We start from the raw sequence: 59,985 nt of genomic DNA on the forward strand, positions 1-59,985 counted from the left end.
CACATCACCTCACACAGCATCATCATCATCTCATCACGCGTCATCATCATACGTCACACACCATTCACGTCACGTGACTGGTACGTGGGTGGAGCGTCAGACATGAAACAAAAGCAAAGATTTACACCATTGGAACCTCATTTGCCAGAAGAAAAAATTATGATAATTGTTGCTTTACCCTTTTATCTGGCAACAAAACTGACACCTTTTTTTTTTACAAGGAGTCGTGTTTGCATAGACCACAATACCTGCGGTCGTAATGCGAACAAAAAACACAACTCTGATAATGTATGCACTGTCCTTGAAGTTGATTGGTCCACACCCGAGACAGCTTTCCTTAGAGCCCAGTCTCACATGGTGTTGGACCAGATGACGCCAAAAGGCGCACAACTCAAAGACAATGCACCATCAGAGTATGAGAGCTCGGGGTGAAGCATTTACACCATTGGAACCTCATTTGCCAGTAGCAAAATATGATTTAAAAAAATACAATTTCATTCCGACCGCAAGTATTGTGGTCAATGCAAACACGACTCCTTGTAAAAAAAAAAGGTGTCAGTTTTGTTGCCAGATAAAAGGGTAAAAAAACAATTATCATATTTTTTTTTTTAACCAAAGATCCCCCGTGTAGCCTTTATCAGGCTGTTGGGGCAAGTGCTGTTTAGCGAGCACCTATGAAACGGCACACGAGGGGTAGTGTGGCCGGCACCACGCCCGGCCGCCCAACCCCACCGGGTATTCATTTGAGGCTGAGTCGACCTAGGGGAGGCTCGCTATCACTGGTGTCTGTGGCCGTGAGCGGGAATCGAACTCGGCGCGCCGATGTCGCAGCTCAGCGCGCTAACCGCTGCGCCACCGCTCCCCCCATCCTCGCTAGTAGTCGGCAGTCCATAAATGACGTCACGCGATTATGGACGATTTCTGACCCCCCCCCTCCCCTCTTCACACGGCGTCACAAGAAGTCAGACCCCCCCTCAAATGACGTCACAAAGCTCTGCCCCCCCCCCCCCCCCCCAAAACCATATTTCCATTGTGAAAATTAAACATGCTTCAAATCGCTTTAAACTATTGTCATTGTAGCGCGTATTTAATGTGGCGCTGCACTCTGATGTTGTAGGAGAAAACATTTATTAAAAAGTCTATTTAGTTAAGTAGTACGTGTTGTCTGTATTGATTTATTAAAGTTGCGCATTTTGATGTGACGTCACATTTCTAAACCCCCCTTCCCCACCTCGTCACACATCGTCACAAATGTCTGACCCCCCCCCCTCCCCTATGTGCGTGACGTCATTTATGGACGGCCCCTAACCGGTTAACAGGTAATCCTCTCGCCTCGGTGACGAGGAGGGGACGTTCCTTCCCCTCGCCTGCCACTCAGGAGCACGTGGGTTCGATCCCGGACCCTGTGATGGTCCCCGTTGTTTGTGTTTGGAGTTTACATATTTTGTGTGTTACTGTGTGTGTTACTGTGTGTGTTACTGTGTGTGTGTGTTACTGTGTGTGTGTGTTACTGTGTGTTACTGTGTGTTACTGTGTGTGTGTTACTGTGTGTGTTACTGTGTGTGTTACTGTGTGTGTTACTGTGTGTGTTACTGTGTGTGTGTGTTACTGTGTGTGTGTGTTACTGTGTGTTACTGTGTGTTACTGTGTGTGTGTTACTGTGTGTGTTACTGTGTGTGTGTTACTGTGTGTGTTACTGTGTGTGTTACTGTGTGTGTTACTGTGTGTGTTACTGTGTGTGTTACTGTGTGTGTTACTGTGTGTACTGTGTGTGTTACTGTGTGTTACTGTGTGTTACTGTGTGTGTGTACTGTGTGTGTTACTGTGTGTGTTACTGTGTGTGTGTACTGTGTGTGTTACTGTGTGTGTTACTGTGTGTGTTACTGTGTGTGTTACTGTGTGTGTTACTGTGTGTGTTACTGTGTGTGTTACTGTGTGTGTTACTGTGTGTGTTACTGTGTGTGTTACTGTGTGTGTTACTGTGTGTGTGTACTGTGTGTGTTACTGTGTGTGTTACTGTGTGTGTGTACTGTGTGTGTTACTGTGTGTGTTACTGTGTGTGTTACTGTGTGTGTTACTGTGTGTGTTACTGTGTGTGTTACTGTGTGTGTTACTGTGTGTGTTACTGTGTGTGTGTACTGTGTGTGTGTTACTGTGTGTACTGTGTGTGTTACTGTGTGTTACTGTGTGTGTGTACTGTGTGTGTTACTGTGTGTACTGTGTGTGTGTACTGTGTGTGTTACTGTGTGTACTGTGTGTGTGTACTGTGTGTGTTACTGTGTGTTACTGTGTGTGTTACTGTGTGTTACTGTGTGTGTGTACTGTGTGTACTGTGTGTGTTACTGTGTGTTACTGTGTGTGTGTACTGTGTGTGTTACTGTGTGTACTGTGTGTGTGTACTGTGTGTGTTACTGTGTGTTACTGTGTGTGTTACTGTGTGTTACTGTGTGTGTGTACTGTGTGTACTGTGTGTGTTACTGTGTGTACTGTGTGTGTGTACTGTGTGTACTGTGTGTGTGTACTGTGTGTGTTACTGTGTGTACTGTGTGTGTGTACTGTGTGTACTGTGTGTGTGTACTGTGTGTGTTACTGTGTGTACTGTGTGTGTACTGTGTGTACTGTGTGTGTGTACTGTGTGTACTGTGTGTGTTACTGTGTGTACTGTGTGTGTGTACTGTGTGTGTTACTGTGTGTACTGTGTGTGTTACTGTGTGTTACTGTGTGTGTGTACTGTGTGTACTGTGTGTGTTACTGTGTGTGTACTGTGTGTGTGTACTGTGTGTGTTACTGTGTGTACTGTGTGTGTGTACTGTGTGTGTTACTGTGTGTACTGTGTGTGTTACTGTGTGTGTTACTGTGTGTACTGTGTGTGTGTTACTGTGTGTTACTGTGTGTGTGTTACTGTGTGTACTGTGTGTGTTACTGTGTGTACTGTGTGTGTTACTGTGTGTACTGTGTGTGTGTTACTGTGTGTGTTACTGTGTGTACTGTGTGTGTGTTACTGTGTGTGTTACTGTGTGTACTGTGTGTGTTACTGTGTGTACTGTGTGTGTTACTGTGTGTGTTACTGTGTGTACTGTGTGTGTGTTACTGTGTGTTACTGTGTGTGTGTTACTGTGTGTACTGTGTGTGTTACTGTGTGTACTGTGTGTGTGTACTGTGTGTGTTACTGTGTGTACTGTGTGTGTTACTGTGTGTGTTACTGTGTGTACTGTGTGTGTGTTACTGTGTGTTACTGTGTGTGTGTTACTGTGTGTACTGTGTGTGTGTTACTGTGTGTGTGTTACTGTGTGTACTGTGTGTGTGTTACTGTGTGTTACTGTGTGTACTGTGTGTGTTACTGTGTGTACTGTGTGTACTGTGTGTGTTACTGTGTGTACTGTGTGTGTGTTACTGTGTGTACTGTGTGTACTGTGTGTGTTACTGTGTGTACTGTGTGTGTACTGTGTGTGTTACTGTGTGTACTGTGTGTGTACTGTGTGTGTTACTGTGTGTACTGTGTGTACTGTGTGTGTTACTGTGTGTACTGTGTGTGTGTTACTGTGTGTACTGTGTGTACTGTGTGTGTTACTGTGTGTACTGTGTGTGTACTGTGTGTGTTACTGTGTGTACTGTGTGTGTACTGTGTGTGTTACTGTGTGTACTGTGTGTGTTACTGTGTGTACTGTGTGTGTACTGTGTGTGTTACTGTGTGTACTGTGTGTGTTACTGTGTGTACTGTGTGTGTACTGTGTGTGTTGCTGTGTGTACTGTGTGTTACTGTGTGTGTTACTGTGTGTACTGTGTGTGTGTTACTGTGTGTACTGTGTGTGTACTGTGTGTACTGTGTGTGTACTGTGTGTACTGTGTGTGTACTGTGTGTGTTGCTGTGTGTACTGTGTGTTACTGTGTGTGTTACTGTGTGTACTGTGTGTGTGTTACTGTGTGTACTGTGTGTGTACTGTGTGTACTGTGTGTGTACTGTGTGTGTTGCTGTGTGTACTGTGTGTGTGTTACTGTGTGTACTGTGTGTGTACTGTGTGTGTACTGTGTGTGCTGTGTGTGTGTTACTGTGTGTGTTACTGTGTGTTACTTTGTGTGTGTTACTGTGTGTGTACTGTGTGTGTTACTGTGTGTGTTACTGTGTGTACTGTGTGTGTACTGTGTGTGTTACTGTGTGCGTACTGTGTGTGTTGCTGTGTGTACTGCGTGTGTTGCTGTGTGTGTTACTGTGTGTTACTGTGTGTGTGTTACTGTGTGTGTTACTGTGTGTGTTACTGTGTGTGTGTACTGTGTGTGTGTTACTGTGTGTACTGTGTGTGTTGCTGTGTGTGTTACTGTGTGTTACTTTGTGTGTGTTACTGTGTGTGTACTGTGTGTGTTACTGTGTGTGTTACTGTGTGTACTGTGTGTGTACTGTGTGTGTTACTGTGTGCGTACTGTGTGTGTTGCTGTGTGTACTGCGTGTGTTGCTGTGTGTGTTACTGTGTGTTACTGTGTGTGTGTTACTGTGTGTGTTACTGTGTGTGTTACTGTGTGTGTGTTACTGTGTGTACTGTGTGTGTGTTACTGTGTGTACTGTGTGTGTTGCTGTGTGTGTTACTGTGTGTGTTACTGTGTGTGTTACTGTGTGTGTTACTGTGTGTGTGTTACTGTGTGTACTGTGTGTGTGTTACTGTGTGTGTACTGTGTGTACTGTGTGTGTGTTACTGTGTGTGTTACTGTGTGTGTTACTGTGTGTACTGTGTGTTACTGTGTGTACTGTGTGTGTTACTGTGTGTACTGTGTGTACTGTGTGTACTGTGTGTGTGTTACTGTGTGTGTTACTGTGTGTACTGTGTGTGTGTTACTGTGTGTGTTACTGTGTGTGTTACTGTGTGTACTGTGTGTTACTGTGTGTACTGTGTGTGTTACTGTGTGTACTGTGTGTACTGTGTGTACTGTGTGTGTTACTGTGTGTGTTACTGTGTGTACTGTGTGTGTGTTACTGTGTGTGTTACTGTGCTCGCTAACAGCACTTGCCCCTACAGTCTGTTAAGGCTATACGGGGGATCTTTGTTACTGTGTGTGTTACTGTGTGTGTGTTACTGTGTGTACTGTGTGTGTGTTACTGTGTGTACTGTGTGTGTGTTACTGTGTGTGTTGCTGTGTGTGTTACTGTGTGTACTGTGTGTGTGTTACTGTGTGTACTGTGTGTGTGTTACTGTGTGTACTGTGTGTGTTACTGTGTGTACTGTGTGTGTGTTACTGTGTGTACTGTGTGTGTGTTACTGTGTGTGTGTTACTGTGTGTGTTACTGTGTGTACTGTGTGTGTGTTACTGTGTGTGTTACTGTGTGTACTGTGTGTGTGTTACTGTGTGTGTGTTACTGTGTGTACTGTGTGTGTGTTACTGTGTGTGTGTTACTGTGTGTGTTACTGTGTGTACTGTGTGTGTGTTACTGTGTGTGTTACTGTGTGTACTGTGTGTGTGTTACTGTGTGTACTGTGTGTGTTGCTGTGTGTGTTACTGTGTGTACTGTGTGTGTGTTACTGTGTGTGTGTGTACTGTGTGTGTTACTGTGTGTACTGTGTGTGTTACTGTGTGTTACTGTGTGTACTGTGTGTGTGTTACTGTGTGTACTGTGTGTGTTACTGTGTGTGTTACTGTGTGTGTGTTACTGTGTGTACTGTGTGTGTTACTGTGTGTACTGTGTGTGTTACTGTGTGTGTACTGTGTGTAGTGTGTGTACTGTGTGTACTGTGTGTGTACTGTGTGTGTTACTGTGTGTGTTACTGTGTGTGTACTGTGTGTACTGTGTGTGTTACTGTGTGTACTGTGTGTGTTACTGTGTGTACTGTGTGTGTACTGTGTGTGGGGAGCGGTAGTGCAGCGGTTAGCGCGCTGCGCTATGAACCTGGCGACCCGGGTTCGATTCCCGCTCACGGCTAACACCAGTGACGATTATCTGAACCGGTCCTGGGCCTCCCCTAGGTCGACTCAGCCTTAAATGAGTACCTGGTGCGGTGTGTAAACATCGCCACTGGGGAGACAAAGGCGGTCGGGCGTGGTGCTGGCCACCCACCCCCTCGTGTGCCGTTCTGGCCTTCATAGGTGCTCGCTAACAGCACTTGCCCCTACAGTCTGTTAAGGCTATACGGGGGATCTTTATCTTTGTTACTGTGTGTACTGTGTGTGTACTGTGTGTGTTGCTGTGTGTGTTACTGTGTGTACTGTGTGTGTTACTGTGTGTACTGTGTGTGTTACTGTGTGTGTTACTGTGTGTGTTGCTGTGTGTGTTACTGTGTGTACTGTGTGTGTTACTGTGTGTGTGTGTACTGTGTGTGTTACTGTGTGTACTGTGTGTGTTACTGTGTGTTACTGTGTGTACTGTGTGTGTTACTGCGTGTGTGTGTACAGTGTGTGTACTGTGTATACTGTGTGTACTGTGTGTGTGTACTGTGTGTGTTACTGTATGTACTGTGTGTGTTACTGTGTTGCTGTGTGTGTACTGTGTGTGTTACTGTGTTGATGTGTGTGTACTGTGTGTGGTACTGTGTGTGGTACTGTGGGTGTACTGCGTGTGTACTGTGTGTGTACTGTGTGTGTTACTGCGTGTACTGTGTGTGTACTGTGTGTACTGTGTGTGTTACTGTGTGTGTTGCTGTGTGTGTTGCTGTGTGTGTTACTGTGTGTACTGTGTGTGTACTGTGTGTGTTGCTGTGTGTGTTACTGTGTGTACTGTGTGTGTTACTGTGTGTACTGTGTGTGTACTGTGTGTGTTACTGTGTGTACTGTGTGTGTTACTGTGTGTACAGTGTGTGTACTGTGTATACTGTGTGTGTTACTGTGTGTACTGTGTGTGTTACTGCGTGTGTGTGTTACTGTGTGTACAGTGTGTGTACTGTGTATACTGTGTGTGTTACTGTGTGTACTGTGTGTGTTACTGTGTGTGTGTTACTGTGTGTGTTACTGTGTGTGTTACTGTGTTGCTGTGTGTGTACTGTGTGTACTGTGTGTGTTACTGTGTGTACTGTGTGTGTACTGTGTGTGTGTGCTGTGTGTGTTACTGTGTGTACTGTGTGTGTACTGCGTGTGTACTGTGTGTGCTGTGTGTGTGTGTACTGTGTGTACTGTGTGTGCTGTGTACTGTGTGTGTACTGTGTGTGTACTGTGTGTGCTGTGTGTGTGTGTACTGTGTGTGTACTGTGTGTGTACTGTGTACTGTGTGTGTGTGCTGTGTGTACTGTGTGTGTACTGTGTGTGTACTGTGTGTGCTGTGTGTGTGTGCTGTGTGTACTGTGTGTGTGTACCGTGTGTGTGCTGTGTGTGTACTGTGTGTGTACTGTGTGTGTACTGTGTGTGTGCTGTGTGTGTACTGTGTGTGTACTGTGTGTGTGTACCGTGTGTGTACTGTGTGTGTTACTGTCTGTGTTACTGTGTGTACTGTGTGTGTGTACTGTGTGTGTACTGTGTGTACTGTGTGTGCTGTGTGTGTATACTGTGTGTATACTGTGTGTGTACTGCGTGTGTACTGTGTGTGCTGTGTGTGTGCTGTGTGTACTGTGTGTGTACTGTGTGTGTACTGTGTGTACTGCGTGTGTACTGTGTGTATACTGTGTGTGTACTGCGTGTGTACTGTGTGTGTACTGTGTGTGTGCTGTGTGTACTGTGTGTGTGCTGTGTGTGTACTGTGTGTGTACTGTGTGTACTGCGTGTGTACTGTGTGTGTGCTGTGTGTACTGTGTGTACTGTGTGTACTGTGTGTGTACTGTGTGTGTACTGTGTGTACTGTGTGTGTGCTGTGTGTGTACTGTGTGTGTACTGTGTGTGTACTGTGTGTACTGTGTGTGTACTGTGTGTGTACTGTGTGTGTGCTGTGTGTGTACTGTGTGTGTACTGTGTATGTACTGTGTGTACTGTGTGTGTACTGTGTGTGTGTACTGTGTGTACTGTGTGTACTGTGTGTGTGCTGTGTGTGTACTGTGTGTGTACTGTGTGTGTACTGTGTGTACTGTGTGTACTGTGTGTGTACTGTGTGTGCTGTGTGTGTACTGTGTGTGTACACTGTGTGTACTGTGTGTGTACTGTGTGTGTGTACTGTGTGTGTACTGTGTGTGTGTACTGTGTGTACTGTGTGTACAGTGTGTGTGTGTACTGTGTGTGCTGTGTGTGTTGTGTGTGCTGTGTGTGTGTACTGTGTGTGTGCTGTGTGTGTACTGTGTGTGTGCTGTGTGTGTGTACAGTGTGTGTGCTGTGTGTACTGTGTGTACAGTGTGTGTGTACTGTGTGTACTGCGTGTACTGTATGTGTGTGCTGTGTGTGTACTGTGTGTGCTGTGTGTGTACAGTGTGTGTGTACTGTGTGTACTGCGTGTACTGTATGTGTGTACAGTGTGTGTACAGTGTGTGTACAGTGTGTGTACTGCGTGTCCCCCTGTCCCGGCTTCTGCGTTTCCGAGGTGCCCCCCCCCCCCGCGTGCGAGGGGAGCGGTGGCGCAGCGGTTAGCGCGCTGCGACCCCGGTTCGAGTCCCGATCGCGGCGACGCCGTACCTGGGCCTCCTCCCCTAGGTCGACTCGGCCTCAAGTGAGCACTGGGGAGACAAAGGCGGCCGGGTGCGCTCCTGGCCACCCACCCCCCCTCGTGCGCCGTGCTTCTCGCTAGCAGCACTTGCCCCAGCAGCCTGTGAATGCTATATGGGGGATCTTTGTCCTTGTATATCTGTGTGTAGTAAATGTGTGTGTAGTACATCTGTGTTTAGTTCATGTATTTATATCTGTAGATAGTACTTCTGCGTATGTAGTATATATATGTGTGTGTGTAGTAGTATATCTATGTATGTATATCTGTGTGCCGTATATCTGTGTGTGTGCGCGTGTAGTAGTAGTATCTGTGTGTGCAGTATGTGTATCTGCGTGTCTGTGTGTATCTGTGTGTCTGTGTGTGTCTGTGTGTGTGCGCGTGTAGTAGTAGTATCTGTGTGTGCAGTATGTGTATCTGCGTGTCTGTGTGTATGTGTGTCTGTGTGTGTCTGTGTGTGTGCGCGTGTAGTAGTAGTATCTGTGTGTGCAGTATGTGTATCTGTGTGTATGCAGTATATATCTGGACGTGTGTGTATCTGTGTGTGTGTCTGTGTGTGTGTCTGTGTGTATGTATCTGCGTGTCTGTGTGTATCTGTGTGTCTGTGTGTGTGTGTGTCTGTGTGTGTGTGTGTGTGTCTGTGTGTATGTATCTGCGTGTCTGTGTGTGTGTGTGTCTGTGTGTGTCTGTGTGTGTGTCTGTGTGTATGTATCTGCGTGTCTGTGTGTATCTGTGTGTCTGTGTGTGTCTGTGTGTGTGTCTGTGTGTGTCTGGGTGTGTGTCTGTGTGTGTCTGTGTGTGTGTATCTGTGTGTATCTGTGTGTATGTCGTGGTGACGTCACCGCCACTTAGTGGCGAATGGCGGTTGTTGTTGTTGTGTTGTATGTGTGTGTCTGTGTGTGTGTATCTATGTGTGTGTGTTTGTGTGTGTATCTGTGTGTGTGTGTATCTGTGTGTATCTGTGTGCCTGTGTGTGTGTATCTGTGTGTATGTGTCTATGTAGTATATATCTGTGTGTGTATGTAGTATATGTGTGTCTGTGTATCTGAATGTAGTATATCTGTGTGTGTGTGTGTGTCGTGTGTGTCTGTGTGTATATCTCTGTGTGTATCTGTATGTGTGTGTTTCTGCGTGTGTGTATTTATGTGTGTATATAGTATATGTCTGTGTGCATCTGTGTGTGTACCAGTGTGTGTGTGTAGTATCTGTGTGTGTCTGTGTAGTATATATGTGTGTGTCTGTGTGTATATCTGTGTGTGTCTGTGTGTATATCTGTGTGTGTGTCTGTGTAGTATATATGTGTGTGTGTATCTTTGTGTATCTCTGTGTGTGTATAGTATATGTCTGTGTGTGTGTATCTGTGTGTGTGTATCTGTGTGTCTGTGTGTATGTGTACGTGTCTGTGTGCGTGTCTGTGTGTATCTCTGTGTGTATCTGTGTGTGTCTGTGTGTGTGTCTGTGTGTATGTGTGCGTGTCTGTGTGTGTGTCTGTGTAGTATATATGTGTGTATAGTATATGTCTATGTGTGTGTGTGTATATTGTGTGTGTGTATCTGTGTGTATGTGTGCGTGTCTGTGTGCGTGTCTGTGTGTGTGTATCTCTGTGTGTATCTGTGTGTGTGTGTCTGTGTGCGTGTCTGTGTGTAGCTCTGTGTGTATCTCTGTGTGTATCTGTGTGTGTCTGTGTGTATGTGTGCGTGTCTGTGTGTATCTCTGTGTGTATCTGTGTGTGTCTGTGTGTGTGTGTATGTGTGCGTGTGTGTGTGTGTGTATGTGTGCGTGTCTGTGTGCGTGTCTGTGTGCGTGTCTGTGTGTCTGTGTGTGTGTGTCTGTGTGTGTGTCTGTGTGTATCTGTGTGTGTGTGTCTGTGTGTGTGTCTGTGTGTGTGTGTCTGTGTGTCTGTGTGTGTATGACTGTGTGTATGTGTCTGTCTGTGTGTGTGTCTGTGTGTATGTGTCTGTGTGTGTGTGTCTGTGTGTGTGTGTCTGTGTGTGTGTGTCTGTGTGTGTGTCTGTGTGTGTGTGTCTGTGTGTGTCTGTGTGTGTGTGTCTGTGTGTGTGTCTGTGTGTGTGTGTTTGTGTGTGTGTGTCTGTGTGTGTCTGTGTGTGTGTGTCTGTGTGTGTGTCTGTGTGTGTGTGTCTGTGTGTGTCTGTGTGTGTGTGTGTCAGTCTGGCGCTGCTGTGGGTGTGGGGAGGCTGCGCGCGCGTGCCGTGTTTAACGAGCCGTGCCGAGGCAGGAGGCGGGGGGGGCAGGAGGAGGGAGGGGGGGGCAGGAGGCGGGGGGGGCAGGAGGGAGGGGGGGGCACTCCGTGCCCCGTGCCTCCTGTCCAGAGCCGTCGGAAGCGGCTGTCTGACCTCCCGCGCCCCCCCCCCACCACCCCCACCCACCACCACCCCCACCATCCCCCCCAACATCCCCCCCCACCCACCATCCCCCCCCCACCCACCATCCCCCCCCCCCCACCATCCCCCAAACCCTCTCACTCAGGCCCCCACCCTCAACAAACCGCTGATTCCATCTTCCGACAGATTCCTCCATCATCCCGCCGTGTGGTGGTGGTTGTGGTTGTGGTGGTTGTGGTGATGGTGGTGGTTGTGGCGGTGGTGGTTTTTGTGGCGGTGGTGGTTGTGGTGGTGGTTGTGGTGGTTGTGGTGGCGGTGCTGGTTGTTGTGGTGGTGGTTGTGGTGGTTGTGGTCATGGTTGTCGTTGTGGCGGTGGTGGTTGTGGTGGTTGTGGTGGTTGTGGTTGTGCTGGTTGTGGTTGTGGTGGTTGTGGTGGCTGTGGTTGTGCTGGTTGTGGTTGTGGTGGTTGTGGCGGTGGTGGTTTTGGTTGTGCTGGTTGTGGTTGTGTTGGTTGTGGTGGCTGTGGTTGTGCTGGTTGTGGTTGTGGTGGTTGTGGCGGTGGTTGTGGTGGTCGTGGTGGTTGTGGTCATGGTTGTCGTTGTGGCGGTGGTGGTTGTGGTGGTTGTGGTTGTGGTGGTTGTGGTGGTTGTGGTTGTGCTGGTTGTGGTTGTGGTGGTTGTGGTTGTGGCGGTGGTGGTTTTGGTGGTTGTTGTGGTGGTTGTGGTTGTGGTGGTTGGTGTGGTGGTGGTGGTGGTGGTTGTGGTGGTGGTGGTGGTGGTTGTGGTGGTTGTGGTGGTGGTGGGTTGTGGTGGTGGTGGTGGTGGTTGTGGTGGTTGTGGTGGTGGTTGTGGTGGTGGTGGTGGTTGTGGTGGTGGTGGTGGTTGTGGTGGTTGTGGTGGTTGTGGTGGTGGTGGTTGTGGTGGTGGTGGTGGTTGTGGTGGTGGTGGTGGTGTGGTGGTGGTTGTGGTTGTGGTGGTTGTGGTGGTGGTGGTTGTGGTGGTTGTGGTGGTTGTTGTGGTGGTTGTGGTTGTGGTGGTTGTGGTGGTGTTGGTGGTTGTGGTGGTGGTTGTGGTTGTGGCGCAGTCTCTGCATGCCGAGGTTGACTCCCGGCCCGGGGTGAGGGAATCATTGAGTTCATCCGAGTCCCCGGGGCCGTGAACCCCCAGGAGGGTACCACAGAACACCACGCCCGGCCGCCTTTGTCTCCCCGGTGGCGAGGTTTACGACACACCGCACGCCCAGGTACTCATTTGAGGCTGAGTCGACCTAGGGGAGGCCCAGGACCGGCTCAGATAATCGCGGGCTCGGGGGGGGCCGTGGTTGTCACCGTCTCACACACACTCTCACACACCTACACACACACTCTCACCTACACACACACTCTACACACACTCACGGTCTACACTACACGACACACTGTCATACACTCACGACTCTGTCTCTACAGTCCGACATCTCTCACACGTACTACACTCACTCGTACACTGTCTCTCTCTGTCTCTGTCATCTCTCACCGACTGTACGCTACTCGGTTCTCACACACTTACACTACACACGTACACACACACTTAACACGACCTACTCACACACTTTAACACACCTACACACACACTTTAACACACCTACACACACACACTTTACACACCTACACACACACGTTAACACTCTACACACACTTTAACACACCTACACACACACTTTAACACACCTACACACACACACTTTAACCACACCTACACACACACTTTACACTACACACCTACACACACACACTTTAACACACCTACACACACACTTTAACACACCTACACACACACTTTAACACACCTACCACACACACACACTTTAACACACCTACACACACACACTTTAACACACCTACACACACACACTTTAACACACCTACACACACACTTTAACACACCTACACACACACTTTAACACACCTACACACACACTTTAACACACCTACACACACACACTTTAACACACCTACACACACACACTTTAACACACCTACACACACACTTTAACACACCTACACACACACTTTAACACACCTACGCACACACACACTTTAACACACCTACACACACACACTTTAACACACTTACACACACACACTTTAACACACCTACACACACACACTTTAACACACCTACACACACACACTTTAACACACCTACACACACACTTTAACACACCTACACAAACACACCTACACACACACTTTAACACACCTACACACACACACTTTAACACACCTACACACACACACTTTAACACACCTACACACACACACTTTAACACACCTACACACACACTTTAACACACCTACACACACACTTTAACACACCTACACACACACTTTAACACACCTACACACACACACTTTAACACACCTACACACACACTTTAACACACCTACACACACACTTTAACACACCTACGCACACACACACTTTAACACACCTACACACACACACTTTAACACACTTACACACACACACACTTTAACACACCTACACACACACTTTAACACACCTACACACACACACTTTAACACACCTACACACACACACACACACCTACACACACACTTTAACACACCTACACACACACACTTTAACACACCTACACACACACACTTTAACACACCTACACACACACACACTTTAACACACCTACACACACACTTTAACACACCTACACACACACTTTAACACACCTACGCACACACACACTTTAACACACCTACACACACACACTTTAACACACTTACACACACACACTTTAACACACCTACACACACACTTTAACACACCTACACACACACACTTTAACACACCTACACACACACACACCTACACACGTGAGTGGGGAGCGGTGGCACAGTGGTTAGCGCACTGCGCTACAAACCCGACGACCCCAGTTCGATGCCAGCTCACGGCCAATAACAGTGACGGATATCTGAAACCGATGCCGGGTCTCCCCTAGGTCGACTCCGTTATAAATGAGTACCTGTTGCGGTGTCTTCACATCGCCATCAGGGATGGCGAAGGCGGTCGGGCGAGGTGCTGACCCCCCCCCCCCCTCGTGTGCCGCTCTGTTCCTTCTGTGTGTGTGTAGGTGTGTGTGTAGGTGTGTGTGTAGGTGTGTGTGTAGGTGTGTGTGTAGGTGTGTGTGTAGGTGTGTGTGGGTTTGTGTGTAGGTGTGTGTGTAGGTGTGTATGTAGGTGTGTGTGTGTAGGTGTGTGTAGGTGTGTGTGTAGGTGTGTGTGTGTGTAGGTGTGTGTGTGTGTAGGTGTGTGTGTAGGTGTGTGTAGGTGTGTGTGTAGGTGTGTGTGTAGGTGTGTGTGTAGGTGTGTGTGTAGGTGTGTGTGTGTGTAGGTGTGTGTGTAGGTGAGTGTGTAGGTGTATGTGTGAGTTTAAGCGATGCGAGACAGAGTACGTGTCCCTTGAACAAAGTGATAGAGGGAGTGAGTGAACGAGGGAGTGAGTGAACGAGGGAGTGAGTGAACGAGGGAGTGAGTGAACGAGGGAGTGAGTGAACGAGGGAGTGAGTGAGTGAGTGAACGAGGGAGTGAGTGAGTGAGTGAGTGAACGAGTGAGTGAGTGAGTGAGTGAACGAGTGAGTGAGTGAGTGAGTGAGTGAACGAGTGAGTGAGTGAGTGAACGAGGGAGTGAGTGAGTGAACGAGGGAGTGAGTGAACGAATGAACGAGTGAACGAGTGAGGGTGTGAGTGAGTTAACGAGGGAGTGAGTGAGTGACGCTTCACGAATTTGCGTGTCATCCTTGCGCAGGGGCCATGCTACTCTTCTCTGTATTGTTCCAATTTTAGTAGATGTACTGCCGGAGCAAGTGAGAGAGGGAGGGAGTGATGAGTGAGTGAGTAAGAGTGAGTGAGTGAGTAAGAGTGAGTGAGTGGGTGGGATAATGAGTGAACGAGTGAGTGAACGAGTGAGTGAACGAGTGAGTGAACGAGTGAGTGAACGAACGGGTGAACGAACGGTTGAACGAACGAGTGAACGAACGGGTGAACGAACGGGTGAACGAACGGGTGAACGAACGGGTGAACGAACGAGTGAACGAACGAGTGAGATGATGGAAGAATGGAGCGAGCGAGCGGGTGCGTGGGTTCCGTTCCGTGAGTCTCTGCCGCCCTCTGCCGTTCACATGGTCACCGTCAGCCACGTGATTAATCCACCGTCAGCCACGTGATCAATCCACCGTCAGCCACGTGATCAATCCACCGCAAACGCGTTGGCAATAACAATCCACCCGCTCGCTCCCCGCAAGTGCTGTTAGCGAGCAGCACCTATGAAGGCCGGAACGGCACACGAGGGGGTGGGGTGGCCAGCACCACGCCCGACCGCCTTTGTCTCCCCAGTGGCGATGTCTACACATTGCACCAGGCACTCATTTGAGGCCGAGTCGACCTAGGGGAGGCCCAGGACCGGTTCAGATAATCGTCACCGGTTGTTGGCCGTGAGCGGGAATCGAACTCGGGTCGGCGGGTTCATAGCGCAGCGTAGCGCTAACCTCTACACCACCGCTCCCCACAAACACACAAACACACACAGACACAAAGGCAAAGATCCCCCGTATAGCCTTAACAGACTCTAGCGGCAAGTGCTGTTAGCGAGCACCTATGAAGGCCAGAACGGTACACACACAGACACACACACAGACACACACAACACACAGACACACACATACAGACACACACACACAGACACACACCCACAGACACACACATACAGACACACATACAGCCACACACACAGACACACACACAGACACACACAGCCACACACACAGACACACACAGACACACACACAGCCACACACACAGCCACACACACAGACACACACACAGACACACACACACACAGACACACACACACACAGCCACACACACAGACACACACAGACACACACACAGCACACACACAGACACACATACAGACACACACACACAGACACACACACAGCCGATGTCATCGCTCCATCTCTCTGCGGTGGACGTCCCCGTACCCTCCCCTCTCTCTCTCGTGCGCGCGTGTTCATTCTTCCGATCCAATAAATGACACAAATCTGGTCGCATACACCGACCCGATAATAAGACGTAACCAGCTGGTGAGAGGGGTGAGAGGGGTGGGTGGAGTCATCGATATGAATCGATGCATCATTGATCTTAGACCGGCCCCCACCCCTCCCCACCTTCCGATCAGTGAGCAGCAGATACGTGTTGAGTTAAAATGACACTTTATTTGATACTTTACCGGGCTAAGGCCCCCACTGACCGAGGCACGCAGCTCTAGTTGTTTTCCCACGTGATGAGTGGACATTTGTATAGAAGGCAAATACTCTAAGGGGCCGTCCATAAATGACGTCACGCAATTTTGGACGATGTATGATTTGAAGGTTTGAAGTTTTCGTGACCGCAAGGATTCCACTTATCTGTGAGAGCTTTACCAACAGGCAACGGGACAATAAATCACAGCTAATCGAATCGCGAACCTTCCTTTATTTATTTTTTTATGTTTTATCTCTTATTTTTATTTTCTTCACCTACGTGACTTTACCGAGAGAACCAAGAGTCACGAAAACTTCAAATATTAAATTAACAGCCACGTAATCTCGGGACACGGATGTGGACAGTCTGCTGAACTTCGTTGGCACCGTACGTAACCAACCGTGGCTCATCGGAGGTGCAGGGTGGGGGGGGGTCAACAAACTGATGTCTTGATAATTGTTTTTTTACCCTTCTATCTGGCAACAAAACTGACACCTTTTTTACGAGGAGTCATGTTTGCATAGACCACAATACCTGCGGTCGTAATGCAAACAAAAAACACAACTCTGATAATGTGCACTGTCCTTGAAGTTGATTGGTCCACACCCGAGACAGCTTTCCTTAGAGCCTAGTCTCACATGGGTTGGACCAGATGACGCCAAAAGGCGCACAACTCAAAGACAATGCACCATCAGAGTATGAGAGCTCGGGGCAAGCATCTACACCATTGGAACCTCATTTGCCAGTAGCAAAATATGACAAAACTGACACCTAAAAAAAGGTGTCAGTTTTGTTGCCAGGAAAAAGGGTAAAAAACCAATGATCATATGTTGCTACTGGCAAAAGGAGGTTCCAATGGTGAAGTCTTCATTTGAAGCTTTCGTGACTGCAGGAATCCACACTCTGTGGTAGAAAATAAAATACATCACGACGTTTCGATCGCAACACAAGCGGTCGTCCTCAGACGGAAAAAAAAACTAAAATCCAGAAATGCTGGATTATGTTATTTTATACTTACGTGACTTTACCGAAGGAGTACACAAAAAGCATTTCTAAATAAACGAGTTGGCAACGCAAATTGACAAGTGAATGGCCGAGCAGCTCAGTGCGCAACCACTGCGCCACCGCTCCCCTCGTAGGAGCCACACTCGGAACATCGCCCGCTCCCTGCCCCCAACCGAAAATCGTTGATTACTAAAATCCTTAATTAATATCGATCCGGGTTATCCCCTCAGAGGGAATCCATTACAACCCCCCCCACCGCCACCACCCATCCCACCCACCCCTCTCCTCTCCAAGCTCGTTCACTAATTAGCGTCGGCTGATGGAGAGAGAGGGCGGTGGTGGTGGTGGTGGTGGTGGGGGCTGCCGTGATTAATGACTCGGCTAATTAGCTCGTTACCGTGGCACGCGCCCTCGCGTCAATGAGCGGGGCGTTAATTAGTGACACCTCAAGCGAGGGAAGTGAGCAACTCACTCTCTCTCTCTCCCTCTCTTCGTTTGATTGCGACAACCTCGATGGGTGCTGTTTGTCTCTGGCCGTTTGGCGCCTCGGGGTCTTCGGGCTGGGCAACTGCCGTGGCTAGGAGATGTTAACTACCTCGCCTGGTATACAGGAGGTCGTGGGTTCGATCACGACCCCAACGCCTGCTGCTGTTTATTTGTATTTTGCGTTTCTCTCTCTCTATCTCATCATCACGGTGGCTAGGAGATGTTAACTACCTCGCCTGGTATACAGGAGGTCGTGGGTTCGATCCAGATCCTGACGCCTGCTGCTGCTGAATTTTTGGAGTTTGCGTCTCTCTCTCTCTCACCCCGTGGTCGCGTGGACTTTTCTCAGGGTCCTCCAGTTCCCCCCCCCCCCTCCACATTTAGAATCAACATCACGGCCGTTTAGAGAGCATTTGGGCTGCAATGAATTTCCACGTGATGATGATGACGATGATCAGCCCACTTCGGTGAGCGATCGTTTATTAGAGCCGGGTCGCGTCTGAAAAAAAGAGCTACACAGTTCAGTGGGCCTTACCTGGTAACACATCCCCCCTGCGGAGGGAGCTGGTAGGAACACGTTGGGTTGCTCGGTCAATGGCCAGGGTCAACGGCGGCGTGGTGTATTCCGCAAATATGCCCGACTCTGAGGGCGGGCACAAGCCGGCGTGAGTAGGTTAAACGTTGAGTTATATAAGGGCACCACGGGGTGGCCAGCCCCTCCCCTCCCAGCCCCTCCCTCCCTCCCCACCTAGCCCCTCCCCACCCTCCCCTCCCTGCACGACGGACGGACACAATAATCCCCTGTGGGCTAGTGTAACCAGGAGGTTCCTACCAGTATAACCTAGTCCATCCCTTGGTGGGGGGGGGGGGCATGGGTGGGCTGCATTCTGATGCACGACAGACAAATAATCCCTGGTGGGCAGTGTGGAACCTGTTGTTCCTACCTTCGTTGAGTTTTATAAGGGCACCACGGGGTGACCAGCCCCTCCTCACCCAGCCCCACCCCTTCCACCCCCCACCCAGCCCCACCCTCCCCACCCAGCCCCTCCCCACCCAGCCCCTCCCCACCCTCTCCATCCAGCCCCTCCCCACCCAGCCCCTCCCCATCCTCCCCACCCAGCCCCTCCCCACCCTCCACACCAAGCCCCTCTTCACCCTCCCCACCCAGCCCCACCCTCCCTACCCAGCCCCTCCCCACCCTCCCCTCCCAGCCCCTCCCCTCCCCATCCTCCCCTCCCGGCCCCTCCCCACCCTCCCCACCCAGCCCCTCCTCACCCAGCCCCACCCTCCCCACCCAGCCCCACCCTCCCTACCCAGCCCCTCCCCTCCCCATCCTCCCCTCCCGGCCCCTCCCCACCCTCCCCACCCAGCCCCTCCCCTCCCCATCCTCCCCTCCCGGCCCCTCCCCACCCTCCCCACCCAGCCCCTCCTCACCCAGCCCCCACCCTCCCCACCCAGCCCCTCCTCACCCAGCCCCACCCTCCCTACCCAGCCCCTCCCCACCCTCCCCTCCCAGCCCCTCCCCTCCCCATCCTCCCCTCCCGGCCCCTCCCCACCCTCCCCACCCAGCCCCTCCTCACCCAGCCCCACCCTCCCCACCCAGCCCCTCCCCACCCAGCCCCTCCCCACCCTCCCCATCCAGCCCTCCCCACCCTCCCCACCCTCCCCACCCAGCCCCTCCCCACCCTCCCAACCAAGCCCCTCCCCACCCTCCCCTCTCCACCCAGCCCCACCCCTTCCACCCCCCAACCAGCCCCACCCGTCCCACCCAGCCCCTCCCCACACTCCCCTCTCCACCCAGCCCCACCCCACCCTCCCCACCCAGCCCCTCCCCACACTCCCCTCTCCACCCAGCCCCACCCCTCCCATTTTTGAATGCACGATGGACGGATACAATAATCCCCATGCGGGCTGGTGTAACCAGGAGGTTCCTAGCGGTAAATTGATTTTCTTTATATTTTTAACGAAAGACCCGTCCCCGCCACACCCCACCCCACCTCGCCCACGCCGTCACAAACTTTACTCGCGCGAACCTTGTGGTGGGCGTCGTCACCGGGGGGGTGGGGGGGGGCGAGGAATCCATTCGGAAATCTGGCGCCGCCGTGCGAGCCCCGACGCGTTTATTCGAGAACGCAACCCGCGTAAGTGGATGTCACAGAGCTACCTCTGAGGTCCATTCTTTAAGTGACACTCACGCCGGCTTGTGCCCGCCCTCACAGTCGGGCATATTTGCGGAATACACCACGCCGCCGTTGACCCTGCAGGCCATTGACCGAGCAACCCAACGTTCCTACCAGCTCCCTCCGCAGCAGGAATGTGTTATATGCAACACTAGCAGGTGTACCTGTTCTTCGCACTGAAATTAATAGTTTAGTCCGAGTGTACATAGATTACCCCCCCCACCCACCAGCCGCGCATTTGTGCGGGATACACGGCCTACGCGGAGGGTGGGGGGGGTGCGTGACGTCAGTAGGCACACTGCGTGACGTCATCAGGCACACTGCGTGACGTCATCAGGCACACTGCGTGACGCTGCCGCATGCGGGTGACATCACAGATCTGACGTCACCGCTCACTTGCCGTGCAAAATGTATCCATTATTGCACCCCCCCCCCCCCCCCAAATACAAAAGTCTATTTTTATACTTTATCCTTTATGTGAAGTCTGGAAGTTACCCACATGCCAAATTTAAAGTTTGTTGCATGTTGGGAAGTACGCTAAACATTTCAAACAGACACATTTACAAATTTCCCTTTTTGTATATATGTAGGACTCGTACAAGGGTTGTCTTTCTCGCCTCTTTATTTTCCTCTTCAGAGTCCACCTTCGTCTCGGCGCGGCCTCGCTCCGCGTCTCTCCGTGCCCTCGACCTCACTGTCGCCACGCCTGTCGCCTCTACGGTTTCTCCTACACTGCATCCTTCCGATGCATGGCTACCCTGGTCGCTCACTGCGTTCTCGCTACCACCGTCTCTCCGCGCTTCGCTCTACCGACACTTGCTCTGCGACTCTCCGGGCACCGTTACTGCAGCTCCATCCATGACGCCGACTCGTACAGGACTCCCTTCTCTCCGTTGCGCTCTGGCTTATATCCCCACACCAATTAATATCCCTAATTAACTCTACCCCCCGCTTATCGCTCGCCCCCTTGGCCCCCCCCCCCCCCCCCGTGTCACGTGGCCTTGTTTTCGCCGCCGGAGCGACGCCAGCTAATGCCCAATTACCTTTCCAGCCAATCACTGGCCTGTGTCCTCCTCCCGGCTACCCTGACACCTGTTCCAACCCTTAACGACCCACTTCGCCTAAAGTCACAACAACAACCATTACCTCACATCACCCCACTGTACTGTGCTTGCTCGCATAGCATCAGAGGCGGGGGATGCGTGGCGCGCTATACTCAAGCCCTACATATATATAGAAAATAGATAGATATAGATGATTGAACAGCAAGGACACAGAGTCACTCCCGTTTGGGAAAGGTGGCAGGCCACAGTTGTATTGTCTCATCGACGCCACACACACCACACACACAAACAACAACAACATCAGACGCACGCTGGTGATGGTTGTGGCTGCGGGTCAAACACCAGAATCTTGCCCATACCCAACCAGCATCACCGCCCCCCCCCCCACACACACAACACACTCCCCCCGTATCCCAACCCCGCCCGCACGCCCGTCTCTCCCCCGTCCTCTAACCCCAACCCTGGCCAGGGAGCGCTGCGTCCAGGCACGTGGAGCCGAAACGTCGGCAAGGAAACGCAGCCCACGGAGCAAAGGTCGCAAACGGGTTTTGATTCCTTACCCGTACCCGGCTGCACCAGGGTCGCAATCAGGTACCCGTACCCTACCCAATACCCGGCTACCCGTACCCGGCCGGGTATCGGGTAGGGTACGGGTATCCGTACCCTACTCGTACCCTACTCGGCCGGGTACGGGTACGGTACGGGTATCGGGTACCTGATTGCGACCTCTGGGATGAAGCCATGTTGCAGGCGCGGGTGGGTTGATTCTAGGAACTTGAATTGAGAGAAGAGACAAGACGTTGGGAAATGAGTGACAAACGGTGACTCACCAGTGACTCACGGTCTACCCGTACCCGGCCGCACAAGGGTCGCGAACGGGTACCCGGCCGGGTACGGGTATCGGGTACCCGGTTGCGACCTCTGCCACGGAGAGACCCCGCGCGCTGTTGGCAGCAGCCCAGGTAAATAGTCGCCCTGTTGACCCCACCCCCGCACCTCCGATGAGCAACACTGGCTACGTACGGTGGTAACGAAGTTCAACATTCGCACAAACCGTCTCCCTTTCCTCCCAGGCCCTCGTATTAAAATCGTGCTCTCATCAATTAAAAAGTCAACGTGGCTGGTCACGCGGCGTGTCGGACCCGTTGCTCCTCCCCCCCCTCCCCCTCGTGCTCGGCAAGCCGCGATTTGAAAAGAAATAATTCATCGAAAAAGGGAAGAAAATAATTAGGGGTGCGCATCTCACGATCCGGATGGCTGGCTACGTTGGCCCGCGTGGTGTTCGATGTTGGGGGGGAGGAGCGGTGGCGCTGCGGTTAGCGCACCCCAATCCCCCGCTTCACCGACACCAGCAGCGCTTGACGAGTATCTAAACAGCGGTCACCGGCACTCCCGCCCGATGGTGTGTGTGTCCATCGCCGCGAGGGAGACAAAGGCGGCCGGGCGTGGCGGCGCGAGCCTCACCATCCCGCCGTGTGCCACGCCAGACCTCGCAGGAGGCGCTATTCGCTAACAGCACTTTGCTCCAAGTCTATCGAAGGCTCTACGGGGTGGGGGGGGGTGGGCAAGAGGAGGATCGTGATCTCTGTGTACCAGTAAAGTACATGTGCGCGCACGCGATCCTGCCCGGACACAAACACCGGGCGTCTTGCGATCACTCTGGTAGGGGCATCTTACGATCCAGATGGCGCGCGTCCTTTACAACCCGGTGGAGACGGGGGGGGGGGGGTTCGGTGGTGGCCACTGTAAACCACCCACCGCCAGCTATAAAGGCGCAGCCCTGCAATCGCTTGCACAGGCCACTGCTGGCAGAACGGATCTCCACTGAGGGAGGGACAATTATTCGTTAGTTATTGACCAAATAACATCGAATTATTTTTGCATTATTAATGTAGGGGGGGGGCACAAGATGTGCTCCCCCTGGGGTCGTGGTCGCCATTATTAACCACGTCCCCACCTCGTGACCTCATCCTCCCTGGCTCAGGAGAGTGGAGGTGAGTGGAGGTGAGTGGAGGAGAGTGGAGGAGAGTGGAGGAGAGTGGAGGTGAGTGGAGGTGAGTGGAGGTGAGTGGAGGAGAGTGGAGGTGTGTGGAGGTGAGTGGAGGAGAGTACGAATTCATCACGATCCTGAAGAGGGCGGTGGGTGGGTGGGCGGGTGGTGGGGGGGTCGTGAGTTTTGATTTTCACGACCGCGAGGGGGGGGGGGTCATCACACACTGCGAGCGCCCGCAACATATGGGGGGGGGCATGGAAACATAATCGAGTCGGACAGACGCACCACTGCACTCGAAACGTGACCGGCGATCCATCGATAACCGATTGCAAGTCGTCGATTACCCATTTGTCGTCACAGGCCCGGAGGCGACTTCAACGGAATTGAGTCGAGGGCGAGGATGTGGCGAGTGGCTTGCGGGGATGACGAGCAGAGCACCTCGCGAAGTTGTCACGACGATGAGTCCGTGCCCGACTCATCGGCACGCCCGGCCACAAGAACAATCGCACGGGGGACTTGCAGTCGAACGTACACGCGGCACACACACACGCACGCACATGGCCTCAAGCGGTCACGCACACACGCAGGCACTCTCGCACACACGCAGGCACTCGCACACACACGCAGCTAACACACACACAGCCAACCCCTTTTCCTTGTGGCTCACACACATGCGCGCACACTAACACGCACGTGCGCACACCAACACGCACGCGCGCACGCACACTAACACACACGCGCGCGCGCACACAATGACAAACTCAGAGTAGCATCTACACAGGACAAAGCAAACGCAGGCACGGGCCGACTGGACGGCCAGGTGAGTGCGTGTTTCCGTGTGCATGTAAGTGAACGTGTGTGTGTGTGTGTGCGTGAGCGAATGTGCGGGTGTGCACAAGGGTTTTTGGTGAGCGTGCAAGCGAGTGAGCGCGCGTGTGGCGTGCGCGCGTTTATGCGGAGGTACACACGCACGCACGCACGCCACACGCACGGACGCACGCACGGACAAACTGACAGACACGTGGGTAGAGAGGCAGCCGGGCGGACGGCGTTGATGTCGCGGACGGTGGGCAGCGAGCGTGCGGTGGCGGCGGCGGCAACGGTGGGGGGGGGGGGGGCAATGCCTCCCCCCCCCCACCCCACCCCTGGCAACCCGTGGCACCACGACGGCGGTCGTCACGGCGACGGTCCCATCAGTCCCCTTCACTGAGACTTCTGCTTCTTGGCGAGGGCGCGCGGAGACGCGTCGCTCTCACTCTTGGCCGCTCCGTTCACGTGCGACGCTGCGACACGCGGACACACGGACACGCGAACACGCGGACACGCGGACACACGGCGGGGGACAGAGCAACGGGCGGGTTTCAATCACCGATCGTGTCAACCACGGCACCTATCCGCAGAGGAGTCCACCCACTCAGCGGATGATGGCAGAGCCGTGCCAATCGGCATCAATCGAACTCCGCCCACTGCTGCAGAGACATTGCAACTACTGCACTGTAGAGGCAACGACGTAGATTTCAGGAACATGTCCGTCCGGTTTAAGCCGCGGTGCGCAGCTGGCAACGAACATTTCCGCGAGAAACGAATGCAGAACCGATTTTAGATCCTTCAATTCGGGGCTCAACGGGGGGGGGGGGCCAAATCCGCGAGCGATTAGTTCACGTCGAAATCCCGGGGCCCGCGCGGTTCGTCCGCAAGTCGGAGAACAAAAAACCGCACGCGGACAAACCGGGCAGCCGTCTGCACGCCGCCTCCTCTCAGGGCGCACGCCTTCCGAGCCTCGTCAGTAGAGGGCGACCAACGCCACGTACCGCCCCACCGCGTGCCCACCGACGGCCCCCCGCGGGCCCCCCACCGCGGGCCCCCCGTCTCACCGGCGTCTTTGCGGCTCTTGCCCGAGCGCAGCGGGGGGCCCCCGCCGGCCTTGCGGGCGCCGGCGGCGGCGGCCTGGGCGGCGTGCCGGGACTCGCGCCACCGCCGCAGCTGGAAGTTGAGGAACCGCCACATCATCCACACCTGGGTGAGGCACACGGCGGCCAGCGTGCTCATCCTGCACACGCACACACAGAGACACACACACAGAGACACGCACACTCATACATACATACATAGAGACACACACACACTCATAGAGAGACACACTCATACAGAGACAGCCACATCATCCACACCTGGGTGAGGCACACGGCGGCCAGCGTGCTCATCCTGCACACGCAGAGACACACGCGCACACAGAGACACAGAGACACACACACAGAGACACGCGCACACAGAGAGACACACACACTCATACATACATAGAGACACACACACTCATACATACATAGAGACACACACACTCATACATACATAGAGACACGCACACACAGAGAGACACACACACTCATACATACATAGAGACACACACACACGGTCACACACACACACACTCATAGAGAGACACACTCATACAGAGACAGCCACATCATCCACACCTGGGTGGGGCACACGGCGGCCAGCGTGCTCATCCTGCACACGCAGAGACACACGCGCACACAGAGACACAGAGACACACACACAGAGACACGCGCACACAGAGACACGCACTCATACATAGAGACACACACACACGGTCACACACACACACTCATACATAGACAGCCACATCATCCACACCTGGTTGAGGCACACGGCGGCCAGCGTGCTCATCCTGCACACGCAGAGACACATGCACATACATAGACACGCACACACACATAGAGACACACTCATACATAGACACACACACGGTCACACACACACACACTCATACATAGACACACACTGTCACACACTCATACATAGAGACACCAACGGTCACACACACGCACCCATACAGAGACACACACGCTCAGAGAGACAGCCACATCATCCACACCTGGGTGAGGCACACTGCAGCCAGCATCCTGCACGCGCAGAGACACGCGCGCACAGAGTCGCACGATCACACGCGCTCACGCAGAGGGACACACACACACACACACGGTCACACACGCGCACTCATAGAGAGACACACACTCATACATAGACACACACACACTCATACATAGAGACACACTCATACATAGAGACACACACGGTCACACACACACAACAACAACAACTGTCATTCGCCACTAAGTGGCGGTGACGTCACACACACGGTCACACATAGACACACACTCATACATAGAGACACACACATACATAGAGACAAACACACGGTCACACACACATACAGACTCATACATAGAGACACCAACGGTCACACACACATACATAGAGACACACATACACACACACTCACACAGAGACACACACACGGTCACACACACACTCATGCACAAACACAGTCACACAGAGAAATTGTCATCATCGTTATCATCTGTGCGCATGTGCGTGCTCTATATGATGTGTGTGTTCCGCGTGCGTGTGTGCCATGTGTGTGTTGCATGTGTATTGCATGCGACGCGTGTATTGCATGTGAGAGGTGTGTGTGCGTGTCCCACGTGTGTGCGCCACGCGTGCCACATGTGATGCGCGTGCGTGCGTGTTCCGCGCGTGCGTGTGCGTGTGCGTGCGTGTCCCACGTGTGTGTGCGTGCGTGTGCGTGTCCCACGCGTGTGTGTGCGTGTGTGTGCGTGCGTGCTGCATGCGCGTGCGTGCTCACGTGTGTGCGTGCGTGTGTGCGCGTGCGTGTCCCACGCGTGTGTGTGTGTGCGCGCGTGCTGCATGTGTGTGCGTGCCCCACGTGTGTGTGTGTGCGCGCGTGCTGTGTGTGCGTGCCCCACGTGTGTGTGTGTGTGTGCGTGTGTGCGTGTGCGTGCGTGTCCCATGCGTGCGTGCGTGCTCACGCCGCGTACCGCACGGTGACCGTGTTGAAGTTGCCGGTCGCCAGGTCGAGCCCCTGGGGGAGCGAGCGCGCGAGTCCGAACCACACGGTGAGGACGGTGAGGGTGAGCGTGGCGAGGCGCGCCACCACGAACAGCACGGCCCACACCGTGAACCTGCCACGAGGGGGGGGGGGGGGGGGAGTGGTGACACAGAGGGCAATACAGCCATGAGGACACATGGAAACACGGGGAGGCATGGGGGGACATGGGGCATGCGTGTATTGCATGTTTTGTGCACGTGTGTGTGAGTGAGCGTGTGTGTGAGTGAGCGTGTGTGTGAGTGAGCGTGTGTGTGAGTGAGCGAGTGTGTGTGCTGTGTGAGTGTATGAGTGTGTGAGTGAGCGAGTGTGTGTGTGCGTGCGTGTGCGACTGTGTGCGCGTGCTCACAGTCTGCGCACGCGCTCCGTGTAGAAGGAGAGGATGCGCGCCGTGTGGAACACGAGCTCCACCGCGTAGTGCAGCAGCAGCAGCACCAGCCCCAGCCGCCATAGCCTGAGAGCCACACGGCCACCACACAACGTGACACACCACACACACAGCGCACCACACGCACAGCGCACCACGCACACAGCGCACCACTCAACATGGCACACACACACAGCGCACCACACGCACAGCGCACCACACACACAGCGCACCACGCACACAGCGCACCACTCAACATGGCACACACACAGCGCACCACACGCACAGCGCACCACACGCACAGCGCACCACACACACAGCGCACCACGCACACAGCGCACCACTCAACATGGCACACACACAGCGCACCACACACACAGCGCACCACGCACACAGCGCACCACTCAACATGGCACACACACAGCGCACCACACGCACAGCGCACCACACGCACAGCGCACCACACACACAGCGCACCACGCACACAGCGCACCACTCAACATGGCACACACACAGCGCACCACACGCACAGCGCACCACACACACAGCGCACCACTCAACATGGCACACACACAGCGCACCACTCAACATGGCACACACACAGCGCACCACTCAACATGGCACACACACAGCGCACCACACGCACAGCGCACCACTCAACATGGCACACACACAGCGCACCACTCAACATGGCACACACACAGCGCACCACTCAACATGGCACACACACAGCGCACCACACACACAGCGCACCACTCAACATGGCACACACACACAGCGCACCACTCAACATGGCACACACACACAGCGCACCACACGCACAGCGCACCACTCAACATGGCACACACACACAGCGCACCACACACACAGCTCACCACTCAACATGGCACACACACACAGCGCACCACACGCACAGCGCACCACTCAACATGGCACACACACACAGCGCACCACACACACAGCTCACCACTCAACATGGCACACACACACAGCGCACCACACGCACAGCGCACCACTCAACATGGCACACACACACAGCGCACCACACGCACAGCGCACCACTCAACATGGCACACACACACAGCGCACCACGCACACAGCGCACCACTCAACATGGCACACACACACAGCGCACCACACGCACAGCGCACCACTCAACATGGCACACACACACAGCGCACCACACACACAGCTCACCACTCAACATGGCACACACACACAGCGCACCACACGCACAGCGCACCACTCAACATGGCACACACACACAGCGCACCACACGCACAGCGCACCACTCAACATGGCACACACACACAGCGCACCACTCAACATGGCACACACACAGCGCACCACGCACACAGCGCACCACTCAACATGGCACACACACAGCTCACCACTCAACATGGCACACACACAGCGCACCACGCACACAGCGCACCACTCAACATGGCACACACACAGCGCACCACTCAACATGGCACACACACAGCGCACCACTCAACATGGCACACACACAGCGCACCACTCAACATGGCACACGCACACAGCTCACCACTCAACATGGCACACACACAGCGCACCACTCAACATGGCACACACACAGCGCACCACTCAACATGGCACACACACAGCGCACCACTCAACATGGCACACACACAGCGCACCACTCAACATGACACACACACAGCGCACCACTCAACATGGCACACACACAGCGCACCACTCAACATGGCACACACACAGCGCACCACTCAACATGGCACACACACAGCGCACCACTCAACATGGCACACACACAGCGCACCACTCAACATGGCACACGCACAGCGCACCACTCAACATGGCACACACACAGCGCACCACTCAACATGGCACACACACAGCGCACCACTCAACATGGCACACACACAGCGCACCACTCAACATGGCACACACACAGCGCACCACTCAACATGGCACACGCACAGCGCACCACTCAACATGGCACACACACAGCGCACCACTCAACATGGCACACGCACAGCGCACCACTCAACATGGCACACGCACAGCGCACCACTCAACATGGCACACACACAGCGCACCACTCAACATGGCACACGCACAGCGCACCACTCAACATGGCACACACACAGCGCACCACTCAACATGGCACACACACAGCGCACCACTCAACATGGCACACACACAGCGCACCACTCAACATGGCACACGCACAGCGCACCACTCAACATGGCACACACACAGCGCACCACTCAACATGGCACACACACAGCGCACCACTCAACATGGCACACACACAGCGCACCACTCAACATGGCACACACACAGCGCACCACTCAACATGGCACACGCACAGCGCACCACTCAACATGGCACACACACAGCGCACCACTCAACATGGCACACACACAGCGCACCACTCAACATGGCACACGCACAGCGCACCACTCAACATGGCACACACACAGCGCACCACTCAACATGGCACACACACAGCGCACCACTCAACATGGCACACACACAGCGCACCACTCAACATGGCACACACACAGCGCACCACTCAACATGGCACACGCACAGCGCACCACTCAACATGACACACACACAGCGCACCACTCAACATGGCACACACACAGCGCACCACTCAACATGGCACACGCACAGCGCACCACTCAACATGGCACACACACACAGCGCACCACTCAACATGGCACACACACACAGCGCACCACTCAACATGGCACACGCACAGCACACCACACACACAGCGCACCACTCAACATGGCACACCACTCAGCATGACACAGCACACACACAGCGCACCACACACACAGCACACCACTCAGCATGACACAGCACACGCACAGCGCACCACACACACAGCGCACCACTTCAACGTGACACAGCACACGCACAGCGCACCACACACACAGCGCACCACTTCAACGTGACACAGCACACGCACAGCGCACCACACACACAGCGCACCACTCAACGTGACGCACCCCACACAGCGCGCCCACAGCATAACACAACACGAAACGCGCACGCAGCGCCCACTCAACATAGCACAACCCCCACCCCACACGAACGTGTGATCATACACTGGCGTCGCACGCATTGTGATCGTCGTGGAGCCAAGCGGCCCACTCGGCCGGTCGTTACAGACACAACAACAACGTGACGCGTGTGTACGGGAATGAACGTGTGCGTGCGTAAGTGACCGTGTGAATGAATGGGCGTGTGTGTGTGTGTGAGTGCACGTGTGCATGAGTGTCTCGGTGTGTATGTAAGCGACTGTGCGAGTGTGTAAGTGACTGTGAGCGTTTCAGTGTGTATGCAAGCCAATGTGCGTCAGTGCACGAGTGTTTCGGTGTGTATGTAAGTGACCGAGTGTGTGAGTGTGTAAGTGTGTGTATGTGTTTCTCACACACACTTGTGTAGCGGTTAGCGCGCTGCGCTATAAACCCGGCGACCCGGGTTCGATTCCCGCTCACGGCCAACACCAGTGACGATTATCTGAACCATTCCTTGGCCTCCCCTAGGTCGACTCAGCCTCAAATGAGTACCTGGTGCGGTGTGTAAATATCGCCGCTAGAGAGACAAAGGCGGCCGCGCGTGGTGCTGGCCACCCGCCCCCTCGTGTGCCGTGCCGGCCTTCATAGGTGCTCGCTAACTTGCCCCTACAGTCTGTTAGGGCTATACGGGGGATCTTTGTCTTTGTTTTCCGGGATCTTTTACGCAGAGGTACACACACACGCAGACACATGGACGGATGGCCGGACAGACTGACAGACACTCGGCTAAGAGGCAGACGGTGTGGACGCTGCTCGGCATGGCCGGCGTTGATATCGTGGACGTGGGGAGCAAGCGGTGGTGGTGATGGTGGCGGGGATCCAATGCTCGCGCCTCACAGCAACAAGGGCCTGGGTTCGGGTTCCCGACATCGGTAACATTTGCTGCGTGGAGTCTGCACGTTCTCTCCCCGTTCTGCGGAGTGCGCAAGAGCGTGAGTGAGCGGGCGAGTGGATGAGTGCGGGCGATTGTTGGGCAGAGTGGAGTGTGCGCGTTCCCTCCGCCTGTTATGCGCGGGTTTCCGCCGAGTTTCCTTACCACAGCCAATGCCACACAATGTAACTGCAGAAAAGTTACCGGCACACTACTCAACTGGGTGTAAGAGTGTCAATGTGTGTGTGTGTGTGTGCCGGTGAGTGCCGGCGTGCACACGGAGGGGTGGGGTGCAGCGGTCCTGTGCTACGAACCTGCTGGATCTGGATTTCATTCCCGGCCACGACCAACATCGGTGGCGAATATCTGAACCGATCCTGGGCCTCCCCAAGGTCGACTCTGCCTTAAATACCTGGTGCAGTGCGTAATCATCGGTATTGGGGAGACAAAGGCGGCCGGGAGTGCTTGGTGCTGTTCACAACGCCACCACCCCCCCACCCCACGAGTAGTTGCGCCGTGCCGGCCTTCATAGGCGCTCGCGAACAGGAACTTGCCCCAAACAGCCCACATAGGCTCTGCGGGGGAGCTTTGTCTGAGAGCTTGTGTACGTACGAGAGCACGTAGGCAGCTGCGATGTGGATCAGGTAGAGTGAGATGTACTGGATTTGCCGCGCCATATCCTCCTGCGGCAACACACAAAGAGAAAGATCCCCCGCGTAGCCTTTTCACAGACTGCTGGGGCAAGTGCAGTTGGCGAGCATCTCTACCGACACGATCACGGTACAATCTTCATTATAACAACAGGATCATGGCATAATCTTCATGAGAATGATACTACCACAGTATAATCTTTATTGTAAGTATACAATCATGGTATCATCTTCGTCATAACGACACGATCATGGTATAACCGTCATGGAAAAAAAATCTTAATTCACGAGACTCGATCGCGATATAACCTGCATCATGACGACACGATCGCTGCATAACACAAGAAGACGCGGCGTGAAAGAGTAGGCCAAGGACCTTCGATCTTCCATCATAAGATAGTGCTGGTTGGGCATCGACTGGGGTCTAACGACCCCCCCTACCCCACCCCCCCTACCCCACCCCCCACCTCACCTCCCCCGTACCCCACCCCCTCTACCCCACCCCCCACCTCACCTCCCCCGTACCCCACCCCCTCTACCCCACCCCCCACCTCACCTCCCCCGTACCCCACCCCCTCTACCCCACCCCCCACCTCACCTCCCCCGTACCCCACCGCCCCGTGTGTGGGGGTGTAGCGGACGAACCCTTCGTCCACTCATCGTCAATCTTTAATTCTAGATTTGAAGCTTTCGTGACTGCAAGGATTCGTATTCTTAGGTTTTTTCGGTAAAGTTACGTAGGGAAAAAAAAAAGGAACGTGAATCTTTAGTTGGGAAGGCGGAAGGGGGAGGGGGGTTTGGAGTGATTTGGAAAACACGGCTGAAAGACCCGGCGCAGTGCGGAAGGCCTCTAGGGCTGGAGCGTGGCAGGAAAACCCCTGGTTACGCGATCGAGGCTCCCACAAGGCCGTGCGGGAGGGGGGGGGGGGGTGGGTGGGGGGTGGCGACAGGTTGGCGCCAGCTATCGTCGCCTGCGCTCGTGTTTGCTCCTGTTCTCTGCGGCGAGCACAAGTGGGGCTCTCGCTGCTGCCCCCGGCGCCACTTCCGGCGGAAAGAGGCCGCCCCCCGAGATGCCGAACTGGAGGTGGTAGTAGCCCCCCCGGCACTACCACGCTGCGCAGACGTCTTGGAGGAGGAACGCCATCGAGTGCACGGAACTGCGCCGCGCGAGTAGGAATCATATTCTTACGGTTTTTTTTTTTTCGGTAAAGTCACGTAGGTAGGTAAAAAGAAAATTAAAATGAATGAAAGTTAAATAAAAATAAAATAAAATAAATCACGACGTTTCGGAGGCAACGCAAGCTTCCGTCTTCAGGTGGAACCGTCACAGCACGATGGCTGTATCGAGTGAGAGAAATTCCAAGACAAAAGTCCTCGTGTATATAAGTAGGAATCAGCGGTCGTACCGCTGCCTCGGCGTAGCGTCGCGCAAGGCACTGGGAGACGCTACCGGGAGCTGCTCGAACGCTACCCGCGCACCCCAGGCCTTTGCCCGGCCTGCATAAGCATCTCACATGCGTTGTCGCGGACTGTGCTTCACACTATATCATTCATCGCAACGCGATTTTTCCATAACGCGGTGCGCCTCAGAAACGCAACTTACAACCACGTTGAAGGAGAACAGCCTCTACACGTCGCCGCGTGCTAGTCCACGGGGGCCTAGTGGCCTTCCAGACCAACACTAACCAGCCGCAGCAGCAGCAGCAGCAGTGTGCAGCGTTCGGTAAGCAAACTCTGGGCCCGTTCTGGGTCTACGTCCAGCAGAACCAGGGCTCGTTCCGACAAATGGTCGTCGTGTTACCAGATGTTGCCATTGGCAAGAGCACTCCCGTCAAAACTACGGGGCCTACCGCCCTCGGTCCAACACTTGAGACATGGGGATGCTTGGGGTGCGCGTTGAGCCGATAGGCCCCTTCTAGAGATGCCTGGCGTCGCGCTGCGGTAGCGAGATGTTAACTACCTCGCATGGTGTGCAGGAGGTCGTGGGTTTCATCCCGACCCTGACGCCTGCTGCTGTATATTTGGCGTTTGCATGTCTCTCTCTCATCATCATCATCACGGTGGCTAGGAGATGTTAACTACCTCGCCTGGTATGCAGGAGGTCGTAGGTTCGATCCCGACCCTGACGCCTGCTGCTGTAGATTTGATCTCCCCGTGGTCACATGGATTTTTTCCTCCGGGCCCTCCGGTTTTTCCCTCCACGTTTAGAATCAACGTCTCGCGTTTCAACTATTTAGTTGCCATGAATGTCCACGTGATGATCGACAAGCCACTCTGTTGAGCTATCATTCGTGAAGGTCAGGACGCTTCTGACAAAGAGCCTTCCCCGGTGAAACAAAATAAGGTTTAGTTCAGTTACGAATGGGGGTGGAATCGGGAGGGTGGTGGTGGCGGTGGTGTTGGTGCATGCGCTCACCTTCTTGATCTTCTGGAAGTAAAGCTCAGGGATGGCGTGCAGCCAGTAGGCCAGCTGCCCGATGAAGAAAAACTTCACAAGGAACCTGAGCAGCAGAAACGCACGCACGCACACAAACACATGCACACACAGCAAGACGGGTCTACGCGAGTCCACGGGTCTCCACGCGAGAACACGGGTCTCTACGCGAGGCCATGGGTCTCTTGAGAAACCAAAGAAACCTCGACCGGAACCCAGCACCCTGTCGGCTGCCGCCTCGGTGTCTCCGACACGGCCACGGTGAACCCCGCGTGGGCACTCACGGCATCTCCGTGTGCGGGTAGCCCTCCCACAGGCTGGCGGGGCGGGTCACGTCATTCTCCTGGAACGACACGCAGACACGCATGCACGAAGACAACGATCGCCTGTATATAGCCCGAACGGACCGCCGGGGCAAGTGCTGTTATAGCGAGTGGTGCCCACGAAGGCCGGCGCGGCACACGAGGGGGTGGGTGGCCAGCACCACGCCCCGGGCCGCCTTTGTCTCCCCAGTGGCGATGTTTACACACCGCACCAGGAACTCACAGGAGGCAGAGTCGACCTAGGGGAGGCCCAGGACCGGTTCAGATAATCGTCACCGCTGTTTGCCGAGAGTGGGAATTGAACTCGGGTCGCTGGGTTCGTAGTGCCGCGTGGTAACCGCTACACTACACGCGTGCGTGCACACACACACACGGTTTGTCACCAACCACAGCACCCCATCAGCAAGGCAAAGGCGTAGCCCCTGCAATCGCTTGCTCATACCACCGCTGGCTAGAGGGAATTTTATTTGGCACACTCTTGAATGTGTGCTGTGTGAGTGACTGCCAGTGTGGGTAGGTGACAGAGAGGAGGGTGAGTGTGCGAGTGAGTGAGTGAGTGACGGAGAGAGTGAGTGAGTGAGTGACGGAGAGAGTGAGGTGAGCGAGTGACCGAGAGACTCGCCAAGGGAGTGAGTGACCAAGCGAGTGAGCGAGAATGAGTGAGCGAATGACAGCGAGTGAGTGAGTGACCGAAAGAGTGACCGACGCGGAGCCTGCCCTTTGACATTCTGTCACTACGACCGTGGCAACCACTCCTGTGAACTTTGGCTCAGCCGTCCCTCCGCCAGCATTCAACACACAAACTCCAACAACAACAACAACCGCCATTCGCAACTAGGTGGCGGTGACGTCACCACAATGCTTGTGCCAGGCGATGTGCACGTTGAGGCCACGTGAAGTGTCGAACGCCTGCTGGCACGAGGTCACGGGGCAGACCCAGGTGCTATGGGTCGAATGACTGAGACGACTGGCTGATGCACCACCTGTGCCCCCTACTGTGCCAACTTGCTGTCGTTTAGCCGCCCGGCGCACCGCTCGTTGTTGTGAGCGTCGCTCCTCTCCCCTCCGTTGTTGTTGGAGGGCGACTGCCTCCAACTGCCCAGTAGCGTCCTTCACGAGCCTCCTCCACAAAGGCCGATCTTGACACCGCTGGTACCAGTCATTGGCAAGTCCACTCAGCTCCACATCCTCCTGTACCACATCACTCCATCTCTTCTCTAGCCCGTGCCGCGCCCGTTTAGCCCCTCTCAATCCGGCCGAACAAAAGCTGTTTCGGCATGCGGTGGCTGGGCATGCGGACTACATGACCCAGCCAACGCAGCCTTGCCTGCCGCAGGAGCTCACAGATGGGACTTTGTCCAGATCTTTTAAGGATATGTGAGCTCCTCACACAATCCAGCCTAGTTAAACCCTGGATTGGTCATAGGCAGGCCAGCCTAAATGTTTATAACCGGCGAAGATGTTCCATTAGGGGGGTCCACGTTTCGCAAGCGTAGAGCAGGGAGGGAATAACCGTGGCCGAGAAGACCTGAAGCTTCGTGTGGAGCAACAGACCAGGTAGCTTCCATACAGCTTTACGCAACCAATGAAAAGATATTGCCGCTCGACTGATTCGGAGTGAGACCTCTGCTGTCAAACCGGAGCCGGTCATGAGCACACTGCCCAGGTATGAGAAACTCTCCACTCTCTCCACAACTGCCCCATCACCAATTGGGAGTTGTGGGGTTGGAGTGTCCGATGGTACAAAATACCCAGGCAGGTGCTCAGTTTTGGTGGGGCTGATGGTAAGTTCCCACCTCTTAGTGGCAAGCTCCAGGTTCAGCAGCAGCGCCTCCAACTCCAGAAATTACCAGATCGACATAAATTAACTACCACTAAACTACGAGACGCAAACTCCACGCACGCACACACTCGCACGCACGCACGCAGCGTGAGAGAGAGAGAGCGAGTGGAGCCCGTGTCTGGAATGGAACCCAGGCAAGGGCGAGGCTGTGACGTACGGGCAGGAGGATGTAGGCCGCCCAGCCGACGGAGACGAGGTAGAAGGCGGCGAGCTGCCCGGACTCGTTGAACTTGCTGTGCTTCGTCTTGGAGAGGTGCAACCGCCGGTTGAGCCTCTACACCACCAGCACAACCACCATCACCACCACCAACATCACGACCAACACCACCACCAACATCACCACCAACATCACCACCAACACGACCACCATCACCACCACCAACATCACGACCATCACCACCACCATCACCACCACCAACATCACCACCACCAACACAACCACCATCACCACCACCAACACAACCACCATCACCACCACCAACATCACGACCAACACGACCACCATCACCACCACCAACATCACGACCATCACCACCACCAACATCACCACCATCACCACCACCAACACAACCACCATCACCACCACCAACATCACGACCATCACCACCACCAACATCACCACCATCACCACCACCAACACAACCACCATCACCACCACCAACATCACGACCATCACCACCACCAACATCACCACCATCACCACCACCAACACAACCACCATCACCACCACCAACATCACGACCAACACGACCACCATCACCACCACCAACATCACGACCATCACCACCACCAACATCACCACCATCACCACCACCAACATCACCATCGTCATGATGACCATCACAACCACCAACACCAACACCACAACCAACACGACCATCACCACCATCATCGTCATGATGACCATCACGACCAATACCACCAACATCACGACCATCACCACCACCAACATCACCACCATCACCACCACCAACATCACCATCGTCATGATGCCCATCACAACCATCACCACCATCATCGTCATGATGACCATCACGACCATCACCACCACCAACATCACGACCAACATGACCACCATCACCACCATCACGACCAACACGACCATTATCATCATGACCATTACGGCCATCACCACCACCGCCATCACCACCACCACCACAATCACCACCCTCAAAGACAAAGACTCCCCATGTAGCCTTAACAGACTGTTGGGGCAAGTGCTGTTAGCGAGCACCTATTAAGGCCGGCACGGCACGCGAGGGGGTGGGTGGCCAGCACCACGCCGGGCTGCATTTGTCTCCCTTGAGGCGATGTTTACCGACACACTGCACCAGGTACTAATTTTAGGCTAAGTCAACCTCGGGGAGTCCCAGGACCGTCCAGATAATCCTCACTGGTGTTGGTGGCCTTTAGCAGGAATCAAACTCTGGTCGCCGGGTTCATAACGCGGCGCGCTAACCGCTGCGCCACCACTCCCCCAACATACAAACTCCATCGCCGCCACCGCCACCGCTACCACAGCGCGCCACCAAAAACCATCACGGGCATGAGAGAGCGAGTGTGCGAGTGTGAGAATCAAGTGAACAAGCGAGCGACTCGGTGAGTGACGACAGAGTGTAACGACTGATTGGGTGAGCGAGTGAGTGAATGAGTGATTGGGCAAACGAGTGAACGAGTCGGTGACTGAAAGAATGAGCGACTGAGTGATTAACCGAGTGAGCAAGTTGGTAAGCAAACAAGTGCGCGGGTGACTAAACAATTGAGCAAGCGAATGAATGAGTTGAGCAAGACAGCAAGAGAGTGCCTGGGTCTGTGAGTGAATGACCAAGGGATTGAGTGAAGGAGCGAGCGATTGAGCGAGCGACTGAGTGAGTGCACAAGCGACTGAGTGAGTGCGCAAGCGACTGATCAAGCGAACGAGCGAGCGACTGATTGAGTGATTTCTTGAGCAAGCAACCGAGTGAGTGCGCAGGCGACTGATCAAGCGAACGAGCGAGCGACTGAGTGAGTGAGTGACTTATTGACCAAGCGACCGACTGAGTGAGCGAGCGACTGAGTGAGCGAGCGACTTATTGACCAAGCGACTAAGTGAGTGCGCAAGCGACTGAGTGAGCGAGCGATTTATTGAGCAAGCGACCGAGCGACACCGCAGGTGACTGTTCAAGCGACCGACTGAGTGAGCGAGTGATTTATTGAGCAAGTGACCGAGTGAGTGCACAGGCGACTGATCAAGCGAACGAGCGAGCGACCGAGTGACTTATTGACCAAGCGACTGACTGAGTGAGCGAGCGACTGAGTGAGCGAGTGATTTATTGAGCGAGCGACACCGCAGGAGACTGTTCAAGCGAACGAGCGAGCGAGCGAGGAGCGACCGCGTGAGCACGTACGTCGAGGCCGTACTCCTGCAGCACGGCGTGGCACACGATGACGAGCAGCGCGTAGAAGAGCGCCGCTGCCGCGTCCTTGGGCCCGTACTGGTACAGGACGCGCTCCTCCTGCCCCTCTGGGGACGCACGCACGACAAGAACGCACAACCGCCACCACCACCACAATCGTCGTCGTCGTCGTCGTCATCATGACAACACCACCAACTCAAGTACGCATTTCCGTTCCTCCTGCTCCCTCTGGGCGCGTGCACACACACCGACGCACAATCACCACAACCACCACCACAATCATCATCATCATTCGTCGTCGCCATTACACCACCACCATCACAATAGCTCCACCATCATCATCATTGGCATAATTAGAACACCACCAACTCACGGAGAAATTCCCGTTCCTCCTGCCCCCTGTGGGCGTGTGCACACACATCGACGCACAATCACCACAACCACCACCACAATCATCATCATTCGTCGTCATCATTACACTACCACAACCATCACAATAGCTCCACCATCATCATCATTGGCATAATTAGAACACCACCAACTCACGGAGAAATTCCCGTTCCTCCTGCCCCCTCTGGGCGTGTGCACACACACCGATGCACTAATCACCAAAGCACAACCACCATAACCATCGTCGTAACAACACCGACTCTCACTTCCCGATTCCGGCTTATCCACTGCGAGATTAAAGCCTCCCCACCCGTGCAGCGTTGGTCGCGAGGTTTGATCGATCACATATTTGCGGTTGGGTCAGTAGTTTGGCGAGTGGATGAACGAGCGGAAGGGTGAACTGTTGAGTGATTGGTTGGGTGAACAGTTTCAGAGCGGAAGAGTTGGTGAGCAATTGGGTAAGTGGATGAATAAGCAGATGGCAAGCAGATGAGTGAGCAAATTATAGAGCGGATGGATGGATGGAGGTTGGGTGAGCGGATAGGTTGGTGAGCGATTGAATAAATGGATTAGTGAGCAGTTGAGTGAACAGATGAGTCAGCGGATGAGTAGGTAAGCGAATTGGTAAGTGGATGAGCTAGTAGATGGGTGAGAGGAGCGGATAGGCAAGAGGATGAGCGAGCAGATGAGCAGGGCACCACGGTGGCGAGATGTTAACTACCTCGCCTGGTACACAGGAGGGCGTGGGTTTGATCCCAACGCTGATGTGCATGCTGTATATTTGGAGTTTGCAGGTTCTCTCTCTCTCATCATCATCACGGTGGCTAGGAGATGTTAACTACCTCTTCTGGTACACAGGAGGGCGTGGGTTTGATCCCAACGCTGATGTGCATGCTGTATATTTGGAGTTTGCAGGTTCTCTCTCTCTCATCATCATCACGGTGGCTAGGAGATGTTAACTACCTCTTCTGGTACACAGGAGGGCGTGGGTTTGATCCCAACGCTGATGTGCCTGCTGTATATTTGGAGTTTGCGTGTCTCTCTCTCTCTCATCATCATCACGGTGGCTAGGAGATGTTAACTACCTCTTCTGGTACACAGGAGGGCGTGGGTTTGATCCCGACCCTGACGTGCCTGCTGCTGTATATTTGGAGCTTGCGTGTTCTCTCACTGTCTCCCCGTGGTCACGTGGATTTTCTCCAGCTCCTCCGGTTTGTCCCTTCACATTTAGAATTAACGTGCGCTGAGAGTATTTGGCTGCTATAAATGTCCACGTGATAAGCCACTTCCGTGAGCGATGAGTTGTGAGAGCCAGGTCGCTTCCCAAGAGCTGTACAGCTCACTGGGTAAAAAAAATTAAAACAAAAAAATTAAAAAAATATAGCTCAACCATTGCTTAAGTGGATGAGTGAGTGGATGTGTGAGCAGATAGGCGAGAGGATGGGCGAGCTGTTGGGCGAGCGGTTGGGCGAGCGGTTGGGCGAGCGGTTGGGCGAGCGGTCGACTGAGTGTGGTCGAACAATGTCCTGCCGCTACACCCCCCCCCCCCCCCCCGCGTGCCCCCCCGGGCCTACGTACCGCTGGCGGGCACAGTCACGTTGTACTGCAGCGTGATGAACACCACCGCCACTTTCGCCGTCACCTGCAGACAAGACACACGCGCAACACACACACACACACAGAACACGCACGCAGACAAACAAGCACACGTGTGACCGTGAGCTCAAACCGCCTCCAACCGGTGTGGTGGGAACCAGACAGGTGAGTCAACACATGCATGTGTACACACATACACACACGCGCGCGTGCTTGCGCCCACACCTCTCAGCAAGAAAGCCCTGGGTTCAATTCCCGACGTTTGTGTGTGGAGTTTGCGTGTTCTCTACCGGTTCTGTCAAGAGCGAGAGTGAGCGAGCCGAGTTTGTGAGTTCTCTCTTCCCGTTCTGGCATGGGTTTTCTCCAGTTATTCCAGCCTCCTCCCACAGCTAAACAAATATAAACCCCACCGCAATGGTACTGCCAGTGGCCCAACATGCTGCAAGATTACGTGCAAATTACTCAATAGGGTTTCACACTCAACAGCAGAAGCAGCGGCTACATCGCCGCCCCCCCCCCCCCCGACCCTACTGCGAAAACCTGGCAGGACCCTCCTGATAAAACAGAAGAGAGTCCTGAGAATCGGCGAGACCTTCCCCGGGTAAGCAAACGTGATGGTAATACACATCACCACCCTGTCACTTCATTGCAGGATGAAGGCAAGGAGAGCTAGCAGAGTGTCGCTCGCAGTGGTCGCCTGGCCATACTTCGCCACGCTGGTCAACGCGGGTTGGTGGAGTCGTCGGCGGGGACGTGGACATGTATGTGATTTGAAGTTGAGCCACAAACCTACACCAACACCCGCCATTCGCCGCTAAGTGATGGTGACGTCACCACGGTGCCTGTGCCAGGCCAGGTGCACTTTGAGGCCACGTGAAGTGTCTCGCCGCTGACAGGAGGTCACGGGACAAACCCAGGTGCCACCGATTGGCTGATTGATGACTGGTAGATGCACCGGCTCTACCCCCACACACGCACGCACGCACACGGACGACGCGTACGTACGTTGAACTTCATTCGCACCGTACGTAGCCAAACGCGTGAATCGGAGGTGCGGGCTTGGGATAGGGAGAGGCACAGGGCTGATTGGGTCGTCGCTTGCCACCGATGTTAACCGTGAATGCACGGCTGCAGTACCGAGATGGAAACAGCTCGTCGTTTTGCAAAGGGCGTCCAAGAGCGTGGACTGACACGTACATCGCAAACACGTGATGACACGTGTAAGCACAGATAATACATGTAGATAAACACAAGTCCCCCACCCCGACTGTTTGTTTGCAAGTGTTGCCTGGAGCATTCTCTGCGGGTAGGAGACATTGATAGCTTTACAAAAGTCCCAACAATTTAGTTCTTTTAAGTTGTTAATTTTTGAGTTTGTGCAAATTTTGATTTGGCGAGCAGGCGGCATGGGGCTGGTCGTGCGGTGTGCTAATCGCTGCGCCACCGCTCCCTCTAACATGCGCACACTCATACAAAAAAAAAACGCTACGATGTTGGTCGTGGTTGTATCATCACTGCCAGTGGAGGAAGTGGATTTGCGTAAATTCACGATCACAAAAACACACAGGATGCAATACACCCACACACACGCACACATCCTATATATGTACCACACATACACCCTGTACATCACACAAACACACACATGCACCCTGTATATCAACAACCGCCATTCAATAACCGCCATTTGCCACTAAGTGGCGGTGACGTCACCACGCCGCTTGTGCCAGGCCATGTGCACGTTGAGGCCACGTGAAGTGTCTAACGCCCGCCGGCAGGAGGTCACGGGGCAAACCCAGGTGCCATGGGTCGACTGACTGAGATGACTAGCCGATGCACCATCTGTGCCCCCTACTGTACCAACTTGCTCTGTTTTAGCCACCCGGCGCTCTGCTCGTTGTTGTGAGCGTCGCTCCTCTGCCCTCCGTTGTTGTTGGAGGGCGATTGCCTCCAACTGCCCAGTAGCGTCCTTCACGAGTCTCCTCCACAGAGGCGATCTTGACACCGCTGGTACCAGTCATCGGCAAGTCCATTCACGTCCACATCCTCTTGTACCACATCACCCCGTCTCCTCTCTAGCCCCTGTCGTGCGCATATAGCTCCTTCTATCCGGCCAAACAAAAGCTGTTTAGGCATGCGGTAGCTGGGCATGCGTGCTATGTGACCCAGCCAACGCAGCCTTGCCTGCCGGACAAGCTCACCGATGGGACTTTGTCCAGATCTTTCAAGGATTTGTGAGCTACTCAAACAATCCAGCCTGGTTAAACCCAGGATGGATCGTAGGCAGACCAGCCTAAATGTTTCTAACCAGCGAAGATGTTCCATTTCTAACCGGCGAAGATGTTCCGTTGTACATCAGACACACACCCTGTACATGACACACACACACACTCTGTACATAGGGCAAGTGCTGTTAGCGAGCACTTATGAAGGCCGGCACGGCACACGTGGCGGTGATGTGGCAAATACCACGCCTGGCCGTCTTTGTCTCCCCAGTGCTCATGTTTGTACACGGCACCAGGTACTCACTTTAAGGCCAAGTCGACCTAGGGAAGGCCCAAGACAGGTTCAGATATTCGCCAACTTACCGGTATTAAGCCGGAATCAAACTTGGGTTGCCAGGTTCGTGCATGTACGCATCCATGAACTTCTTTCACACAGTACGTAGTCAACCATGTATACCATACACTGATACACACACACCTTGTATGACACACACACATACGTATACCCTGCATGCCACACGTACACGCACACCCTGCATTCCACACGGACACCCTGCATGCCACACACACCCCGTACACCACACACACACACACACCACGTACACCACACATACGCACCCTGCACACCACACACACACACCCCTGTACACCACACACACACACCCCTGTACACCACACACACACCCCTGTACACCACACACACACACCCCTGTACACCACACACACACACACACCCCTGTACACCACACACACACACACCCTGTACACACCACACACACACACACACCCTGTACACACCACACACACACACACACCCTGTACACACCACACACACACACACCCTGTACACACCACACACACACACACACCCTGTACACACCACACACACACACACACCCTGTACACCACAAACACACACACACCCTGTACACCACAAACACACACACACCCTGTACACCACACACACACACCCTGTACACCACACACACACACACCCTGTACACCACACACACACACACCCTGTACACCACACACACACCCTGTACACCACACACACACACACCCTGTACACCACACACACACACACCCTGTACACCACACACACACCCCGTACACCACACACACACACCCTGTACACCACACACACACACACTCCGTACACCACACACACACACACCCCGTACACCACACACACACACACCCCGTACACCACACACACACACACCCCGTACACCACACACACACACACCCTGTACACCACACACACACACACCCTGTACACCACACACACACACACCCTGTACACCACACACACACACACCCTGTACACCACACACACACCCCGTACACCACACACACACACCCTGTACACCACACACACACACACTCCGTACACCACACACACACACACCCCGTACACCACACACACACACACCCCGTACACCACACACACACACACCCCGTACACCACACACACACACACCCTGTACACCACACACACCCTGTACACCACACACACACACACACCCTGTACACCACACAGACACCTTGTACACCACACACACACACCCTGTACACACCACACACACACACACACCCTGTACACCACACACACCGTGTACACCACACACACCGTGTACACCACACACACACACCCTGTACACCACACACACACACACCCTGTACACCACACACACACACACCCTGTACACCACACACACACACACCCTGTACACCACACACACACACACCCTGTACACCACACACACACACACCCTGTACACCACACACACCTTGTACACCACAGACACACCCTGTACACCACACACACACACACACCCTGTACACCACACACACACACCCTGTACACCACACACACCGTGTGCACCACACACACACACACCCTGTACACACCACACACACACACCCTGTACACCACACACACACACCCTGTACACCACACACACATACACACCCTGTACACCACACACACACCTTGTACACCACAGACACACCCTGTACACCACACACACACACACACACCCTGTACACCACACACACACACCCTGTACACCACACACACCGTGTACACCACACACACACACCCTGTACACCACACACACACCCTGTACACCACACACACACACACCCTGTACACACCACACACACACACCCTGTACACACCACACACACACACCCTGTACACCACACACACACACACCCTGTACACCACACACACACACCGTGTACACCACACACACACACCGTGTACACCACACACACACACCCTGTACACCACACACACACACCCTGTACACCACACACACACACACACCCTGTACACCACACACACACACACACCCTGTACACCACACACACACACACCCTGTACACCACACACACACACACCCTGTACACCACACACACATGTACACACACATGTACACACTGCATGCCACATGTACACAACCCTGCATGTCACACACACGCCTCCACCCCTTATGCTACGCACACCCCCCGAACGCATCAACATGCACACATTAACTACTTACAAACAATGCGACACGTGCGAATTGGGCCGGGACCGCTTTGGATACGTGTGCGTGTTATTGTTGAACCCATGTCGCACCGCCGTGCTAGTGAGAGACACGTACACTCGTGCATGCTGTAGCAGCACTCGCCACTGAGTCTGGAACCACGTGGGGCGAGGGAATGGCAACTCTGGGCGGCCAGGCTCGTAGGCCACGTGCGCTTACAACCACTCACGTGACCGCCTCCCCCCGCCGCCACACACAACAACCACTCACGTGACCGCCTCCCCCCGCCGCCACACACAACAACAACAAAACAACAACAACCACTCACGTGACCGCCTCCCCCCGCCACACACAACAACCACTCACGTGACCGCCTCCCCCCGCCGCCACACACAACAACCACTCACGTGACCGCCTCCCCCCGCCGCCACACACAACAACAACAAAACAACAACAACCACTCACGTGACCGCCTCCCCCCGCCACACACAACAACCACTCACGTGACCGCCTCCTCCCGCCGCCACACACAACAACCACTCACGTGACCGCCTCCCCCCGCCGCCACACACAACAACAACAAAACAACAACAACCACTCACGTGACCGCCTCCCCCCGCCACACACAACAACCACTCACGTGACCGCTCCCCCCCCCCGCCCGCCACACACAACAACAACAACTCACGTGACCGCTCCCCCCCGCCACACACAACAACAACAACTCACGTGGCCGCTCCCCCGCCACACACAACAACAACAACCACTCACGTGACCGCTCCCCCCGCCACACACAACAACAACAACTCCTCACGTGACGGCACCCCCCGCCACACACAACAACAACTCACGTGACCGCCCCCCCCCGCCACACACAACAACAACTCACGTGACCGCTCCCCCACCACACACAACAACAACAACTCACGTGACCGCTCCCCCGCCACACACAACAACAACAACTACTCACGTGACCGCTCCCCCGCCACACACAACAACAACAACAACCTCTTGCGTGACCGCTCCCCCCGCCACACACAACAACAACTCACGTGACCGCTCCCCCGCCGCACACAACAACAACTCACGTGACCGCTCCCCCCGCCACACACAACAACAACAACCACTCACGTGACCGCTCCCCCCGCCACACACAACAACAACAACTCACGTGACGGCTCCCCCCGCCACACACAACAACAACAACTCACGTGACCGCCCCCCCCCCCGCCACACACAACAACAACAACAACAACAACTCACGTGACCGCTCCCCCACCACACACAACAACAACAACTCACGTGACCGCTCCCCCCGCCACACACAACAACAACAACAACTCACGTGACCGCTCCCCCGCCACACACAACAACAACTCACGTGACCGCTCCCCCCGCCACACACAACAACAACAACTCACGTGACGGCTCCCCCCGCCACACACACAACAACAACCACTTGCGTGACGGCTCCCCCCGCCACACACACAACAACCACTTGCGTGACGGCTCCCCTCGCCACACACAACAACAACAACTCACGTGACCGCCCCCCCCCGCCACACACAACAACAACAACAACAACTCACGTGACCGCTCCCCCCGCCACACACAACAACAACAACCTCTTGCGTGACCGCTCCCCCACCACACACAACAACAACAACCACTCGTCGCCACGAGGAGGAAGTGTTTGAGGAAGCGCCGCTCATCGACGCAACGCGACACCACAGAGCGCCACAACCAGGGACCAGAGGTCGCAAACGGGTACCCGTACCCGGCCGGGTACGGGTAGCCGGGTATCGGGTAGGGTATCGGGTACCCGGTTGTGACCTCTGCCAGGGACCCCTCCAAAGAGCCCCCCCCCCCTCCCTACGAACCCCAGAATCAAGGACCATGGACCCCCCCCCCCTACCCTGTCCCGACATACCCCACCCACGTACCCACAGAATCGGGGATTCCCCAGAATTAAGAGACTCCCCGATAGACCACAGAACCAGAGGCTCCACACACACCAGAGGTCGCAACCGGGTACCCGATACCCGTACCCTACCCGATACCCGGCTACCCGTACCCGGCCGTTTGCGACCCTGGTGCGGCCCGGGTACGGGTAGGCCGTGAGTCACTGGTGAGTCACCGTTTGTCACTCATTTCCCAACGTCTTGTCTCTTCTCACAATTCAAGTTCCTAGAATCAACCCACCCGCGCCTGCAACATGGCTTCATCCCAGAGGTCGCAATCAGGTACCCGATACCCGTACCCTACCCGTACCCGGCCGGGTACGGGTAGGGTACGGGTACGGCCGGGTACGGGTACCCGTTTGCGACCCTGGTGCGGCCGGGTACGGGTAAGGAATCAAAACCCATTTGCGACCTCTGCCACAGAACCAGAGGCTCCACACACACGGCACACTCTTGATCATCCTGGGATCTGTGGGAGATCCCGATAGACCTCCAGAAACAGAGACCACCCTCCCATACTCCCAGAACCCAGAATGAAAGACCCCCACAGACGCAGGCCAAGACTGGAGAATCATAAACCCTCACGTGAACTCAAAACCACAACCATACGCCTTAACATAGGCCTCAAACCCTAACACACGAACCTTACCCTAAGCGCATTAACTTTAAAAACAAACTCCTAAACAACTACCCCTGACCCTCCAAACCGAACACCCCAACGCCTACCCCCATCACCAAAAACTCCAATATTCGAACCCCATTCGCCAATACAATATAACACGAACCCTAAACCCATTAATTTCAACGGTCACCAAAAATACTAAACCTAACCTTGACCCATGAACCCGAACCCGCGACACTAAAACATTACCAGAAGCCGAACCTCTAACCCCATACTTTAAACCCTAAACTCGAACCCTTAACATAAACTGTAACCCTCCCGAAAGTTAAAACCTAACCAGTGTCCCTAAAACCTTACCCCTTACTCCTAACACTAAACCCTAAAGATGTACACTTAACCTAATCTTTACCCTAACGGCCTAACCTCTAACCTTAAACCCTACAACTAACCCAAACCATTATCCCTAAGCCCTCGAATCAAACCTTATCACACCCCTAAAATTAAACCGTGACCTCTACGCCCAACCACAAACTCTAACCCCTAACATTAAACCCTAAACTTTAACCACAAACTATAATCACTAACATTAAACCCTAACCATTAACCACAAACTCTAACCCCTAACATTAAACCCTAAACTTTAACCACAAACTATAATCACTAACATTAAACCCTATCCTCTAACCACAAACTAACCCCTAACATTAAACCCTAACCTCTAACCACAAACTCTAACCCCTAACATTAAACCATATCCTCTAACCACAAACTAACCCCTAACATTAAACCCTAACCATTAACCACAAACTCTAACCCCCAACATTAAACCCTATCCTCTAACCACAAACTAACCCCTAACATTAAACCCTAACCATTAACCACAAACTCTAACCCCTAACATTAAACCCTATCCTCTAACCACAAACTAACCCCTAACATTAAACCCTATCCTCTAACCACAAACACTAACCCGTAACATTAAACCCTAACCTCTAACCACAAACTCTAACCCCTAACATTAAACCCTATCCTCTAACCACAAACTCTAACCCCTAACATTAAACCCTATCCTCTAACCACAAACTAACCCCTAACATTAAACCCTAACCTCTAACCACAAACTAACCCCTAACATTAAACCCTAACCATTAACCACAAACTCTAACCCCTAACATTAAACCCTATCCTCTAACCACAAACTAACCCCTAACATTAAACCCTAACCTCTAACCACAAACTCTAACCCCGAACATTAAACCCTAACCTCTAACCACAAACTCTAATCCCTAACATTAAACCATATCCTCTAACCACAAACTAACCCCTAACATTAAACCCTATCCTCTAACCACAAACACTAACCCCTAACATTAAACCCTAACCTCTAACCACAAACTCTAACCCCTAACATTAAACCCTAACCTCTAACCACAAACTCTAACCCCTAACATTAAACCCTATCCTCTAACCACAAACTCTAATCCCTAACATTAAACCCTATCCTCTAACCACAAACTCTAACCCCTAACATTAAACCCTATCCTCTAACCACAAACTAACCCCTAACATTAAACCCTATCCTCTAACCACAAACTCTAACCCCTAACATTAAACCCTAACCATTAACCACAAACTCTAACCCCTAACATTAAACCCTATCCTCTAACCACAAACTAACCCCTAACATTAAACCCTATCCTCTAACCACAAACTAACCCCTAACATTAAACCCTAACCTCTAACCACAAACTCTAATCCCTAACATTAAACCCTATCCTCTAACCACAAACTAACCCCTAACATTAAACCCTATCCTCTAACCACAAACTCTAACCCCTAACCTCTAACCACATACTCTAACCCCTAACATTAAACCCTAACCATTAACCACAAACTAACCCCTAACATTAAACCCTAACCTCTAACCCATAACATTAAACCCTAAACTTTAACCACAAACTAACCACTAACATTAAACCCTATCCTCTAACCACAAACTAACCCCTAACATTAAACCCTATCCTCTCACCACAAACTCTTAACATCTAACTTTAACCCCAAACATATGTCCCCCACTATTACACTCAAGACTCCCCAAAAACACCTAAACATTAACCCGATCCCAGAGTAACCCTACATCATTCACTTATTCATCCAGGAAAGTCGCACTGGAGTTTCGTTAGGGAGGTTCCCCTTGGCTACATCGTTGTTTTTACTAATTTAGGATGTTTTCAGCCATTTCATTACGACCTATCATTATTACTACTATACCCTAATGAACACGAGGGAAAGAGGAGACCACGTGGTGCGTGGTCCACGTGCAGCCCAGGAACGGTGCGCTGCCATTGGACGGATCGCCTGGCTCTGTGATTGGCTACAAATTCTACATTCAACATTTTTTGTGAGTTTAACACGTAGGCTTCCAACACCAATATCATCCATAATAGAGGGGTTTTTTTGGGGGGGTTAGATCGCGTAAATATATATATTTTTAAATCCTTTATATTAAGTTCGCTTGTTTGCGTGCTTGCTTGCGTGCTTGCTTGCGTGCTTGCTTGCGTGCGACCGTGCAAATCTTTCGGTCGTTTTTTAACCCACTTCCCGTGATCCAATCGAGCTGACATTTTCCAAACAGACTCGTTGTGCGAGACAATTAATGTTCGTGAAAAAAAATTCCCAAAATTTTACACTTTTTAGGCAAAAAAAATTTATTTTACATATATTCAAATAGAACTCATTCATGGCTTTGGCTGAACGTCACAGTATAAGAGCCCAGAGCGTAACCCCTCCACAGGCCGTGGCGGAGTAGCGCAGTTGGTAGCGCCCTCGCTTCCCATGCCAAAGGTCGCGGGATCGATCCCCGCGTCCTCCACAGGCGAATATATTTTTAAATCCTTTATATTAAGTTCGCTGCCACGCATATAAAGGATTTATAGTGAAAAACTTTGTTTTTACGGGTTATACTTATTTTAAATCCTTTATATTAAGTTCGCTTGCTTGCTTTGGACCGTGCAAATCTTTCGGTCGTTTTTTAACCCACTTCCCGTGATCCAATCGAGCTGACATTTTCCACACAGACTCGTTGTGCGTGACAATTAATGTTTGTGAAAATTTTTTTCCAAAATGTTACACTTTTTAGGACAAAAATATTATATTTAATTACCAATTGCTTAATGGTGCAATGCAATCATCTGACCCATAGGTGGCAGCCATCTCAAGCCAGAGGACGAGAGGACTCTAGCCGCCACGCATATAAAGGATTTATAGTGAAAAACTTTGTTTTTACTGGTTATACTTATTACTTTCCCAGGTAAGAGACGAACTGGCGATCGTAAATGAATATAGTATCTCGCTCATCACCCATGTGGAAATGTCAAGTAGTTGCCCAAACGCTCTCTTAAACGCGTGACGTTGATTCTAAATGTTTAGGGAGGGTGGGGGGGGAAAACCTGGAGGACCCGGAGAAAAATCCACGCGCCCACAGAGAGAGAGACACGCAGACTCCTAATATACAGCAGGCGTCAGGGTCTGGATCGAACCCACGACCTCCTGTAGACCAGGCGAGGTAGTTAACATCTCCTAGCCACCGTGATGATGATGATGATGTGAGAGAGAGACACGCAAACTCCAAACATACAGCAGCAGGCGTCATGGTCTGGATCGAACCCACGACCTCCTGCACACCCGGCGAGGTAGTTAACATCTCCTAGCCACCGTGATGATGATGAGAGAGCGAGACACACAGACTCCTAATAAACAGCAGGCGTCAGGGTCTGGATCGAACCCACGACCTCCTGTACACCATGCGAGGTAGTTAACATCTCCTAGCCACCGTGATGATGATGTGAGGGAAATACACGCAAACTCCAAATATACAGCGGCAGGCGTCAGGGTCTGGATCGAACCCACGACCTCCTGCACACCAGGCGAGGTAGTCAACATCTCACCAGATGTTGCTGTACGATCACCACTCCACTGCTGGATGGGGTCATCCCTTCCCCTCCTCCTGCCCCCAAGCCGTGCGAGCGATTGACCACTAAGCCACGTCACTCACCTCCCTGTCTCTCCACGCTTCTTCCTCTCTCACACACACACACGCGCGCGCCATACCTCCTCTCTCACCTCCCCCTCACCTCGTCACCCCCCACACACCAAGCGCTACGCCCTCCACCTTCGTCACCCACCTCGAACACCAGACCCAGCGCGATGAGCATGGCCCCGCACGAGACGATGTCCGCGTGGTTCTGAATCACGAACTCGTGGCTCAGCACGGGCGGGCTCTTGTTCTTCTTGCGCAGAACCATGGCTGCTGCTGCTGCTGCCGCCGCCGCCGCCGCTGTTCAGTGAAAGTCCTCCTCAGCTCCTCGTCCACCTCCTCGTCCACCTCCTCGTCCACCTCCTACCTCCTCCCTCCTCCTCCTCGTTCACCGCCTTCTCCTCTTCCTCCGCCTCGCCAGCTCAGCACTGACGCGTCTGCGTCATCGCGCACGGTCGACGTCATCACGCACGCGCGCGCGCGAGACACGTGGCGTGCGTGGCGACGTCACCACGCATCGTGCGTGGTGACGTCACGGCGCCGGCGGGGGGGGGGGAACCCGCTTTTTTTGCGTGTGCGCGCGTGGTGACGTCTCAACGCGGCGTGCGTGGCGACGTCACGACGCGGCGTGCGTGGCGACGTCACGGCGTCGGGGGGGGGGGTCGCTTTTTGTGTGTGCGGGCGTGGTGACGTCATCGCGCATTTCTTCGTGGGGACGGAGGGCGCGCGCTCGAACGCGCGGGAACGGTGGGTGACGTCATGACTCTGTGAATGAAGACTCGGCCGGCGCAATGACGTCATCGCGCACCGCGAGGGTGGAACAATGCGGAACGATGGTGACGTCATCGCGCGGCGGAGTGTTTGGACGTTTGTGTTGACATCATCGCGCAACATGCGGATCCGACACGTCAACGATTCCCAGTGCGCACGAATCGTGAACACGATTCAAGCAATCGATTTAATAATCTATTATTTGTATTAGCCATTGCGATGCATGACCCCTACAGTGGTAATGCAAGGCTTCTATGACCGTGCAGTGCTCGCATAAAACAATCGCTTTCAATAGGGTTAACTCAGAAGCACGTTATGATATGACGTTTTCGATTCGTCTAACAGAGAATAGATTCGATTCCCGTTACTTGCGGAGCAAACGATTCGATTCAGCAATGTCCCGTATCGATGCGGGCCCTGTAAATTACCCACAACGCCGCGCGCGTACGGCAACACATTTGCAACGCGCGTGTATACTTGTTGATCATAACATCTTGAAGGGAGTTAACGAAATGAACATTTTCCCCACGTCATTCATTAGGCGTGTACTCATTTATTATATCTTGCATAACATTACGAATGAGAAAAATAACTAGTTCACCCCATAGTGTAAAGTAACCGTGGTACTCGTATAGTATATATACCGTACGCGGTACCAGTAAAATCTGACGGTCCGCTGGTCGTGGGTCATTGCAAACACAGTAAACTCATAGTTTCATTGTCTTAACCCTCAACCCACTGCCCTCCTTGACCGTCATTTTATTAACACGCTTTGTCCTGTCGTCTGCCCTATCATCACAGCTGGTATACAGGAGGTCGTGGGTTCGATCCCTACCCTGACGCCTGCTGCTGTATATTTGCAGTTTGCGTGTCTCCTTGGTCGCGTGTATCCTCCGGGTTTTCCCCTCCACATTTAGAATTAACATCCACACGTGTCGAGTAATTTGGGCTGTTGCTAGACATGACCACGTGGTGATGATGACAATTAAAGGCCGCTACGTTGAGCCATCATTTGTGTCTTGCCTTGTAAAATAAAAACAAACACATTCCTGCTGCGGAGGGAGCTGGTAGGAACGTCGGGTTGCTCGGTCAATGGCCTGCAGGGTCAACGGCGGCGTGGTGTATTCCGCAAATATGCCCGACTGTGAGGGCGGGCACAAGCCGGCGCGAGTAGGTGAAACGTTGAGTTTTATAAGGGCACCACGGGGTGACCAGCCCCTCCCCACCCAGCCCCACCCTCCCCACCCAGCCCCTCCCCGCCCTCCCCTCTCCATCCAGCCCCACCCCTCCCATTTTTGGACGCACGACGGACGGACGGACACAATAATCCCCTGTGGGCTGGTGTAACCAGGAGGTTCCTACCAGTATAACAACTTTCGTAGTACCCGGTGCTCGAACCTAAATGAAACGAATTCTATTCACGAATCATAACATTGGTGGTGAAAAAATCGAGAATTGAAGCTTTCGTGACTGCAGCAATTACTCTACTCATTGGTTGGTTTTTTTTCGGTAAAGTCACGTGTGTAGAAATACAATAAAAATGAAAATCACGACGTTTCGAACGCAACACAAGCGCTCGTCACCAGGTGTAAATGGGGTAAAACACACAGCGAGGGGACACACAGGGGGACATCACGTACGTGTAATATTAACTTCAAATCCTGCTTGGGGCGGGGACGACAAGGTGGGGAGGGGGGTACGGTTAAAGCAGCCCATCATCCATCTGGGGGTGGATAAAATTGTCACCACTTTGCGGGGAAGCCAACAACTGTGAAAACGACATCGGGGCAGTCCATAAATGACGTCACGCACCTGGGGGGGGGGGGGGGGGGTCAGACATTTGTGACGATGTGTGACGAGGGGGGGGGGGGTGTTTGAGAAATGTGACGTCACATCAAAATGCGCAACTTTAAATAAATATAAACACGTTCTAATTAATTAAATCGACTTTTAATAAAAGTTGTGTCCTACAACATCAGAGTGCAGCGCCACATAAAATACGCACTACAATGACGATAATTTAAAGCGATTTGAAGCATCTTTTATTTTCTAAATGGAAGTATGGTTTTGGGGAGGGGGGGGTAGAGCTTTGTGACGTCATATTTGAGGGGGGGGGGGTCTGACTTTTTGTGACGCCGTGTGACGAGGGGGGGGGGTCAAGAATCGTCCAAAATCGCGTGACGTCATTTATGGACGGCCCCATCTGTGAAAAAGAGAACTTGATGGCTCATGGGATGAATGTCCTGATTCTGCTTGTCCTATGGATAATCTCACCCTCGCCATATTAACGTGGAATTGCCACCACTGACTCTGCATGGCTGTCAGCTGTGGCTGCAGAGTTTGGTGGTCCATGTTGTTGACGTAGTTTATTGTGAAAATTCGGTCACAGTTCCTATGACCTGCACTGTTACATTGCTTTTATGGCTTTACTTTGGTGATTTTCGAAAAGTTTTTTGGTTTGGCCATGTTTGTTTGTTGTCGTACTGAGCGGTGGATGCGTAAATGAATGGGTGAGTGGATCATTGAGAAGGTGAGTGGGTGAGCAAAATCCAGAGAGACACATTTCTCGGTCAGCCGGTAGGTCGATGTTTAAAAGTTCCAACACAAACAGAAAATCCAAGAAAAGACAGCAAAATATTACAGAAAAAGCACCGTACACCAACACTGTGTGCAAAAATCCCAGTGGGATGCAAGTCAAACAACAACAACAACAACAACCACAATACAACTTAGATTAAGGCCAACAGTCTAACTCTGTACTACAACAAACAAACATGGCCAAACCAAAACACTTTTCGAAAATCACCAAAATAAAGCCATAAAAGCAATGAACCAGTGAGGTTGTTCACGTGGCAAGGTTTAAACCTGTCCAGAGTCCGGGAATTGCCATCTGTGTGCGTCGGGTGGCAGAAATTGATTTGTTACCGAGATCTGGTAACAAATCGACCGGTACCGAGTAGAACTTTATCGCAGACGACTGCCAGGCTTGAGAAATGTATCGGTGTTTGGTCTATAACAGAAGAGGTGGAAACCGTAGCACTCACTCAGCCACTCAGTCACTCACCTACTTACTTCGTCACTCACCTAGTCACTCAATGATCCACTCACCCATTCATTAACTCATCCACCGTCACTCACGCACATTCACTCACCCACTCAATGATACACTCAGCCACTCAGTCACTCACCTTCTCAATGATCCACTCACCCATTCATTAACTCATCCACCGTCACTCACGCACATTCACTCACCCACTCAATGATACACTCAGCCACTCAGTCACTCGCCTTCTCAATGATCCACTCACCCATTCATTAACTCATCCACCGTCACTCACGCACATTCACTCACCCACTCAATGATACACTCAGCCACTCAGTCACTCACCTTCTCAATGATCCACTCACCCATTCATTAACTCAGCCACCGTCACTCACGCACATTCACTCACCCACTCAATGATACACTCAGCCACTCAGTCACTCACCCACTTACTTCCTCACTCATGCACTCAGCCAGTCAATCAATTATCCACGCAGCCACTCACTCACCCAAGCACCCACCAGGGTTGCCACCTGTCCAGGGTTGGTATCTGCGTTTGGGCTGCAGGAAGGAACTTGCACCTAGTTCTGGTACCGGGCCTTGTGTTGGAACTTTTAAACATCGACCTACCGGCTGACCGAGAAATGTGTCTCTCTGGGTTTTTGCTCAAAAGTGAAAAAAGCCACGATCCTTCAAGTCACAAACCTACACAAAAGACAAAGGTCCCCCGTACAGCCTGAAAAGACTGTTGGGGCAAGTGCTGTTAGCGAGCACCTATGACGGCCAGGCACGGCAACACGAGGGGATGGGTGGGCCAGCACCACGCCCGACCGCCTTTGTCTCCCTAGTGGCGATGTTTACACACCGCACCGGGTACTCATTTGAGACCGAGTCGACCTAGGGGAGGCCCAGGACCGGTTCAGATAATCGTCACTGGGTGGTGGCCGTGAGCGGGAATCGAACTCGGGTCGCCAGGTTCTTAGCGCAGCGTAGCGCTAACCGCTACACCACCGCTCCCCACTCTCACACAGACACACAGACACACACACAGACACACACACAGACACACAGACGGGGGCGCGTGTACAGGAGCTCTCGGCCACCGTTCGTTACGCAACAACAACAAAAACCAATCCGTAGTCACCATTGGAACCTCATTTGCCAGTAACAAAATGATAATTGGCGCCTTTTGGCGTCATCTGGTCCAACACCATGTGAGACTAGGCTCTAAGGAAAGCTGTCTCGGGTGTGGACCAATCAATTTCAAGGACAGTGCATACATTATCAGAGTTATGTTTTTGTTTGCATTCCGACCGCAGGTATTGTGGTCAATGCAAACATGACTCTTTGTAATAAAGGTGTCAGTTTTGTTGCCAGATAAAAGGCTAACAATCCGTAGTCGTCCTTGAAGCACTGCATTGTGGGCACGTACGGCGGCGAAATAAGTTCGACACGCGTACACACACACGTACCTTCAACATTTATTTGAGCAGCAGCAGCAGCGATCAACATCGGTGGTGACCGGACGACGAGAGGACACAACAAACGCAATTTCTTCAGGAACCGCCGATGGTTTGTTGCATAATTCACAAAGCCTGTGCTTGTTCACTATCCGTGCCCCGTGCTGATGTTGTTGTTGATTGAAGCGCGTGGTTTTACAGTTAACTAGGAGATGTTAACTATCTCGCCTGGTATACAGGAGGTCGTGGGTTCGATCCCGACCGTGACGCCTGCTGTATATTTTGAGTTTGCGTGTCTCTCTCTCTCTCTCATCATCATCACGGTGGCTAGATGTTAACTACCTCGCCTGGTCTACAGGAGGTCGTGGGTTCGATCCTGACCCTGACGCCTGCTGCTGTATATTTTGAGTTTGCGTGTCTCTCCCTCTCATCATCATCACGGTGGCTAGGAGATGTTAACTACCTCGCCTGGTCTACAGGAGGTCGTGGGTTCGATCCTGACCCTGACGCCTGCTCTATATTCGGAGTTTGCGTGTCTCTCTCTCATCATCATCATCACGGTGGCTAGGAGATGTTAACTACCTCGCCTGGTATACAGGAGGTCGTGGGTTCGATCCCGACCGTGAAGCCTGCTGCTGTATATTCAGAGTCTTCGTGTGTCTCTCTCTCTCTCTCCCCGTGGTCGCGTGGATTTTTCTCCGGATCCTCCGGGTTTTCCCTCCACATTTAGAAACACGCGATTAATACGCGTATTTGGCTGCTCTAAATTGCCACGTGATAAGCCGCTTCAATGAGCTTTCATTTGTGTGAAAAAAACGACATTTCTCAGTGCGCCTTACCTGCTAAAACATAAAAAATAGTTCAGCTTTTAATTATTTACCACGGATTTGACAGCCTCCATTGTCATGGGGCCGAGAAGCCACGAGACGAACACGCGGAGGTCACGTGGCATCTGTTCGACCTCCAGGTCACAGGTCACGTGGTGCCCACGTGACCTCGCCTCGACACGTGGCCTCCCCGTGTGCGCGCATTCGTCTCGTGGCAATTGCCGTGGAGTTTTCAATTCAGAAATCTGCGGAAGTGCCCCCCACCCCAGGAGTTCCTCGTCTCTGGCTGTACTGCCCAGGGCTGCTTCCCCCCCCCCTCCCAGAGCTTCCGCGGATTCTTGCTTTGCCCCCCGTCGCACGCAGCGTCCGCACGAGCCCCAACCGCGTGTGCAACGGGGGCAGCGGGGCAAAGGATTTGGCAGAGAGAAATCGACTCGCTGAAAGAATAATCATCACCGCGCCGTTCCGACAAAACAATCGTGGCGCTTTGACAGTTGCTGCGAACGTCACGTGGCGGCCTCTCGTGGCTGCAGGGGTCAAGGGGTCAGGCGAGCAAGTTGCGTGCCGACGGCGAGGCAGAGAGGGAGTGTGCGCGCACCATGAGCTGCAATCCTCACTCCCCCCTCCTTCTCTCTCCGCTTTCTCCGTGGAAGCTCACGAGCCTCTCCCCCTCCCTCCCTCTCCCTCTCCCCTGCCCCCCCTCTCCCTCCCTCTCCCTCCCCCCCTCTCCCTCCCTCTCCCCTGCCCCCCTCTCCCTCCCTCTCCCTCCCTCTCCCCTCCCCTCCATCTCACAGGAAGTTCTCGAACCTCTCCCGCCCCTCCCTTCGCCCCCCCTCTCTCTCCCTCTCTCCCTCAGCCCCCTCCCTCAGCCCCCCCCCCTCTCCCTCCGCACCCCTCTCCCTCCCTCCCCCGCCCTCCCTCTCCCTCCGCCCCCTCTCACAGGAAGCTCACGAGCCTCTCCCCTCCCTCCCTCCCTCTCCCTCACTCTCCCTCCCTCTCCGCCGCCCTCTCCCTCACTCTCCCTCCCCCCCTCTCCCTACCTCTCCCTCCCTCTCCCCTGCCCCCCTCTCCCTCCCTCTCCCTCCCTCTCCCCTGCCCCCCCTCTCCCTCCCTCTCCCTCCCTCTCCCTCCCTCTCCCCGGCCCCCCTCTCCCCCCCCTCTCCCTCCCTCTCCCTCACTCTCCCCTGCCCCCCTCTCCCTCCCTCTCCCCTGCCCCCCTCTCCCTCCCTCTCCCTCCCTCTCCCCTCCCCTCCCTCTCACAGGAAGTTCTCGAACCTCTCCCCCCCTCCCTTCGCCCCCCCTCTCTCTCCCTCCCTCCCTCAGCCCCCTCCCTCAGCCCCCCCACGTCTCCCTCTCCCTCCGCCCCCCTCTCCCGCCCTCCCTCTCCCTCCCTCCCCGCCCCCTCTCACAGGAAGCTGTCAAGGCTCGCTCTCGCCCTCTCCATCTCGTGCAGGAAGTTGTAGAACTGTGGCAGCGTCAGCTCTGCAATGCACACGGAGACGTGCAGCCTGTCACTCACTCACCCTGTCACTAACTCACCCTGTCACTAACTCACCCTGTCACTCACTCACCCTGTCACTCACTCACCCCTGTCACTCACTCACCCAGACACTCACCCCCGATGCTCACTCACCCTGACACTCACCCAGACACTCACTCACTCACCCCGACACTCACTAACCCCGACACTCACTCACCCTGTCACTCACTCACGCTGTCA

At 53.4% G+C, this 59,985-nt stretch overlaps 1 protein-coding gene and 1 non-coding gene across 2 annotated transcripts; both read right to left on the reverse strand.

Moving 5' to 3' along the window:
• Positions 1-14,639: 14,639 nt before the first annotated feature.
• LOC144726547 (U6 spliceosomal RNA) lies at positions 14,640-14,742 on the reverse strand. The gene has a single exon (XR_013587282.1). It is a non-coding gene; the product is annotated as a U6 spliceosomal RNA (small nuclear RNA).
• Positions 14,743-21,139: 6,397 nt separating this feature from the next.
• On the reverse strand, positions 21,140-52,609 carry LOC144726235 (translocating chain-associated membrane protein 1-like). Its single transcript, XM_078604770.1, has 11 exons — positions 52,313-52,609; positions 40,766-40,829; positions 38,789-38,904; positions 36,559-36,675; positions 34,520-34,578; positions 34,218-34,302; positions 31,764-31,834; positions 27,186-27,290; positions 26,769-26,912; positions 24,783-24,958; positions 21,140-24,191 (listed from the first exon to the last, which is right to left on the reverse strand). Exons 1-11 carry the CDS (start codon positions 52,430-52,432, stop codon positions 24,112-24,114), a joined length of 1,137 nt encoding a protein of 378 aa, XP_078460896.1. The 5' UTR covers positions 52,433-52,609; the 3' UTR covers positions 21,140-24,111.
• Positions 52,610-59,985: the final 7,376 nt, after the last annotated feature.

This window comes from Lampetra planeri, chromosome 23 (genome assembly GCF_965212315.1).
Source record: "Lampetra planeri chromosome 23, kcLamPlan1.2.h2, whole genome shotgun sequence".
Taxonomy (NCBI): domain Eukaryota; kingdom Metazoa; phylum Chordata; class Hyperoartia; order Petromyzontiformes; family Petromyzontidae; genus Lampetra; species Lampetra planeri.

Excerpts from the sequence above, each read along its gene's own strand:
- LOC144726235 (XM_078604770.1), bottom strand. The coding sequence starts at position 52,432 with ATGGTTCTGCGCAAGAAGAACAAGAGCCCGCCCGTGCTGAGCCACGAG. Across the intron at positions 31,835-34,217 it reads ACTTCCAGAAGATCAAGAAG|GAGGATATGGCGCGGCAAAT; the intron begins GTGAGCGCATGC and ends GTGTTGCCGCAG. Across the intron at positions 27,291-31,763 it reads GCAGCTGCCTACGTGCTCTC|GCTATGGCGGCTGGGGCTGG; the intron begins GTACGTACACAA and ends TGTGGCTCTCAG.